Source organism: Nicotiana tabacum, chromosome 23, assembly GCF_000715075.1.
Source record: "Nicotiana tabacum cultivar K326 chromosome 23, ASM71507v2, whole genome shotgun sequence".
NCBI classification, from domain to species: Eukaryota; Viridiplantae; Streptophyta; class Magnoliopsida; order Solanales; family Solanaceae; genus Nicotiana; species Nicotiana tabacum.
This window is the reverse complement of record NC_134102.1, coordinates 71,409,234-71,481,322: the sequence shown is the minus strand read 5'-3', so window position 1 is coordinate 71,481,322 and position 72,089 is coordinate 71,409,234. Positions and strand designations below refer to the sequence as shown.

Here is a 72,089-nt window from a genome sequence, read left to right as displayed (position 1 = left end):
ATATTTGTGAGGTCGAGAGACTGGATAGATTGATAACTGAGTGAGGCCGAGGGACTGATTGTGAGGATGTTTATGGGATCAGGCTGCATGCCATAACAGGCTTTATTGATTCATGCCATGATTGGCTTATATTAGTGTGTGGGCAGGATCAGCCCCTCCGGAGTTTGACTTTCCAGCAGTGAGCGCAGGTACCTACTGAGTGAGAGTGCCGAGCGCGAGTGCCGAACGATTGTTAGGACTAAGTTATTGTGAGGACTGAGTGACTGTGAGGACTGAGTGACTGTGAGTACTGAGTGACAGTGTGGACTAAGTGATTGGGAGGACTGAGCGAATTGATACTTCGAGAGTATGCATATGGTTTTATCACTGCATTGCATTACAGTTGGAATGCATACTTGGCATGTAGGCATTGAGATGCATTTTCCTCATGTTGTACGGCATTATGGCATTCATGACTTCACATGCACATGGACATGTAGGCATAGAGATGTAATCACAGTTTTCAGATTTACCCATATTTTGGTAATTTCGATGAAAGATTTGGGATTTACTATTATACTTGAAAAGCATGCCTATTTTATGTAACTGTGAATGAGCTGAGCATCATATCTTTGAGTTATTACTTGTACTGCCTTATTTATATTGTTACGAGTTGTTCCTGGATGTTGGTGTTGGACTCTGACCGTTGTCCAAACTCGTCACTACTTTCAACTTAAGGTTAGGTTTGTTACTTATTTAATACATGGGGTCGGTTGTACTCATACTACACTTCTGCACCTTGCGTGCAGATTTTGGATATTGATGTTAATGTGTATGGCGGGAGTTGGCATTGAAGATGTACCTGTGTTCCGGTCATAGCTTCCTCTTGTTCTTGATAGCTTTAGAATTATTAATATGTTCATGAATATTTCAAACAGATGATGTATTTATTTCATACCAGCTTTGTAAACTCTAAATCTTAGTAGCTCATGATTTGTACTACCAGTCCTTGGGAAGTGTATAAAAGTTCAGTTATATTATCATCATTTCTCTCAGTAAATCTCATTTGAATTGGATTGTTGCTAATTGGCTTACCTAGAAGGTTGGGTTAGGTGTCATCATGACTAATTGGATTTTGGGTCGTGACAATATTTGATACATATGCATGGAGATGTATATTCCTCATGCTAGACGGTATTGATAACTTGACATGTATATTGACATGTAGGCATAGAGATGTACTTTCCTCATGCTAATTGGTAAATGGAAATTCTTATCTGATGTTGTGAGTTGGAAAATGCAGATTCTTTTGATAAATTCATGTTTAGTTTATTTCGATGGTAAGATTTGGACTTTGACTGTCTCGTAAATATGACTCAGCTGAGCATATGTTACAACCCAAATTCGCATATCATAGATCACGCCGTAAGTTAGTCGACGTAAATCCAAGAAGAGATTATCTTTGAGATGATAATAAGTTAATCATATTGGTCTTAAATGATACAAGGGTGTATAAGAGTGGTTAATAAGTATTAGAAGTTAAACGAATCAAGGATGTTATAACCTGTATTTTCGAGTAACACTAGAGGTGATTAACTATCCCAAGAGGTCTTGTTTTAATGTATTTGAATCATATAATATCCGTATCATAAGTCTTGAAGTCAAGCGAGTTATGGAACAAAAGTCGATAAAAGTTGTCGCAACTTAGGTTTATAATTTTACTTAAACATTAGGTCAAATGTTACTGCATTTTTCTCCCAATGTGCTTACAATTATGGGGTGATCTACCTATCGAATTGAATATCTATGAGTCTAGTTTCCAACGCATTAAACCGTTCGTCGATACGATCTCAGAATAGAGAGATATTCGCGTTTTCGCGAGAGTGCGCCAAGCTGCTCTCTATGGGGCCCACAAAGGCGGTTTAAGACATTTGGACATATATAAGATACCTCAACCCCGTTTTAAGTCATTATTTTTCAGTATATTCAGACCTTATAACCCTAAAAACATTCTCTCAAGGTTCTCTCATGATCCAAGACCCAAACAAAGGGCAAACAACACAAATAAAATGTCGGGAATCCCGTGGTGCTAGTAAGTTTCTTGTTCTTCTTGTTGTTGCTGATTTTTGTGTTGTTCCAGCTCGTGTGGGAGGTTGTTTTAAGTGCTTTATGTTCTGTAAATACACCTTCAAGTTTTTAATATCAACCCTAGGTGATTTCAAGTCTTCTAAAGTAATTCTAGTGCCGAAAAACCCGAATTAATTGCTAGTTTCGCTTCCTTGTTCTTGTGGCAGAATTGAAGGGATATTTCGTGGAATATTAAGGTCAAATTGGAGTTGTTATTTCTGTTTAAAGGTAAGGAACCTCTTACTCTATATATATTTAAGATTATCCAAGTTGTGGCTAAGTCGTTGATGCTAGAACTTGTGAAATATATATCGAAAGGCTTGGTAGTAATGTTGTTAGTTGGTGGACTGTTTTGGAGGCTCAATATGATTATTAATGATGTTGTTTGGGCTGTTTGGTGGTTGTATTGACTTGTGTGAAGTCATATAAATAGGGGAGGTGCTGTCCGTTTTATCGTAAAATAGGTTGCGGTCGATACATAATAGTTACGACGCTTAAACGATAATGATAGTGTCATTTCTTTTATTGTAGACTAAGGAGTCGTGACATTTGCATAGCTTGAGGTTGGGCAGTATATACAAGGTATGTGTGGCTACCCCCTTCATTCTTTTGCACGACTCCGATTGTACATAATGTAATGAACGAGCTCCCAAAGATACTCTACTCTTAGAAGCTAGCAGTACTTACATTGCTGCCCTTCTTATGAAACGATTGATATTGATGTTACTTCTCTTATTCTTATATTATCAATGTTGTTGGTAGTTCCTGATTCTTATAAGATTCTTGATGAAGAGTTAATCCTAATAACGTGTACGAAGGATACCGACCTTACGTCACTCCGAAAGGTTCAAAATGTGATTCCAATGAGTCCAGCATGCATCATATATATGTATCTATTTTACTCTACCGAGCCGCGCTATAGTTGGCCGGGTATGGCACCTATTGTGCAACCACTGATCAGTTGGGTTTTACCGAGCTCCACGTGGCCGGGTACGATTCTACCGAGCCCTATGATGGTCGGGTACGTTTTACCGAGCCTATTATGGCCGGGTATGATATGATGATGATGATGCCCACAAAGGCATATGTTTTAAAAGTTTATGTATATATATATGTATGTATCATGTATTTCATGTCAGTAGCCCTCAGAGGTACCCAGATGTCACAGGTTTTATATTCCCTATCACTGTTTACATTATTGTTCTTACTTATGCTATTCTGCCTTACATACTCAGTACTTTATTCGTACTGACGTCCTTTTTATTTGTGGACGCTGCATGTCGTGCTGCAGGTCCTGATAGACGGGTAGACGCAGCTCCCCCATCACAGTAGGCTATCCGGTTCAGCGTTATTGGCAAGATCCTTTCTCCGGACTTGCCGTGGTCTTGGTATGCATTTTTGTTATAGACATTATGGGTATGTCGGGGCCCTGTTCCGGCAATGTTGTAGCACTTATGTTCTTTTAGAGGCTCATAGACAGGTGTCAACTCATGTATGGTTTGGAATGCCTTGTCGGCTGATTTTTGTTATATAGTCTTTCATGGCACCATGGTAGCTCGTACCTTATATATAGTTTCTTGACAGTCTTGTCGTCCCATGTTACGTATGTTCATGACATTATCTTTCATTGTTGGATGTTCATGATCCATGTCTACCATTTATATTGGTCTTGTCGACCCTTAAAGACAATAATGAAGGTTAGATAAAATGTACGTTGGTGCTCGGCAAGTATGGCCGGGTGCTAGTCATGACCCTCCAGTTGGGTCGTGACAGCATAATATTGTTCTAAGCTATTTAATTTTTCCGACATTATCATATCTCATGTTATTATTGATGATTGATGTTGGACTCTGACTATCTTTCGAGTTTTCCACTGCTTTCAATCTAAGGTTAGGTTTGTTACTTATTGAGTACACGGGGTCGGTTGTACTCATACTACACTTTTGCACCTTGCGTGCAGATCTTGGAACTGATGTTGCTGTGTGTAGCGAGAGCTGGCATTGAAGATGTACCTGCTTTTCGGATATAGCTGCCACTTGTCCTTGGTAGCTCTTGATTTGCAAGTCTGTTTATGTATATTTCGAACAGATGATGTATTTATTTCGTACCAACTTGTAAATTCTAAGTCTTAGAAGTTCATGATTTGTACTACCAATATTTGGGTTAATGTGTAGAAGTTCAGTTATTTCATCTAATGAGTTCTTATTTATATTTATTGGAATTATAGAATTATTGTTTGGCTTACCTAGCGGGTTCGGTTAGGTGTCATTACAACTAGTGGGTTTAGGGTTGTGACAATAAGATTTCGTATCTGCGAGACCTGAAGCACCAGCTAAGAACCAGAAAAACTGAAACACCCTTAAACGCGTCTGAAACTCACCTGAGCCCACGGACTCCATACCAAATATCCACACAACTCGAAAAGCATCATACAAACATGCTCGCGTGATCAAAATAACAAAATAACATCTACAACCACGAATCGAACCCCAAAACACATAGGATTCACAATGAAATTCAATAATTGCTAAAATCACAACCTAGCGTCTGATTCCTACCAAACCAACTCTGAATGATACCAAATTTTGTACACAAGTCACAAATGATAAAATTGACCTACTCCAAGTCTCGAAATAAAATCCGAACCCGATAACCATAAAGTTAAACCATGGTCAAACTTAGAAAATTTCTAAACCTTCAAATTGTCAACTTTCGCCAATTATTGCCAAAATTCAAATGCAAATCTCATACGCCCAAGTTCAAAATTATCATCCAGACCTTACAAAACCATCAAACTCTGATCCGGGGTCAAATACATAAACGCCAAATTTGGTCAACCCTTTCAACTTAAAGCTTCTAAATAGTGAATTATTCTTCAAAATCAATACTGAACCACTCAAAAATTAAAACCGATCATACATGTTACACCCCATGTTTTCGTACGTGAAAGTACGCCTTAAATAAATTGATGGAAGCTCGGAAATGAGATGTTACATCCTGATTTTCGTACGTTAAAGTTTCGTCGTAAGTTAATCGACATAAGTTCGGGAATGAGATTATTTTGGAGTTATAAGTATTACGCAATTTCAAACAAGTGATGAATAAATTCGTGAAGGTGAGAGGGAAAGCAAATCAAAGAAAATGAATTTCGTCAAAATTTGACATTTTGGGACAAAATACGGTCTAAGCTATAATACCCGGTAATTATGGACTAGTGCCATACAAGGTACCGCATGACCATGATAGTGAGGTGTATAAGATGTGGTAAAAATGAGCAATATTTTAAATAATTTGAGATAATTCTTAATTATGTGGATAATTGGGTATTTAATAATTTTTGGTGGGAGATTAGCTAATTAATTATAATCTTTGGATAAAGTTAGTAAGCTTCCTAACGTGGCAGCAATTGAGGTCTTCATCCAAGCCAAAATCGTGACTCTTATTCCATGTAATTAGGTGGCATAACAAGGGATCTTTGGGCAAGACTAAGCCATCAAGTGGGGCCCACAAAAACCAACAAACTTAAGACTCCTTATCTCATTAAGGTGATACAAAAAGTTACGGATATTTGTTAATGATATTATCTACACTTTAACTCATTTTTGAGTTGAAAGATCAAATATTAAGATTATGATTCTTATCTCATAATCTTACGAATGCTTCTCTAAATTCAAAGTAAGAAGGCTTATGACTGTGAAAATTTCAAATACAAATATACGGATGAAGCTTGAAAGAAAGTCTTATAAGATTTTGATCAAATACACAAAGTAAGATAGATTGGCAACGTGATTTTGCTTCGACAAAAATTCATACGAGATTATATTACGTAATGTTATGGCAACGGGATTTTGCGATTCTAAGGGAGTACGGTGCAATCTTTCTCAAAAATATCATACGGATTTTCCCCTACTTCGATCCACTATTATGTGGTGTCGCAATTGACATATGTTAGAGGGATTGTCAAGAGAATAGACTCAGGTCCCGATAGACAGGTCGAGAGTCCTCCAAGTAGGTTATCAGCTCAGCGGAAGATATTAGTGCGCTCCATTCGCTCCGAAGTTACTTGTTTGGTTAGTATGATTTAGATGTATATTGTTTGGTATGGCGGGGCCCTGTCCCGACCTTTATGATAAGTACGTACTCTTAGAGGCTTGTAGACATATGTCATGTATACAGATACTTGTATGGCCTTGTCGGCCTATGTTTTAAGTTTACAAATGATCATGTTAGCCTTATAGGCCCGTATGTCTTATGTATAAGTTGGTATTTCATGTTGTATTCTACTTATCTCACAGCAGCCTCTCCGGCTCAGTTATCTATGATAGTATGATACAAAAAGATATGTTATATTGGTACTCAGTTGAGTAAGGTACCAGGTGCCAGTCGCGGCCCATGAGTTTGGGTCGTGACAATACACGCAAGTCATAATACATCATATGAAGCTACTCAAGACTTAAACCACCGAACAAAATGCAAATGCTCAAAATGACCGGTCGGGTCGTTACAAATTCTATAAGTCTTCTATGTATGTTTTATATATTTTGGTCTTTTGTGATAATTTGTTGTGGTGGACAACAAATAATTCAATTTAGAGGAAGTATTTATATAAGAATCCACCGGTATTCTTATTTGTGACAATTGTAAATACTTACCTGATTTAATTAATTTCTTTTTAGTGACTCTTTGCATATATTGCTCTTGCAAATGCTCTGCTGGCCCAAGTAAAGGATAATTTTGAAGATTGACAAAGGAACTCAGGGATGAAACATGTCCATCACTGGTAGGCATAGACACAGGTAGATTCAAAGCACGTGAAATGCACATGCAGGAGTTAAACTAAATCTGTCATAATAATAGATATCTCCTGTTCGAAAAGGGTTGCATAATTGATAAGGAGAAGGACTCCTTACTCAACGACAACATTATCCAAGATAAGGAAGGAGTTAGGAGTTGAGATTAACTATAACTCTTCCACCAAGGGAGAGTAGCATTAGAACTCTAGTTATTTTCTACTCTACTAACTCTATAAATAGCAGTATGTTCTCATTCTACAGGTGACGCACAAAAGCAGAAGTTAAACGTGAATTGAGAGCAAAATAGCAAGGCATTTTGCAAGCAGTTCGTGTGTGATTCAAGTGTGCGAACCTGAAGCTACATGAACCAGATATAAGAACAGCTCCAAGTGTCTGTCTTTTATTCTAGTTCAATTGTAGTAGGTGTTTTCATATTGTACCTTTCAGCTTTATCTAGAGGCAATTGTAATAGGCACTCAAAGTATTCAAGTTAGAGTTAACTTGAAGTTGTCGCAGCAGTTAGAGACTGGTTGCCACAACGGGATTAGAGTTAATCTTAGGTTTACAAAAGTGTTTTGTAAATGCAGTTTTGGCTCAATGATTTAGTGGAGAGTTTGGGAAAATCCTACTGGAAAGTAGGTCGTAGTTTTTTCGCCTTTTGAGCCAGGTGTTTTCCACGTAAATGCTTGTGTGTGGACTTGGTCTAGACGAGTACAGCAGAATTTAAAGTTATAATATGGCTAAGGAAATTTGGGACACCTTGCAAGTGGCTCATGAAGGAACTGCTCGGGTGAAGAGGTCCAGAGGTACTTTACTATATTCTCAATATGAGAATTTCTCTATAAAGGAAGGAGAGACTATCCAAGAGATGTATACAAGGTTCACCATACTGACTAATGAACTGAAGTCTCTTGGAAGGACTCTTCTTTAAGAAGACAAAGTTGAGAAGATTCTGACTAGGCTTCTACCAGTTTCTTGGGAAAGCAAAATCACTGCAATTCGGGAATCTAAGAACATTGCAACTCTTAAATTGGATGAGCTGATTGGAAATCTCACTGCGTATGAACTTAGAAGGAAGACCATGAAGATGGATGTGCCCAAGAAGGAAAGGAGTCTAGAACTCAGAATCACTAAAGGTGCTGATCTGGAGGAAGATGAAATGGCTATGATCACCAAGGACTTCAAGAAATACCTTATGAGAGGAAAAGGTTCTTCAAGAGGTGGAAATTACAACAAAGCAAGGGTTCCTGAAAAAACAACCAATGAGGGCTGCTACAAGTGTGGGAAGACTGATCATCACATCAAGAACTGCCCTCAATGGGAAATTGAATGGAAGAAGGAAAGATCTGAATGAAGGAACAGGAAGAAGGAACAGGTTCATCTCAATAAGAACAAAGGATCAACAAAGGCTATGGTTGCTGCTTGGGGAGAAAGGTCAGATGAGGAATCAGATGATAAAGATGGAGATGAACAAGCACTTATGGCAATTGGAGAATCAGATGGGGAATCTCATGAGGAATCTGAGGTAAGTATAATTCATCTCAAAGACAAGATTAAATTTTTGTTTAAAGAAAAATTCTCTGAATTATTGCTAGATTTCATTGATGAATGCTCTGGTAATAAATAAAGAAAAAGAACGGTTGTTTGAGGATTGTGTGATTTTAAAAGTAAAGTGTAAGAACTTAGAACTCAGAGTTAGTGAGGCTGTGAGTGAAAATACTGCTCTGAAGAACCAGGTTCATACATTTGAAGCAAATTTTCTTGAGTTAAAATCTGAAAAACTAAAACTGAAACTAGGAACCAGTAAGAAGACATTTGATTGCACACAACTCACTTTAGAAGAAAATGTAGGCAGACTGAAAGATGAGTTGTATAGGAAGGATGAGCAGGTAAGAGTGCTAAAGGAGGATCTAGGCAAGGTCAAGCATGAACTAGACAGAACTAGTAAATGGAACAGGTCCTCCGATGCTTTGTCATGGCTACAGGAACATCACAGTAGCAATAGAAGAGGACTTGGCTTTGAGAATCAGCTACCTAAGTGGGATCCTAAAAGCAAGTACCTCATTCTTCCTGAGAACAAGATTTGTACTCACTGTGGTAAGACTGGTCACTATAAAAGTGAATGTAACGCAAAAGAAAGGGCCAGTCAAAAGAATAAAAATTTTGTTTAAGGGAAGAATTGGTTACCAAGTTGGGCTAAAAAGAATTTAATTCATCCTTTTGCTTATAGAAAGGGACTCAAACTAGTTTGGGTTCCTAATACTAACCCCTGATTTCCTTTTGTAGGTTCAAGTGAAGGGGAGCAGCCAAATATGGTACATGGATAGTGGTTGCTCAAAGCATATGACAGGAAGCAAGGACCAGTTCCTTTTACTTGAGGACCTCAAAGGAGGAAATGTCTCCTTTGGAAATGGAAAGAAAGGTGAAATCATTGGGGTTGGTAAGGTAGGTAAGGATGACTCTCATTCCATTGAGAATGTCTACTTGATAGACAACTTGAAGTATAGCCTAATCAGTGTTTCACAATTGTGTGATAGAGGTAACTTGGTAGCATTCACCTCTACTAAATGTTTTGTGATAAATCTTATCACTAACAAGATTGTTTTGCAGGGTAAAAGAGTGAATAATATATATATATATATATTATAGATCTGTCCACACTCTTAGAGAATGAACTAACTTGCTTAAGTGTGCTGGATAGTGATCCCCTCCTTTGGCATAAGAGGCTTGGACATGTAAGTCTAAGTCAACTCAACAAATTAGTCTCCAAGGACTTGGTGATAGGGCTGCCTAACATTAAGTTCAAGGAAGACAAATTTTGTGAGGCTTGTGCAAGAGGGAAGCAGATAAGATCCTCTTTTAAATGCAAGAAAGTGGTAAGTACCACCAGAACGATGGAACTGGTTCATATGGATCTCTGTGGTCCAATGAGAACATTAAGTAGAGGTGGTAAGAGATATGTGATTGTGCTTGTTGATGATTATTCTAGGTTTACCTGGACATTATTTTTAACATCTAAAGATGAATCATTTGACATGTTCACTTCCTTTGTTAGAAAAACTCAGAAACAAATAAGAAATCAACTTGCATCAATTAGGTCTGATCATGGTACTGAATTTGAAAATGCTAAATTTGCTGAATTTTGTGATGTGCGTGGCATAGATCATAATTTTTCAACTCCACAACAAAATGGAGTAGTTTAAAGAAAGAATAGGACTCTTGAATATATGGCTAGGATTGTGCTTCTTTCTAGTAAGCTGCCTCATAGCTTCTGGGCAGAAGCTATAAATATTGCATGCTATATCATAAATAGGTGCATGACAAGACCTCTAGTAGAGAAGACTCTCTATGAGTTACTTAAAGGGAGAAAACCAAACATATCCCATCTTAGGGCATTTGGATGCAAGTGCTTTGTACACAACAATGGTAAGGACTCCCTAGGTAAGTTTGATCCCAGAAGTGATGAGGGAGTATTCTTAGGATATTCTTCACATAGAAAAGCCTATAAAGTCTATAACAAAATAACTATGTGTGTTGAAGAAAGTATTCATGTGGTTTTTGATGAAACTAACATTCTTTCTGAGAGACGGAAACATAATGATGAAGCAATTAGGCTGGTAAGAAACTTAAATGAAACCACAGCCCAGACTGAAGCTGCACTGGAAGAAGGAACAGGTGATGGAACAGGTTCTTCCACCCAGAGCAACATGACAGGGGGAACAGAACAAAGAGGAAATGATCCCCAAACCTCAATGGAACATGTCTATGAACTTGTTCCACATCAACAAAATACTGAAGGAACATCAAAGGGAAACCAGTTGGTTGTGAAACCTTACAAGTATCAAAGTTCTCATCCCATTGAGAACATAATTACTGATCCAACCTATGCAATCAAAACCAGATCTTCATTAAAGAATCTTTGTGCTTTTGATGCTTTTTTATCTCTTATTGAACCTAAAAATGTTGTTGAGGCTTTGCAGGATGCAGACTGGGTAAATTCAATACAAGATGAACTCAACCAATTTGAAAGGAGTCAAGTTTGGCATCTGGTACCAAGACCCTTGGACAGATCAGTAATTGGCACAAAATGGGTCTTCAGAAACAAACTTGATGAAGATGGAACTGTTACAAGGAACAAGGCAATATTGGTGGTTCAAGGATATAGCCAGGAGGAGGGCATAGACTATGATGAAACCTTTGCTTCAGTTGCAAGGTTGGAAGTAATAAGACTCCTTATAGCCTTTGATGCTTATATGGAATTCATCCTCCACCAGATGGATGTCAAGAGTGCCTTCCTCAATGTCTATCTAAAGGAAGAATTGTTTGTCAAGCAACCTCCGAGGTTTGAAAACAATGAGAGTCCTGATCATGTGTACAAACTTGACAAAGCACTTTATGGGCTCAAGCAGGCTCCAAGAGCATGGTATGAAAGATTATCAAAGTTTTTGCTTGACCATGACTACAAGAGAGGTAAAATTGACAATACTTTGTTCTTAAAAGAAAAAGGTAAAGATCTATTGGTAGTTCAGATATATGTTGATGATATAATCTTTGGAGCAACTACTGATAAGTTACGTAAAGAATTTTCTAAACTAATGGGGAGTGAATTTGAAATGAGCATGATGGGTGAGCTTAATTTCTTTTTAGGCTTACAAATTAAACAAATTCAAATGGAACTATGATCCATCAGCAGAAGTATATAAAAGAGTTGCTTAAAAGGTTTAAAATGGAAGACTCCAAATAAATTGACACTCTTATTGTAACAGCTACAAAGTTGGATATAGATGAACCTGGTTCATCTGTTGATCAGAAGTTGTATTGGGGAATGATTGGCTCATTGTTGTATCTCAGTGCTAGTAGACCTGACATTGTTTTTAGTGTAGGCCTTTGTGCAAGATTTCAGAAAAATCCGAAGGAGTCTCACTTGACGGCTGTCAAGAGAATTTTGAGGTATCTAAAAGGCACCACTGATCTTTGTCTTTGGTATCCAAAAGGTAGTAATTTCAATTTTGTGTAATATGCTGATGTTGATTATACAGGTTTTCTTGTGGATAGAAAGAGCATCTCAGGTATGGCACACTTTCTTGGCTCATGTCTTGTATCTTGGGCAACCAAAAAGCAAAATTCAGTGGCATTATCTACTGCTGAAGCTGAGTATGTTGTTGTTGCTTCATGTTGTGCTCAATTGTTGTGGATCAAATAGCAATTAATGGACTTTGGAATTGATGTTGGTTGTATCCCTATTTTTTGTGATAACATTAGTGCAATTAGTATGACCAAGAACCTGGTTCATCATAAGAGAACTAAGCACATAGATGTTAGGCATCACTCTTTGAGGGATAACTATGAAAAAGGGTTGATCTCTATGGAATTTTGTGCTACTGACAAGCAAATAGCTGACATCTTCACAAACGCCCTAACTAGAGATCACTCTGAAAGGAACAGGTAAGAATTAGGGATGATTAAGATCACCTAAAAGGATCAGTTCAGAATTCACAACGAAAAAAAAATTGAAAAAAAAATTGTTGGTTTTGGTTAGAAAATCTAAATATGTGTATATAATTAGATTAATTTTTGCTCAGACTCATACTTTCAATAGTATACTCTTATGCCATGTGTTAAAATGACTCATTAATCTCTAATGATATTTTCTCTATTTTGGCAAATTTAGACTTACACAAGAGAATTATCAGTGAAGAACCTGGTTCATCAAGATAACACGATATGTTTTCTACACTATGCATAATTTGAAATAATAATATTTGGATCATGAGCAGAGTCCTACTTAATTCCAAACTCCTTTTGGACTTATCCGTTACAAGTGAACCAATCTGTTCAAAAGAGTCCCAACCGAATTGAAGTACCTAGATTCTAGAGGTACACTCCAAAGTCTTTTCAAAACTGAAATTCAGTTTGATTAGACTTTCACACCCACTATCATCCCTTCCACCACCCCAACCTCTAAGAAAAGAGTAAAGATGCTTGCTCGCAAGGTTGTTGCGGGGAGAGAACAAATTTGGAGAATAGGTTTGTACTAGTAGAGTCTAAAGCAGGTGTTGAAACTACAGAGTCTGGAGGAATTGGTGTTAAAATGAAAAAGAAAAAGAAAAAGAGAGCAAGGGTGTTCGAAGTGTTTTGAGGGTAAAGGGTAAAAGAGTGGTTGATTCTTCACCCACTCCTGTGAGTTTAACCAAAGACACAGGTGCAATGGTTGTTTGGGAAAAACATCTGCTGGAGTAGAGGAGAGTGTAAAGAAAACAGGGGGAAGTGGGTCTGGCGAAGCCGCGTAAGAGTTGGTTCAACTCGGGAAAAATATAGATGAACTTATTTCATCTTAACAGAAAACCCTCGCAGACCTATTGAAGAGAGTGACTGAAAGTTATAATCCAAAGAAGAAAGGGAGGTTGGTACAAGCAAGGATCATTTTGGGGAAAATCCGCTGCCTGCTTGTGACTATGAAGTCCATGTCACTCCTAAAGAACTTGGTTCATCTAAAAAGGTACCAGTGAATAGCAAGGTGCGAGTCTTGGTGCAAGAAACTGGGTCTAAGGATGCTGAGATTGAGAGGCTGGAGAATAGGTTGGCTGAGGTGGATACTGAGAGAGATGCTCTCAGAACTGAGCTGGCAAGAGAAAAGGAGAAGAATGATGGCATTCTTTAGGATATGCTGAAACTCCTCCAAACCAAAAACCAAGTACCTAGTTCTTCCAAACCTTAAACTCCTAACCTAGTGTAGACCTTTCAGTGACCTAGTTTGGGATTTTTTTTTTTGTTTGCTCATGTTTTCAGTATTTTTATTTATTTTTATGCTTTGTGGAAGAATCGTATCAATCATCAATAAGATTCACTGTTTTTGCTCTAACTGTTTGTTTATATTTCTTTGATGGTTATAATTCTTAGCTTGATCTATGATGATTAATCCATGATTGCATTTGAAGTAGACCCAGCGGCCATGAGTAAGTTTTAAAATCTAGTTATCTCATATTTTTTATGCAACTTTTCGATGATGACAAAATGGGGGAAAAGGTTGTGCTTTACACTTTGAACAGTGATGTTTATAACCTAATGAACCTGGTCCTTCATGATAAGTGATAAAAAGAAAAACTATTTCTAACATTGTGTTGATATTGAGCTAAGTTGAAACAGGGCCTAAGCTTATGGAAGCATAGAATTTGTCATCATCAAAAAAGGGAAATTTGTTGGCCCAAGTAAAGGATAGTTTTGAAGATTGACAAAGGAACTCAGGAATGAACCAGGTCCATCACTGGTAGGCATAGACACGGGCAGATTCAAATCACGTGAGATGCACATGCAGGAGATAAACGAAATCTGGCATAATAATAGATATCTCATGATCGAAAAGGGTTGCATAATTGATAAGGAGAAGGACTCCTTACTCAACGAGAACATTATCCAAGATAAGGAAGGAGTTAGGAGTTGAGATTAACTAGAACTCTTCCACCAAGGAAGAGAACAGTTATTTTCTACTCTACTAACTCTATAAATCGCAGGATATTCTCATTTTACAGGTGACGCACAAAAGCAGAAGTTAAACGTGAATTGAGAGCAAAATAGCAAGGCATTTTGCAAGCAATTCGTGTGTGATTCAAGTGTCCGAACCTAAAGCTACATGAACCAGATAGAAAAACCAGCTCCAAGTGTCTGTCTTTTATTCTAGTTCAATTGTAGTAGGTGTTTTCATATTGTACTTTTCAGCTTTATCTAGAGGCAATTGTAATAGGTACTCAGAGTATTCAAGTTAGAGTTAACTTGAAGTTGTCGCAGCAGTTAGAGGCTGGTTGCTACAATGGGATTAAAGTTAATCCTAGGTTTACAAAAGTATTTTGTAAATGTTGTTTTTGGCTCAGTGATTTAGTGGAGAGTTTGGGAAAATCCTACTGGGAAGTAGATCGTGATTTTTTCATCTTTTGAGCCGGGTGTTTTCCACGTAAAATACTTGACCACACAAATCATCCCCTCATGTGTGGTATTGAAGTTAAAACATCATGGTTCATAAGACTATTGTTCTTCCTTTTTGGAACTAAATAAGTGAATGAAAAGAAAGTAATTTAACTGTTCTCGTACGAAAAGAAAGTAAAAAAAAAAAGGAGCCTCCTCTATTTAAAATCAGTTTTTCTCCTTCTCCTTCTCTGTTTATTTTATTTTTTGTTTTTTGGTTGGGTGGAGGGGGAGTTACTTTTCTCTATTCAGAAGAAGAGTAAAGGGAATAGAGATAAAACAATTCTTTTGAGAATTTTAAAGTGCAAATTTATAAGCATGAAGAAGGGAGCAAAGTTTTTCCATTTTTTGGAGAAACAAGAGAGGGGGAAAGGAAAGAATTGAAAAACAAAAACAAAAAAACAAAAAACAATAGAGGAAGTAAGTAAAAGAAAAGAAAAAATTATTTAATAATAGAGGCTAGCTGGGAGGTGAGTAATAGGATTTATTTAGAGGATGAATAATTTAGAGAGAGATTAGGAATAAAAGGAGAAAGGAAAATAAGAACAGTGAAGGGAAAAAAGTTGAAAACGATATAGAGAAAAAAATAAAATTTGATGGGCAGATACCCCAACTCTTGTTCCCACTTTGTTTTTTCTTCCTGTTTTGGTTTCATTACGTTTAGTTTTATGTCCTTATATTTGAATAGAAGAAAAATAAACGGAATTATTTTGTTTACTATCTAATGAAAGCACATGTTTACTCAATTAGGTAAAACTTAAATAAGCGTCTTTCATATATATGCTCTAAATACACTAAATTCATTAAAGGGAAAACGGAAAAATATTAATTCATAGAGGATAAAGGACATCTAATAGCTTTTCTAGAAGAATAAGAGAAATGATGGAGTTTAAAAAAGAACAAGTAAATAAAAGAAACATAACAAAAGCGCCAGAAGTAGTTGTTGAATTAAGTTTATGAGAATGATAATGAAAACAAATCAATGATAATACTAGCTCTACTGCAAGATGTATAAGTTGGATAAAATGATTTCAAATTAGAGTATTTGCTAAAGTTCATGCACCGATCTTTTCAAAAGCATTATAAAAATATTTTCTTAATTAAAATAAATTCTTATTACTTACATACAAATAATACCATTAGCGTAGAAAGTTTTGTGTTTGATATTACACATTAAAATGAAAAAAAGTTTAAATATTTGAAAAGGAACAATTAACCTTGAGAAAATAAGGTTTAGTAATAATGATCTAAGCAATAGACATGTAATAAGCATATTAGTTTGCTGATATTTTTAATCATTGTGTGAAGTGCGAAAAATTTCACTAGTTTTTTTATAATTGTGGTGTCCGGTAACTCGCGCAAACTTCACTTAATTCCACAGGATACTTGTCATCAGCAATAGGTACCAGGTAACTTTATCCACTGAAGCTTGGGCAGTTGGAAAAAAATCACCTAGTATTTTTTCTCCTCTGAGATCTAAACTTAAGAACCTCATGGTTCTCACCGACTTTATTGACCACTAGGTCACACCCTTGGGTACAAATATGCCTAATTTTCAATGACGGTGTTTTCAGTCGACGTATTTCGATACTTTTATCGGGTATCTTCTATTGTCACGATCTAATTTTCCCTCCGTTTGGTACCGTGATGGCACCTAGTCTTAGGGACTAGGTAAGCCTAACATTTACGGAAATAATAATTATATTAATTAACGTCTAACAAATACGAAGTAGAAATCTCTATACAATAATTACTATCCCAAAACCGGTAGAACAAGCCATAAGCTCTACTGAATTACTAGAAAGCCTATAAATACAACTGTTTTGAATTAGAGATAAAATAGTTCAAGTACAATTTCAGAAGGTGACTCCAAAGCCTGCGAACGCAGCAACAGGTTTACCTTGAGTCTCCATAGCCAGATACGTACCGTTAGCAAGCGGTCAACCGACTCCACATTACCTGACTCTGCACAAAAATATGCAGAAATATAGTATGAGTACACCACAGTCGGTAATCAGTAAGTATCAAGACTAACCTCAGTGGAGTAGTGACGAGGTACAGTCAAGACACTCATTAGTCAAATAACCTGCGTCATACTAAAAATAATCAAAAACAAATAGTAGTGATAGCAACAATAATCAACTAATGATATAAACATTAAGGCAGCAAGAACACCATAATTATTACTCAGACGAATAAGAAAAATACAAGTACAACCAATTAAATAAGTCTTTCACATATAATTTCTTCTAATAAATACCCTTCGAATATAAAATTCTTTCAAATAAATATCTTTGAAATATAATTCTTCAATTTAAAAGTCATCCTGTGACACCTCATTTCATAATCATCATTTCATAATCAAAAAGAATACGGGTCTCAACCCACCTTCATATTTTCACAGCACCTTGTGCCCATATTTCTATCATAACTGCACAGACTACTCACGTACCAATAATGTCAATGTATATAAGATCCACACGATCAATTTATTTCCAATAAGGTAAGTTTAAAAATTTTCAAATCAAGTAAAAAAATCAACAAAGAAATGAATTTATTTTAGAAATTATTTGGGTGAAGAAATTAACATTTCAATTAAAATGAAGCACCTGATAGTTGCTTATTTGGATGTAAAACTTATAAGAATTAAAGCATACAGCAATTTCTTTTATTCAAAATAACTTAACCTTGAAAACTAATAAAGACTAGAACTACAAATCTTCAGAGTCTCGTACAAGAGCCAAAGCCAATACATTACACCAAGGAATACAAACACATAATAAAATCAAATATTACATCACAGAAGAACACAATAATTTACCTATCACGAAAATACAAAATAACCGAAGACAAGTGCAACCATAGAGAATGTCAACAAAGACACTCCCGAGGTACCATCTCGTAGTCCCAAAAGTAAATATGCAACAACAACAATGCCCCCAGGCCATCACAAGTCATCACAATTCAATCCCCGACATAGCCCACCTTGTCTTGTCACGTGCGCAATAATAAAGTAAATTGCCTACCTTGTCTCGCCGCACGCGCATAATAATATTTTCACCTTGTCTCGCCACATGCGCAAACCCATATATATATATATATATATATATATATATATATATATATATATATATATATATATATATATATATATAGCCCGCCTTGTCACGCCGCATGTGCATAAATCAATAGTAATAATAGCACGGCAGAAACCTCGTGCAAACACCCGAACATAACTCCCACGATATAACGTGCCAATATCACATCTCATAAACTGCACCTCAATTGCTCAAATATTACAACATATCACAGATTGCACATCAAATGCTCAAATATTACAACTTATCACGGATTGCACATCAAGTGCTCAAATATTACAACTTATCACAGATTGCACATCAAGTGCTCAAATATCACAACTTATCACAAAAATCAACAATACCTTATTTTTCATAATAAGGAGCCCATGACTCGGCCATAATGTGCACAAAATCTTAACAAAATATCCGAAAGTGAACAACTCAACAAAATAATATTTCACATAAAAATCAAGGTGGCAATCACACCAAATCATCATGTAAAGATAATTTCAACAAAGAAGAATCTAGGCATAACAAATAGAGGATTTAATAAGTACCAATAATTTTTTAATTTAATACATAAGGGCGTCTAAGGATTTTTTAATCAATGAAATTTGTACATATAAACCAAGTACGTACTCGTCACCTCGCGTACATGATTTTCAATTACACTAATTGCACATAAGACTCAATGCCTAAGGGAAAATTCCTCCACTCGAGGTTAGGCAAGATACTTACCTCTAACCGTAAAATAATTTACTCTGTTGTGCCTTTGCAACGCGAATTGGCCTCCGAAATCCTTGTATCTAGTCACAATTAATTCGATACAGTCAGCAAAATTTATATAATCAACTCCGTAAGAAAATACTATAATTTTCAATAAAAAAATAAAATTAACCTAAAAGTCGACTGCAGGGCCCAAGTCTCGAAATCCGGTGAAAGTTACGAAATACGAACACTCATTCACTCACGAGTCTAACCATACTAAAATCATCAAATTCCGATACCATTTCATCCCTCAAATCGTGATTTTTCATTTTAAAAATTTTCTTCAAAAAATACCATTTTCCTCAAATCAAAACACAAATTAAATAATAAAAATAAAGATAGAATCATGGAAATAAATAAATTCTAGGTGAAAAACACTTACTCAATCGATTTACTTGAAAAACCCACAAAAAATCGTTCGAAACCGAGCTCTACAAGTCAAAATGTGATAAAAATGGTCTAACCCTCGATTTGGAAATCTTATATTCTGCCTAGGTGATTGTGCATCGCGAATGCGGAGAAAGGATCGCGTTCGCAGAGAAGAGAAATGAAAGCTTCCCAGTTGTGCTTCGCGAACGCGACAACACGTCCGTGAACGCGTAGAGGAAAGTCTGATGGCCCAACGACTGCTCTTCGCGAACGCGTGAAGCAGTATGCGAACGCGTGAAGCGGTATGTGAACGCGTGAAGCAGTATGCGAGCGCGAAAAGTGAAATAGTATAGCTACGCGAACGCAAAGATACTGGTGCGAACGCGAAGGAGGGAAAGGGAAAACCTTCACGAATGCGAGAGCTTGAACGCGAACGCGAATAAGGAATATTAGGCGGGTCAACAGAACACTACGCGAACGCGAAAGGCACTTCGCGATCACGAAAAAGAACATCGGATGACATAAAACAGTTGTTCAAAATAGGAGAAAATGACTCGTGGCCCATCCGAAACACACCCGAGACCCACGGGACCCCATCCAAACATACCAACAAGTTCCATAACCTAACACGGACTCGCTCGGAGTCTCAAATCACATCAAACAACGTCGAAACTACGAATCGCACCATGAATCAAACTTATAAACTTCCAACTTCGAAAACTCGTGCCAAAACCTATCAAACCAACCCGAAATGAAGTCAAATTTTGCATATAAGTCCCAAATAACATAACGGAGTTATTTCAATTCTCGGAATCGCATTCCGACCCCGATATCAAAAAGTCCACTTCTGATCCAAATCTCTAAAAATTCGACTTTCGCCATTTCAAGTCTAAATCAGCTACAGACTTCAAACTCATATTCCGGATACGCTCCCAAGTCCAAAATCACCCAACAGAGCTAACGGAACTGACAGAACTCCGTTCCGGAGTCGTCCTCACACAGTTCTGACTACGGTCAAAATCCTAAGACTTAGGCTTCGTTTTGAGGACCAAGTGTCCCAAATCACTGTAAATCATCCGGTAACTGAATTTAACCATGTACGCAAGTCAATACACATAATACGAAGCTGCTCAGGGCCTTATGCCGTCGAACGATACTTAAATTCTTAAAATGACAAGTCGGGTCGTTACATCTATCTTCCACTATGGGCGTAATTAGGTAGAGCGAAGGAGGATGAACCTCTTTAACTGAAAATTTACACAATGTAAATAGAGTAAATAATTTTTTATAAGTTATGTTTCAGCTATTAATCCCCTTGACATGAAGAACAAAAATCAAATATAATAGTAAAGGAGGTTCAAAAATGTGTTAGGTCATAGGTTCAAATTCCAACTCGACATCCTAATATTTTTTTGAATCCCTCTGTATAACTTTTTGGTTGCGCCACTGTCACCAACACAAATCTTGAATAGTTTTGCCAATTAAGGAATTTGAACTCGAGACTTCATAGTTATCCTCGTATTTCATCCACTCTTAGGTGCGTCATATGCCTAATCTCGTAGTACTTTTTTCTTTGAGCCCTTTCTCATATTCTTTCTTCTTTTTTCATAGGTTATGTGCCTAATTTTTTATTATTTCATCCATTTTGATTGATATGGCATAGTTTGACTTGAAATGAAGTTTAAAAAAAAAAATACTTTAAATTTGTAATCATAAAAGCTTAAAAGGTAACAGCATTTTAGAATCACATTTGTATAACTATAAAAGTTTTTCTTTGAGGATAAGATGGGTAAAATTAAAAGTTTTAAATTATTTTTAAATATAAAAATATATTAATTCTTTTTTTAATGGACTAATAAGGAAAGTGTTAGAGATTAATAAAAATATGCATTCATTATTCACATCAAGTAAATAGATATATACATGTGTTTGTATATAAATTTTATGATTTAATTGTAATTAATTAAGGTACAATCTCATATCATTAATTTAATTAATCATGACTAGTTAATAAAATTTGATGTAAACATTAGGTGAAGTGACTAATTATATCTTATATATTTTTCTTTCAGAATCCTCTCTTATTCTTTCTTTTTTTCTTCCATGTCATATCGTCACTTGAATTCTATTTTTCTTTTTCTTACAAACATCATATATATGTACATATTTTCCAGTGTACTCTTCCTTTTTTTCTTTTCTGGTTTTCCACTAGTACTCTAATCACTTCAAACTGATTATTTTTGAAGAAGATGGAATAGCTAATTCTCTGTGATTTTAGATATAAATTTATCCCATGTTTTCGACTTAATGAGATTAAATTTAGTTTTTTTAATTTTGGTAAACTGGAAAATTATATAAATATAAAAACATTCATAGTTACATACTAACATAAGAGTTGGTGCTCTCTTGTGCATAGTCATTATTCAAAAAAACTATTAATATTATAGGCTTTAACTTTTCTTAGGAACTGTTCCTAAAATGTCTGACCATATTGCATCATTTGCAAAGATAGTAGAAAATGCCAATTCTAAGCTTATCAAAAGACTGCATCTAGCTCCTTCCGTTGCGAGGAAATCCGCTACCTGATTTTGTTCCCTATAGCTATAGCCGACGGCTGGATTCACTGTGCCATCAATGACGTCAAATTTAGTTGCTATAACTTTCAGGTATCTGGTTTTTCTTTCCACTTCATCTAACAATGTGACTTCTACCACTAAATCAACCACTTATATAACACTGTTCATGATTGACAAAACTAAAACTGAGGCTTTAGGATAGAGTAAAATTTTAGCTTGTAGTATCTTAAAGATTTTTATATTTATAATGAGTTTCCGTCCGAGCAATTGTTGACTTATATATAGATTAATGCAAGTGCGAAAATATTTAATAAAGAATTACAACAATGTGCTACAATCGATTTCAAAACTAACGGAAAATTCATGAGTTAACTAAAAGAAAATTCATGTAAGAATATTAATCTACCAAATTAACATAATATCAGTTTACCAACCGATGATGATGGCCTGAAAGGACAGCGTATTGTAAAAATATGCAAATGTCAATTCATCAATTCTCTGTTAATGTTAGAAAGTTGATTTGTTAAACTGTGTTGTAGCTAGCTTCTTAAGTTGCATAAAACTATGTGCTATAAAAAATATGCATCAAGATTCTTTAGTTAGGCATTTTACATACAAAACATGATTGGAAACATTGCCGTGAGTCGTGAAAATCGCGTGCTTGTTCTAATAGAAACCTCAAGTATGTGCGCATTACACCATAAAGTACGCCCATTTAAGTACTCTTGCCCTTATCCTTCAGGTCAAACACAACCTCACAAACACGATAAAATTACTCCATACACACTTTCCCTTCTACATTATACCTCAAGAAAGCAAGGATCTCACCACAACCACACCCACATAGCACTACCCTAGCTTTCCCAGCTCTTTTATCCCGCCCAAGACTCCATGAGCTGTGAGCCTGTATTTCCATTGATTACTCAAAAATCCCTCAGACATTCGAAACAAATGAAACATAATTCTTAAAAAGGTTCGCCCGGTTGATAACTCCATTGGCTTACCAACAGATTGATTGAAACTGGTACAGTGCTACCTCATGCCATCGAAGTAGCCATCACAATTAGGAAAACTGACACTTCCACTAAGCTAGCGGCTATGAAATACACAGACCGCAAGAGAGAAATAGAACTTGCGCTATAACATAAACACCATCAAAAGATTTCCATGACCTCACAAGCAAAACAAAATTCTTGAATAAAAAGAAAAGCTCAAGATCCTGAAAATGATTGTATCATAAACTTAATCACTCAGTCCACCAGAAAACTGATAATGCTTAACAAGCTACGCGACAATTCTAATTGCTTATTTCTTTTCTTCCTTTTCTGCTTCAGCTGCCCTCTTCAACCTGGCTCCAATGTGTCGCGCATTTGTACGCTCAATACGCAGCTTGCCATAGGCATTGAATGATTTCATCTCATCTGTGACCTTGACAAGGTCAACAGCTGGCTGCTCCCTAGTAATAGGCATGTATGAACCCTGGACCTGGGTGGCAGTAGCAAGTTCCTCTGCACTAGAATCACCAGCCTGGAAAAGAGAGTTCAAGGAAAATTTTCGCATAAACTCTTCAGATACCAAAGCATGAATACTGCCCTAGCAGGGAAAAGAATAATTATTTTCAAATTTACCTTGACTTTCTTAGCACGCCTTGGGAAGATAACAAGCTTAGCTTTGTAAGTCTTGAGCCTCTGGACATTGGTTTGGAGACCTTCCAATGATCTGTTCCTGCGGCGATGATCAACAGCAATGCCAATGGTTGGTGCTAGTTTCTTGGGAATACCAGCTGCCTGAAAACCCAAAGCTACTTATTAATGGGGAAATCAAACGTACAAGTGCTTCAAGTAATAAACAGTAAAAAATAAAAGTATCCAAAGAGTCAAAAGCATGACTAAAAATAGAATTTAATTTTGTACTCAATGAGATGGCTTTTTGTTAATTGTTCTTCTCTATGGGGGGTACGGGGTGGTGAACATGAGCTGGCAAGTTATCTAGTAAACAACATTCAACAAGTAACTAGAACCTCACTTTCAGTTCTTCAAGAGAAAATCCCCTCCCAGCCCGGACTTTCATATTGTATTTTAGTGTTTGTCCATGAACAATAGGTCGAAGTGATCCCGCAGTTGGCCTAGGGAAGATCTTCACAGCCTTCTGCTGTCTAGCTGAAGATAACAGAGTAAAGACAGGTAGAAAATTGTTAATACTGTTCAACCAAAATTGAATTTCAAAAAAGAAAAGAATAGTGCCAATTAGTTCAACAAAATGGTAGTTTACCAGCACGTCTCCTTGTTTTCCTAGCTGGCTGGTTGAACCAAGTCCTTACATAGTTTTGCCAATGCTTCTTGAAGTGCCCATTAGGTATAACATTGTTGTGCTTCATCTCTTACCTAAAATTGCACAGTAATCAACTATATCAAGCAAACATCACAGGGCTAGCTGCTCTTGTTAACTAAAGCATAAAACTCTAAGTTATCTTTCCACTTTGTAGTCTTGTGTACTTTGACTTTGTGTTGTTCAAAGAAAATCCAACTTCAATCAAAATCTAATCAACCGATAAAATTATAAAAATAAATAGATGCAAATCTAAATATTCAAACATGTGCTCTTTGTCATCACTAAATACTATTCATCTGTCAAAAACACATCTAGCAGGATTAGGCATTCACACATAGTTGATATTAAAAAAATATCTATCCAGGTTTTCTGATACGATATAAAAAGGAAATCCAATCCAACTCACCTCCAATTTCCTCCTACAATTGAACAAACACCCTGATTTCTACATTACAAGCTTATAATGGCATACAATAAGCAAATCGTACTATATCGTAACTAACACAACCGAAGAACTATAAATAAAAGCAAATATATCCAAATTCTCAGTTAACATTTCTACTCTAAAAGGGTCTCAAAACCCGCAAAAGACATAGGTTTATTAACATTTTCATATCAAACTAATTTGCATATACAAATTCAGTAACACATAGCTTACAGATTCAGCTGAGGAAAATAACAAGCACAAACCAGATAGAAAATGACGAAAGAGTATTCATAAACCTTAAGATTTTCAAGGGAAATACTGAGACATACCTGGTTAGCTGCTACTTCTGGAGGCAATGGGAGTACAAAGGTGAAGTCAGTGCTTTGTTCTTTGCTTTTATAGGGCTGAATGAAAAACCCTAGGTTTTCAAGGCTTTAAATCATGGTTTTCCGAATGGGCTGTTAAATGGGCCAGCTCACTCTGTTCGACTTAAAGTTGTCTTACTGATGCTAAAAATTGAATTTGAATTCACATGAGGTAAGTAGGCCCGTAAGAGTAGAATTGGGTCGTGTCATTTGCACAAATGACCTTTTTTTATGTTACTATTTGAATTTTATCTCCATTAACCTAGCGAGCGAAAATTGTCTGTAAAAAGAAAAAAAAAAACCATCCAACTACTTTTAAAGGTAAAACTAGCCACTGGACAAGCCGAGAAAATTTAAAGAGTGACCTCAGAAATTGTCGATGTAAATAATCCCTTGGGTCCTATCCCCTTTGATGGACTAAAAACATAATTAGGCAATATTTAAGAAATTTTATAAATTCTCAGTAAGTAATTAACAGATATGGCAACTAATTAACTATATTCCTACCAAAAACCTATAATGCTGGACCAAAAAGGTATTTAATTAATATTTAATTATATAAAAGGTATAATAATGGATAATTTTATTAAATGTTTATGGGATAATTCTCGCATTTTAATTATACAAATAATAATTTTATAATATATATTGCATCCGTGTTTATGAATTTAGTTAGAAAAATTCTGGTATATTTACATATTAGCAATATTTAATTATATAAATGCCACAAGTATACTCATTTTTTTTCTTTTTTTGTTCAAGTACAAAGGGCAACAATTGAGGGAGCGGGAGAAATGTGAAACAAAGTAATAAGAGAAAGAAGTTGGATGCTTTCGCCACCAAAAAAAGGGAAAAGGAAGAACGGATGCGGGGTTGTCGGGGGGAGGGGATTGTTGAGGTTTTGTTTTTTAAAGATGAAATAGTCTTAAAATGAGGGTGAATGGGAAATGGAGAGAAAATGAAAGTTTGAGTAAAATTTTAAGTTTTTCCCTCTTGACAATGAGACATTGTCCCATATTGGAAGAGGAAGACATTTTTGGTGGGTATATATATATATAATTGCTCTTCTTGTAGCTCTTTAAGAGTTAAGAAGAAAGCAAGCTTCGCGCCGTCGTCATCATCGCTCGCTCGGCTCGGCTTCGGCTACGGCTTCGGCTTCGGCTTCGGCTTTGGATTTGGATTTGGATTTGGATTTGGATTTGGTCAAATGATCGATTGATTGATTAATTGATTAATTTTTTGGACCAAATTTATTTGTTAATAGTAAATATTAAAGTAAGATTATCCGCATTTATAACGAATATTTTCCAATCCGTGTATTGACCATTTGGCAGCCGCCTAATGCTCTTCCCACCATGAATGTGCTTGCTCCACAAACATGAATGTGCTTGCTCCACAAACATGAACGTGCTTGCTCCACAAACAAGCTAATGCTTGCTCCACCATGGAGGGTGGACGTTTGGTCTTCTTCAACACTGGCTGCTATATATATGTGCAGCAGATGTTGAAGAAAGACACTCAACTCTCAACACACAACACACAATTTGCTCAACAGATTTGGCTATACATTGCACTCCTTCCTTTCAGCATTTCCATACGATTTTCTGAGTATCTACTCCCTCGTTCTGCATTGTTTTTAACTTCAAACAAAGCAACTGTAAGTGTGATTTGCTAATGAACTTTGTGTTTGCTGAAACACTGGGGTTTGAAGTACCGCTACACCAGTGTGTTATTCGTTCTATCCTGGGAGGAAATAATCCATTACCTTGGGTACTAGGAGAGGATTAAATTCCTTAAGGAAACACTGTGAATTCAGTGGGTTCGAATTTATTATTTTTTTTCATTACGTTAACTTATATTTTGCAGAATTATTATTTACAAATATAGCAATATTGGCGGGACTAACAATTAACAATCTTAAGGAATTTAATATTCATTTCTGTATTTGTGTTATTCTTATTATTCTGCAAACTAAAACCTTTGTGGTTTGTGTACTCCCGTTTTGGAGAGTAAAGCCTTTGTGGCGTTTTGTTGGAGATTAAAATCTACGTGATTTTTACTCCAGTTTGAAAAACGTATATTAAACGTTTCTTTGTGTCATTCTTTTACAGAAAAAATGACGACTGAAAGCGAAAACCAAGTTGTTCCGATGGTGACTGCCAACGCATCGACAAGCCGAATACCGGCGTTGGCACCGGCAGAAAAACCCGGAAAATTTTTCGGGATTGATTTCAAGCGCTGGCAGCAGAAGATGTTCTTCTACTTAACTACGTTATGTCTACAGAAGTTCATCAAGGAAGATGTTCCTGATCTGCCAGATAAAACTCCAGAGAATAAACGCTTTCTCGTGATTGAAGCGTGGAAGCATTCTGATTTTTATGCAAGAATTATATTCTTAGCAGACTGGATGATAATCTGTATAATGTATACAGTAGCATGGAGACGTCAAAAGAATTGTGGAATGCGCTTGAAAAGAAATATAAAACTGAAGATGTCGGGATGAAGAAATTCGTTGCCGCAAAATTTTTGGACTACAAAATGGTAGATAGCAAGTCTGTTATTACCCAAGTCCAGAAATTGCAAGTGATTATTCATGATCTACTTGCTGAAGGTCTTGTCATCAACGAAGCATTCCAAGTAGCAGCAATGATTGAGAAGTTGCCTCCGTTGTGGAAGGACTTCAAAAATTATTTGAAACACAAATGAAAGAAAATGTCCCTTGAAGATCTCATTGTTCGGTTGAGAATCGAAGAGGACAATAAAGCTGCTGAAAGGAGAGGCCGTGGTAATTCAACAATAATGGGAGAAAATATTGTTGAAGATAACAAAAAGAGGAAGAAGGCTTCTGGTCCGAAATACAACCCAAGCAAGAAGCGGTTCAGTGGAAACTGCTACAACTGTGGGAAAACCGGACACAAATCTACGGAGTGTCGTGCTCCGAAGAAAGACAAGAAAAGGGGTCAAGCAAACATGGTAGTAAAGCATGATGATGTTGATAACTTGTGTGCCATACTTTCTGAATGTAACTTGGTGGAAAATCCTAAACTGTGGTGGTTTGATTCAGGAGCCACTCGCCATGTTTGTGCAGTTAGAGAAGCTTTTGCTACTTATGCTCCTGCTGGACCCGGAGAGACAGTTTATATGGGAAATGCTTCAACAGCAAAAGTTAAAGGATATGGGAAGATATTTCTGAAAATGACTTCTGGCAAGGTCATGACTTTGAACAATGTCCTTCATGTTCCCGAAATGAGAAAGAATTTAGTCTCTACTGGACTTCTTGTTAAGCACGGTTTTAAGTGCGTTTTTGTGTCCAACAAGGTTGTCATTAGTAAGAATGAAATATTTATAGGAAAAGGTTACCTCACCGAGGGCCTTTTCAATCTGAATGTAATGGTTATGGAAAACAATAATAATATTTCAGCTTCTTCTTACTTACTTGAGTCAAATGATTTATGGCATGTACGTTCATGTCAATTATAAAACCTTGCGGAAAATAATTAACTTGGAAGTACTACCTAAGTTTGAATGCGAAAAATCAAAATGTCAAACATGTGTGGAATCTAAGTATGTTAAACATCCTTATAAGTCAGTTGAAAGGAATTCAAATCCTTTAGACTTAATTCACACAGATATTTGTGACATGAAGTCAGTACCATCTTGCGGTGGAAAGAAGTATTTTATAACTTTTATTGACGATGGTACTCGATATTGCTATGTTTACTTACTGAATAGTAAAGATGAAGCAATAGACGCATTCAGGCAATACAAAAATGAAGTTGAAACGCAACTTAACAAGAAAGTTAAAATGATAAGAAGTGATAGGGGTGGTGAATATGAATCTCCGTTTGAAGAAATATGTTTAGAATATGGAATTATTCATCAAACAACAGCCCCTTACACTCCCCAATCTAATGGGATTGCGGAAAGAAAGAATCGCACATTAAAGGAGACGATAAATGCGTTGTTGATAAGTTCTGGATTGCCACAGAACTTGTGGGGGGAAGCCATTCTTACGGCTAATCGAATATTAAATCGAGTGCCCCATAGCAAAACACAATCCATTCCATATGAAAAATGGAAAGGAAGGAAGCCCAACTTGAATTATTTTAAAGTATGGGGGTGTTTGGCAAAAGTGCAAGTTTCTAAACCCAAAAGGGTAAAGATAGGACCGAAAACCATTGATTGTGTTTTCATAGGATATGCGACAAATAGTAAAGCATATCGATTTCTGGTTCATAAATCAGAAAATCCCGACATTCATAATAATACGGTTATAGAATCAGATAATGCTGAGTTTTTTGAAAATATATATCCGTATAAAAAGGAATATGAGTCGTTTGGTGAAGGATCTAAACGACCTCGGGAAGAAACAAAAGAAAGTACATGTAACCAGGAGGATCCAAGACGTAGTAAACGTCAAAGAACGTCTACTTCATTTGGACCGGATTTTGTGACTTTCTTATTGGAGAATGAGCCTCAAACATTTAAAGAAGCTATGACTTCTTCGGAATCATTATTTTGGAAAGAGGCAGTCAATAGTGAAATAGAATCCATATTGAATAACTATACATGGGAATTGGTTGATCTTCCTCCTGGAAATAAACCTTTGGGTTCTAAATGGATTTTTAAGAGAAAAATCAAAGATGATGGCACTATTGATAAATTCAAGGCAAGGCTCATAGTCAAAGGGTATAGACAATGAGAAGGTCTAGACTACTTTGATACATACTCTCCAGTTACAAGAATTACGTCTATACGGATGTTAGTAGCATTAGCTGCAGTGTATGGTCTTGAAATTCATCAAATGGATGTTAAGACGGCCTTCTTAAATGGAGAGTTGGAGGAAGAAATTTACATAGAACAACCTGAAGGGTTTGTGGTTCCAGGTAAAGAAAAGAAGGTATGTAGACTTGTTAAGTCGCTTTACAGACTAAAACAAGCACCCAAACAATGGCATGCGAAATTTGACCAAACAATGTTGTCAAATGGTTTTAAGATAAATGAATGTGATAAATGTGTGTACATTAAAAATGTTCCAAATCACATAGTCATTGTTTGCCTATATGTGGATGATATGCTGATAATGAGTAATGATATTGCCAACATAAATGCTACTAAGCGTATGCTCAATAGCAAGTTTGATATGAAAGACTTGGGAGTTGCTGATTTAATTCTGGGAATTAAGATCCATAAGACTCCTCAAGGTCTGGCATTGTCACAATCTCATTATATTAAGACAGTACTTGAAAAATTCAAGCACTTGGGCTTTAAAGTTGCAAAGACTCCAATTGACGTAAATCTTGCATTAGCAAAGAACAAAGGCCAAAGCATATCACAATTGGATTATGCTCGTGTGTTGGGATGCTTAATGTATATCATGAATTGTACACGACCAAATATAGCTTGTGCTATAATTAAACTGAGTCGATATACGAGCAATCCAGGCCAATCTCATTGGATGGCAATGAAACGAGTTTTGGGATATTTAGAACATACCCAGAACTTTGAATTGCACTATAGTAATTTTTCTGCGGTGATTGAGGGATACTGTGATGCAAATTAGATCACCGGTTCAACTGATTCTAAGTCCACGAGTGGATATGTATTCACTATTGGTGGAGGAGCGGCATCTTGGAAGTCGTCCAAACAAACATGTATTGCCCGCTCTACAATGGAGGCTGAATTCATAGCCTTAGATAAAGCCGGTGAAGAAGCTGAATGGCTCCGGAATTTCTTGGAAGACATTCCATTTTGGCCCAAACTGTTGGCACCAATAGGCATACATTGTGATAGTTAAGCGGCAATTGGAAGGGCTGGGAGCGTTATGTGTAACGGTAAATCTCGTCATATACGACGAAGACATAAAACCGTTAGGCAATTACTCTCTAGAGGAATTATCACGATTGACTATGTAAAGTCAAGTGATAATGTGTCGGATCCACTTATAAAAGGCCCAACTAGAGAGGTAGTTGAGAAATCATCAAGGGGAATGGGGCTATGGCCGAGAACAAGTCATTGTGGTGGTAACTCTACCTAGAAGACTGGAGATCCCAAGATCTAGGTTCAAGGAGATCAAACAAAGTCATTAATGACTGTTCAACATTGTCAAATAAAATTTTAGTCTGTTCTCATGATGAGACAATGTTCAGTACCAAGGATAAAGCATTAAGGATTTTTAATGATTTCTAAATTTGATACGGGTTATATCAAATAGTGTATCTACAGGATGACACGTTTAGGAATCACCTATGTAAGTGTGAAGTGTTAGCCGCTTCAAGGAGAACTTTGTAAGGCCAGTTCTCTACGCACTTATGAAACCAGGCGGTGCTCATGGCTGAAACGAACACAACAATGAGAACCAAAGACGGTTAAGGGTTGATTGTGTGACTTATGGTTGTCTAGGTATACACCAAAGATCGACAGTTCAAAGATATCAAATCTACCGATTGACCGAGTATATCCGACATAAGTTTACTACGGAAAGTTCAAAGGGAAACCTACTTATCCAGATGCGATTAATCCTTGCTTGTAAATCACACAGTTTTTCCATGCATACTTCCGTGATATAGCCATTCCCCATTCATGTGGGGGATTGTTGAGGTTTTGTTTTTTTAAGATGAAATAGTCTTAAAATGAGGGTGAATGGGAAATGGAGGGAAAATGAAAGTTTGAGTAAAATTTTAAGTTTCCCCCTCTTGACAATGAGACATTGTTCCATATTGGAAGAGGAAGACATTTTTGGTGGGTATATATATAATTGCTCTTCTTGTAGCTCTTAAAGAGTTAAGAAGAAAGCAAGCCTCGCGCCGTCGTCGTCGTCGCTCGCTCGGCTCGGCTTCAGCTACGGCTTCGGCTTCGGATTTGGATTTGGATTTGGATTTGGTCAAATGATCGATTGATTGATTAATTTTTTGGACCAAATTTATTTGTTAATAGTAAATATTAAAGTAAGATTATCCGCATTTATAACGGATATTTTCCAATCCGTGTATTGACCATTTGGCAGCCGCCTAATGCTCTTCCCACCATGAATGTGCTTGCTCCACAAACATGAATGTGCTTGCTCCACAAACATGAATGTGCTTGCTCCACAAACAAGCTAATATTTGCTCCACCATGGAGGGTGGACGTTTGGTCTTCTTCAACACTGGCTGCTATATATATGTGCAGCAGATGTTGAAGAAAGACACTCAACTCTCAACACACAATTCGCTCAACAGATTTGGCTATACATTGCACTCCTTTCTCTTAGCATTTCCATATGATTTTCTGAGTATCTACTCCTTCGTTCTGCATTGTTTTTAACTTCAAACAAAGCAACTGTAAGTGTGATTTGCTACCGAACTTTGTGTTCGCTGAAACACTGGGGTTTGAAGTACCGCTACACCAGTGTGTTATTCGTTCTATCCTGGGAGGAAATAATCCATTACCTTGGGTACTAGGAGGGGATTAAATTCCTTAAGGAAACACTGTAAATTCAGTGGGCTCGAATTTTTTTTTTTTCATTACGTTAACTTATATTTTGCAGAATTATTATTTACAAATACAGCAATATTGGCGGGACTAACAATTAACAGTTGTAACAAAGTAGTACATTAATAAGGATCAAAATAGATCCCTCAACTAGTGGGTCTCTATTTATTTATAAAACCTGCAGTTAAATGCTATTAATGTAAAAGAAATCTTTCATATAATATATAATAAAGAGTACTAATATTTTCTTAAATATTTTTAAAAAGTGTCCAGACATATATATTTTTCAAAATTGAAACTAGAGAGATTGGGATGTTTGTGCCCATATGAGTTGATGAAGTACAAAGCTACCCAAATCCAGCAGAATTGTTTAATTTTTCACTAGAACTTTTGACAAAAATTTACGATAGCACATTTGCCAACGGAAAATGAAATGTGAAATCAATAAAGAAAATTTGGCACTGAGTGGCAACGCATCCAAACAATTGGCAGAAAAAAAACATACTTATAGATATTGGCACCCTTTAGTTTAACTCTAAATTTTTAATATAGTTATTTGATATTTTGTAGCCTAAGTTATTTTGTCCGAAAATAGAACTTATCAACGCACACATCTCTCTCTATATATACTGTTTTATTCTCTTTACCCCTAAATCTTTTCCCGATTCTTTCAATCTCTTCCCAAATCTCTATTTTATTTCACTTCTCTGCTAATCACACCGTTAGATTTCATCTTCATTGTTCTTTTTGGGTAGTAATCTGCATTGGATCTTTTACTTTATGGACGACTTCTCTCTTGATGAAACTTGGCAGAAGATGGGAAGAAATCTTCATCAAAGATGGATTTATCCGCATGTATATAACAGTGTATATTTTATTGTATATTCGTTTACCTCTTGTATATCCAAGCATACAACATATAAATACTTGTATTGTCAATTTATCAGTGTATAATACAATAAAAAAGTGTATATCAAAATGTATATTATAACTTTATTTTTCTTTTTTGTGTATAGCAAAATGGCCCATAATCTAACAAATTTCTAATAATGTATATCATATTGTATATCATGTCTGTCACACATCTAATAATGTATAGGACGATATACAACATAATATACATACAGGTAATACATGGTGATATACGCAGATGTACACCACCTCAAACACCCATATTTTCTATTTTCACACATCATCTGCCGCATCATCACCACAAAAATACCATAGCCACCAATGATTCCATCGTTAGTAGAAAATATATTATAATAAATAAAAAAGAGAAGAAGAGGGAGAAAAAAACTAAAATTCTATATAAAAGAAGAGAAGAAGAGGAAATGTCTAGAAACATAGTCGCGGCAGTGGCTCGTGGCCAATGGTAGAGAAGCAAGTGGAGGTTGCTTTACTGGTTAAAGATAGAAAAGGTAGCCACATAAAATTGGTGGAGATTTTTCATGTCTAAATTTAAAAAAATCGTTTGGGGAGGAGAAGTGAGTATGGTGATGGTTCTTGGAATATTGTTCCTTGTCCGTGTTGAAATCAGATGAGAGATCAAAGAGGAGGTGTCAGATAGAAATGGCAACAAGAGGTGAAAAGGGAGTACGGAAAGAGAGAATAAATAGGGAATTAAGTTTTATTTGGGATTTGAATATACAATATCAATCTTTTTTGCCTGCTTTTACCAAAGGTAATCTAAGACAAAATTTATCAATTCCTATAATATATTGTCACCCGGTATCAATTTCGTATCAATAAAAAGGTGATAAAACATAAAAAGGAGGGAGTAGCTCTGTATGGGGTAAGATTTATTAGCGACAGTTGGACAAATGACGAGATGACATGTGGAATTAAAGACGGGTAAGATGTGAGTCAGCAAATAGCTAGCACCGGATGCAACACATGTGACCAGTGCCGAGCAAGTCCCGAAGGCATTAAATCTGAGAACAAATATTTGAAAGTAAAACATCGGTTGGAAAAGACCGCATTCAATGAGCAGCTGTTATAAAGAACATCTGTATTTTTAGTCAATCGTTTTGTAGTCATCAATGGCAGTTTTATTCTCATTCAAAAGGACCTTAATTTGGGGATCTTGTCACCCTAAATAAAGCTATAAATAGAAGGATTAATATCCATTATAAACATGAAATACTCTGGACAAAAAACTATAATCTGCTCCCATTCTATAAATTTGCTCTCTTTATTTTTATTCTTAACATTGCTCTTGATATTGCTATCGGAGAAGCTAAACACTTAGCCATGCTCGTGCTTCTTTTAAAGTTATTTCATAATCTCATTTTTGTTCTTATTTATTTTATATTTTGGATCAAACTAATTTACATGTCTATAAACTATATTACAAATTCAAATGTACCATTTTACGGGTAAACTGTTTGGCGCCCACCGTGGGGCATAGACAATTGTGTAATTACTTTGATCCATTTATATTTTACTAACATATTTTGATTCCTTTCTTAGCAAAAGAAAAATCAGATATGGCAGCTAACAATGTCAATAATTCTTATAATGTTGGAGCATAGAACAAAAGTGAGGATGTGTTCCAACGTGATGATTCAACTAGCAAAACCCGCAATGAAGGAGATGAAACAACTTCAGTTCGCGAAGGTTAAAATCCTCGTCATGTGAGGAGTCCAACTCCTAATGATGCGGATGATGAACACGTTGTCCAACAAAACCAGGTTATGATAGAATTAAAACATGCACTATCGGGTGCTTTCAATAATTCTAGTGGTGGAGCTCGGATTCTTCCCAGCATCCCTACAAATGAAATAGTTCAAAGAACATGTAACGACGCTCCAAGTGGAGTTCGGTTTTAACTAGGCAGGAGGTACCGGTAATGGATTTGGAAATGACAACAACGTAAATGGCCCTTTCAAAACTGAGCTCATCAGATTCATGAGAGAAATAAATGAACGAATGGAACAAAACACTAAAGAATTCCATGCTCGGATGGATCAAATCCCGGGAGCACCGCCGATGCTAAAGGGATCGGATTCCAAGAAGTATACTCAGTTGCCATTCAAACCTAGTGTGACCCTAGAGTAGATTCCGAAAAGATTCGAGATGCCGAATATTCCGAAGTATGATGGGACTTCGATTTGGATCCACAGGAACATATCACGACATACACTACGGTTGTAAAAGGAAATTACCTGGCCCAGCACGAGATCAAATTTGTCTTGCTGAAGAAATTCGACGAAACCCTTACGAATGGTGCCTTAACTTAGTATTCTTTTTTACCTGAGCATTCCATTGAGTCTTTTGAAATGCTTGCAGATTATTTTATTAAATCTGATGCTAGAGCAAGAAAGGTCCAAGCAAGGAAGGAATATTTATTCAAAATATTTCAAGGAGAATCTGAACTATTGCGAGAGTTCGTGATCTGATTTTAGAAGGAAAGGATGTTATTACCACCAGTACCTGATGAGTGGACAGCGGAGGCATTTACAAAAGGTCTCAACCCATTGAGTTCTTATGCCTCTAGGAAACTGAAGGAAAGCTTGCTAGAATTTCAGGCTACCACATGGGCAGATGTTCACAATCGCTACGAGTCAAAGATTAGAATAGAAGATGATCAACTGGGTTCTTCCGTGTCTTCCAAATGATAGAATCGTGATCGGAATCAAGATAAATTCAAAAGTGATTTGATGCAGATCATAGGTCCTCTAGGAGTCATTTTTAATCTTACGAAAGGGCCGATGAGCGAGGAAATAAAAGTTTTCAGTCATCAGATAGGTACACTTCCAATAGAAGAACGGATCGTGGTCGAAGTAGCAAGCTTTGTAGGAGAATGAAGCATTAGGGTCCCAAGATTCAATATATCTCAGGTTATGTGACTACAACTTTAACATCAGCTCGGTAGAACTGGTGTTGGTTATGAGGAATATTAAAGAAGTTAGGTTCTTAAAACCAATCCGATCGGATCCTAGCCAAAGAGATCCTAATATATGGTGTGAGTTCCATGGAACTCACGGCCACATGACTGGGGATTGTCGGCACCTTCGAGAAGAGGTAGCAACATTGTTGAAGAATGGTTACCTCAGAGAGTTTTTAAGTGACCGGGCCAAGAACAACTATGGAAAATTTTGGGATGTTGCAGGACCATCAAAAATGGCTACAGGGTCACCTCGTATGATGATAAGCATAATCTTCGGTGGAGACAAAGTAAATGGGGTGATATTATTTGCAACAAAGAAGATGAAGATATCGCTAACTCATGGCAAGAGGATCCGAGAAGTTTCAAAATATGACACCACCTTTACAGAAGAGGATGTTGATACACTTCTTCTACCGCACAACGATGCTCTGGTAATTTCTCTTAATGTTTTAGATTTCAAAATTAAACGTGTGTTGGTTGATCCAGGAAGCTTAGCCAACATCGCACAATGGAGAGTTTTGGAGCAAGCAAAGTTAACCGAAAACATAGATCTGGTAACAAAGCTTTTGGACAAGTTCAACTTAACGAGTGTAATGACTCGGGGAGAAATCTTACTGCCAATACATACCGAAGGCGTAACAAAGACCACCCTATTCGAAGTGGTAGATAGTGACATGGGATATAAATAATGTGATCCTTGGAAGGCCATGGATACATGAAATGAAGGTTGTACCCCTCAACATATCATCAACTGTTGAAATTTCCCACACCAGAAGGGATCAAGAAAATCATAGGAGATCAACTAGCTGCAAGGGAGATGAACACAGTAATCATGTTCGTTGCAAGGGCAAAGAAACGAGCAAATAACAATTACAGGAACCAATTCCTTCTTCCACCTCGATTGAAGATAATAAAGAAGAAGAGTCATCAGAATTATATCACGTACCGAGGTCTTTTTAGGTACCAGAGGAAACAGATGCGACCAAATCAACCACAGAAGAGCTCGAACAAGTGTCCTTGTTTGAGGAGTTCTTAGAAAGAAAATCTCACTTAGGAATAGGGTTGAGCCCCGAACTCAAGTTAAAAATTATTGATTTTCAAAAATCTAACGTCGATTTTTTCACATGATCGCATTTAGATATGACATGTATTCCATTGGAAGTGGTTATCCATATTTTGAGTTTGGATCCTAACTTCCCTCCAGTAAGGCAAAAGAAACGACCAATAGCAAATATCAGAAACATGTTTGTCAAGGAAGAGGTAACCCGATTACTAAATATAGGTTCAATTCGAGAGATAAATTACCTCGATTGGCTAGCTAACGTAGTGGTAGTTCCTAAAAAGAATAATAAATTTAGAATGTGTATTGATTATAAAGATTTAAATAAGGTATGACCTAAAGACTTTTTCTCGTTGCCAAACATTGATCAAATGATTGATGCTACGGCCGAGCATAAATTAATGAGTTTTATTGATACTTATTCCAGGTATAATCAAATTAAGATGCACTCGGAAGATCAGGAAAATACCCCATTTATCACATATTTTGGCACATACTGCTATAATATGATGCCTTAAGGAAAAGAGGAATCGAAGTAAACCCCGATAAGATAAAAGTTATTGAGGATATCTCATACCACTTGACGAGTGTGAAGGAGGTACAGAGGTTGACCACAGGTTGGTGGCTCTAAGCAGGTTTATCTCGAGGTCTTCGGAGAGATGACTTCATTTCTTTTCGCTTTTGAAAAAGAAGAATGATTTAGTGTGGACTCCGGAATGTTATCAAGCATTGAAAGACCTAAAAAGGTACATGTCTACTCCTCCTTTATTGTCAAAACTCAATGAATGTAAGCAATTATTAATCTATCTGGAGGTTTTAGAAGTAGCGGTAAGTGTTGTTTTGGTCCGAGAAAAAGAAGGTACCCAATTTCATGTGTATTATGTTATTAAAGTTCGATCAGGAGCAGAGACATGTTATCCGCACCTTAAAAAATTAACCCTAGCTCTCGTAGTCGCCTCTCGAAAGCTTAGGCCTTATTTTCAATGTCATCCCATAGCCGTTGTGACTACCTTTCCCTTGAGGAATGTCCTTCATAAGCCTGAATTATCGGGTCGTTTGGCTAAATGGGCAGTCGAAGTTAGTGAATTCGACATTGAGTACAAGTCCAGGACTCCAATCAAGTCACAAGTTTTGGCCGACTTCGTGGATGACTTTAGTCCAAGATTAATGCCTTTAGCTGCTAAAGAAGCAATGTTGGTATCGGGGACGGTATCGAGTATTTGGATCTTATTTACGAATGGAGCTTCCAATATAAAAGGGTCCAGTCTCGGGATAGTTTTAATAACTCCTTCGGGAGAAACCCTGAGACAGGCCATTAGAACTATGCCATTAACTAACAATGAAGCCGAGTACGAGACTTTGGTTACAGGACTCGAACAAGCTCGGGGAATAGGTTCTGAGGTTATCAAAATAAAGTGCGACTCTCAGTTGGTGCTGCACCAAGTATATGGAATTTTCGATACCAAGGAGGAGCGCATGCAACAATACTTTAATAAGGTTTAAGTATTGCTTTTTCGATTCAAGGAATGGTCAATTATTCAGATTCTACGGGAAGAAAACATGGAGGCAAACGCATTGGCCAATTTGGGGTCATCCACGAAAATGAAAGGAGTTGATTTCGGTGTGGTCGTTCAATTGATGCGTTTGATTTTGGATTTGGACGAATATTGTGAAGTTAACTCAACCAACCTAATTTAGCATTGTAGAAATGAGTTTATAGATTATTTGAGGCATGTAAAATTCCATGTCCAAAAGCATCACTGGCACTACGAACTAAAGCAGCTCGTTATTATCTTGTTGACGGTCAACTATACAGAAGGTCTTTTCAAGGACCATTGGCTCGTTGTTTAGGGACATCGGAGAGTGATTACGTAATGAAGGAAGTTCACGAGGGAGTATGAGGAAATCACTCTGGTGCAGACTCGTTGCTTCTCAAACTTATAAGAGCTGGCGACTATTGGCCCCGGATAGAGTAAGACGCAAAGATATTTATACAAAAATATGATAAATGCCAGCGTCATGCACAATTAGTGCATCAACCGACGGAACGTTTGCATTCGGTGGTGTCACCATGGCCATTCATGAAATAGGGGATGGACATAGTCGGTCCCTTACCACAAGGACTCGGTAAAGTAAAATTTCTTTTAGTTTTAACTGACCTATTTTACTAAAGAGGTTAAAGCATGTGCCTACCAAAATATCGGAGAACGTGAAGTGATTGATTTTGTATGGGATCTCATCGTCTATTGATTCCACTTGTATTCAGTTCAGAAGCTCTGATTACGGTGGAGGTTGAGAAACCAACCCTAAGGTATTCTCAAACAAATAAGGAGGCAAATAATAAAGCGTTACTGGTTAAATTGGACCTGCTTGAAGAGCATCGGAATGTGGCATATGTGAAGATGATGGCACAAAAGCAAAGAATGAAAATGTATTACAATCGTATAGCAAATCTTCGATATTTTAAATTCAGGGATTTGGTTTTGAGGAAGGTAACTCAAAGTACTCGGGAAGTTAACGCCGGGAAGTTGGGGCCAACGTGGGAAAGACCTTACTGGATTTTAGCTATAGCCGGTAAATATTTATATTAGTTGAAAAATCAAGATGGAATTAAATTGCCAAGCAATTGGAATGTGACTCAGCTCAAAAGGTATTATTGCTAAAGATCCTTGCTAATACTGAAAGTATGTGCTGCAGTCTTTTTCCCTTCATCCAGTTTTTGTCCCAATTGGGTTTTTCTGGCAAGGTTTTTCATGGGGCAGCAATGTAAAGCATACTACGAAGAAAGGGTCATTGTATAAAACAAGACGTCCAATGTTCGAATTCTCATACTTAGTATCCGAACACTGGGGGAACTATTACATATTAAGGCACTAAAAGTGTCACGAAGACCGGGGACTGTTAGAACCGGATCTATGTCTTATCAGGACTGGAGACTACATGATCATCTCCATAGAAATAAGTTGTTTATTTACTTAAGAAAATGAAATTTATGTAAATGTACTTTTAAAGATAGAGGGAATAAATCAAAGTCCTTTTATTTTTATCTTATTTCTTGTCCGAATGAATATGAGATGTCTTCTTCAAGAGCATTGTAAACATAAAGGCCCTCTCTTATGAAACCCTCATAGTCAAAAGGTATATTCCGGAAGTGTGAATACCCGGGATCAAAAGCTATCGGATGTGAAAACAATTCCCGAAGCTTCGCTAGTTAAATAAAAAATAGTTTTTTTTGCACAACACTTAAGAAAAAACTTTCTTTCATCAATTAAAATGCCAAACTCAATAAAAACGTTTGGCATAGTTACAAAAGAAAAGAAAAATATATACATCAGTTGTTTTTGCTGCCAGAGCTCGAAGGGAGAGGCGAGTCATCGTTTTCCTTTTCAGGAAAAGGTCGTTTTATTTCCGGTTCGAGGCTTTCACCCTTGTCTTATTCTTCTTCAGCTTCCTCTTCGATTCCCGAATACTCGGAGCTAGTTTTTGAAGAGTCAGAGGTAGCGGGCCGAGAAGGGAGGTTCTCGAGAGCAGTTATCTCCATCACGAGCTTTGGAAATGCAATCATTGATGTTTGCAACGCCTTCTTTGGCCTCCTCCAAGGTTTTCCTCTTCATGTGATAAATGGTGTAGGTTTTCTCGAAGAGGATAAAATATTCCTGGTCTTGGAGTTTAGCTCAGATTTTCTCAATCTTTGATTGGAGTTTATCATTTTTGGCTCTCACAATGTCAATTTTGGAATCAATCTCGATGTGTTGGTGTTCCATGAAGCTGGTTCTTCTCCATAACCTTTTTGAGCCTTTCTTCCATTCTGGCTCTCCTTTCCTAGGTAGTGGTAGCCTCTTCGATTTTGGAGCGTAAGCTAGCCTCCAAATTGTTTATTTGCTCCATAAAGAGAGACTCGCGCTCGGTCGCAGCAGTCACGGTATAGAGAGTCCATTTTTCTCCAATCTTTTCTCATGGCCAGCGGCTTTAAATAGCTGGCAAGCTCCACTGGCCTGGAAAGTATGTGGCACTCATTCGAAACTGTGAGTATGGCACTCCGTTTTCCATTAGGGTTTTGAGTAGGTGTCGGGTAAGTGATCGCGTCCAAATGCACACCTCAAAAGAGGTATGAAACGGTCGTTTGCAATTATAGAAATTCAACTAAAAGTTGGGGTCGAATCTACAAGGAGCTAAGATGGGTGTTAGGGGTATATATTTCAATGCACGTGATTGAACTATCTAGATTGCACTTCCACCAAAAGATTGGGTTTCTATTTCTAATTTTACTCTATTGATTGCAAAATAAAGAAAGAAGACTAGAGATAATTGTTTTGGGGGGTTTTCCAAATTGATGAAAAGCCTAGGGCTGTGACCATTGGCTATGTGTTTGCCTAATGTGATAAGGACTTTAATGCTTGTTCTGTTGACTGTGGTGTATTATAGCTATCAACTCTAAATTACCCACTCAATACCGCTCGGTCAGAGAGTGGTTTTGCCCAATTTGACTTTCTCAAGACCAAATGGGTATCACACAAAACAGTTGATAAAAGCTCAAGTCGGGTTATTACTATCTCTAGGTTGAACCCTTTAATTGGGTTAATCAATCTCTTAATTGACCCAATTCCTTGTTAGCTAAGTTATCCTAGACTATGTCTTTCTTTCTCAAAAAAAGACTAAGTCAAATAGGCATGAACTAATATTTGCAACTATTAATTCAACAATTAAAGCATGAACTAAGCTAAATAATAAACATCCAATCATAAACAAGCACTAAATTAGATACTCATGAGGTTTACACACTAGGGTTAGGTTACAACCCTAGTAAAAATCTAGCTACTCATACTTGGGTTTGAAGAAAATAGAGAAGAAAGACTAATTATACTCATAATGAAAGCTTAAAATGATTAAATCTATTGTAAAATACACCAAAGCAAAGTGAACTTCCAAAAATGGCAAAGAAAAATGGCTACAGTAATTGCTGATGTTCAAACTTAATCTAATTTTGTGAAACTCACCTATTTAAACAAGGCTAAAAATCTCTGACAAAAATACCCCTCGAGAGGTTCTGCGGCCGCACAATTCCTGATTTCTTCATCTGGCAGGAGCAGGAGTTATATGGCCGCAAAATTCTGGATTGCGGTCGCAAAGTAGCTTTTCTGCGGTCCGCAGATTTAGAATTGTGGCCGCAAGACAATATTTGCGGTCCGCAATGTTAGGGTTGTGACCGCACAAATATTGTGCGGTCCGTAATTCACTGAGGTCCCGGACTTGAAAATTTGCATACTCTATGATCTTGAATCCTAGCCTAGCTTTTGCGGCTGCACAATTCATGTGCAGTCCGTAATTTGCACAATTGTCTGTAGATTTTTTCCTCTTTGGTTGCGACCGCAGATGGAATTCTGCGGTCCGCAATTTCTTTCGCGGCCGCAGAATTCTTTCTGCAGACCGCACATTTTATGTTTTTGTGCCCCTTTATTACCTTGTGCTTAGACTGCTACTTTTTTAGTCGGATTTCATCTCGGGAGCCCAACTTCCAACATTCCTGTAATTTTGTACAATTTCATTAGTTCTGGGAGCACAATTCAATGCTTTTAGAGTAAAACAAAAGTTAAAAGGTGCTAATAAGTAGTCAAAATACCCACTTATCAACTCCCCCAAACTTAAGTCGTTGCTTGTCCTCAAGCAAACAATGTAGTTCCCACCTCTAAAAGTTAATCATTTCAGCGAGTCGAAGGTGATCCATCCAGACATCAATTGGGACCAACAATTACCCACACTACTTATGTATTATCAACAAGGCGACAAGTTAAACATTTGTGCACATATAGTTCTAGAGTGACATTCGAGCATCAAAAGTTCACTTTACTCATTAAAGACTCTTTCTCTATCATGTTGGTCATAGTGGATTCCAAACTCTTCCTCCTCTACTTTTCGGTTGCCTGGCTCACTTAAGAATTTTAGCACTTAATCCAAAGATTTATGAAAGGTTCACTTATCTCTCTCAAGAGAATGTCGCAAGTACGGCTTCAAGTACCATAGGCTTGCTCCTCATGTAGATCGCTACTAATGTAAGCTCACTCGGCTCGAGATCAAATAAGACTTCTTTCGGGATGTAATGAAGGCTTTTGGATTAGGGTTAGATACAATATGGTTGAGTGGTTACACATTTCCTTAAACACTCCATTTTTTTCATTCTCGGCTCATACCTTGCCAATTCTTTTAGGCACTTTCTTTTCCTTGGGGAACTAGAGAGACTTAACATCACTCTTTTCTTTTAGGCACTTTCATTAAAATCTTTGTTCCGAATGTATTTGTCATGAATATATTTCATCTTTTCTTTGTACAAGGACGAACTTTCATAAGCATGATACCAGAACTCATCCAATTCATTCAAGTGTGCAACCCTCAAGTTAGCGGCTACATCCCAATCTAGATTCAACTTCTTTAGAGCCCACATGGCTTTGTGCTCAAGTTCCACCGGAAGGTGACAAGCTTTGCCGAACACCAACTGGTATGGCGACATTCCGATAGGTATTTTATAAGCCATCCGATAAGCCCATAATGCATCATCAAGCTTCTTGGACCAATCCATCCGGTTAGCATTGACTGTTTTGGAAAAAATACTCTTTATCTCTAGGTTAGAGACTTCCACTTGACCGCTAGCTTGTGGATGATAGGGAGTCGTGACATTATGATTAACACCATACTTTCTAAGTAAAGTGTCGAAAGCCTTGTTACAAAAATACGACCCCTCATCGCTTATGATAGCCCGCAGAGTACCAAACCTTGTGAAAATATTCTTTTTCAAGAACGCCACCACACTTCTCGCCTTATTGTTGGGTAGAGCAACGACCTCAACCCATTTAGACACATAATCAACCACGACCAAGATGTAGGCATTTCCATAAGAACTCACAAAAGGATCCATGAAGTCAAAACCCCACACATCAAAGATATCAATCTCCAAAATGGTAGTGAGAGGTATTTTATTTTTCTTCGAGATTCCACCGTCCCGTTGGCATTCATCACATCTTTTCACTACATCATTTGCATCCTTGTAAAGAGTGGGCCAATAAAAACCGCAACTTAGCATTTTAGCCGTCGTTCTTGCTCCACCATGGTGACCACTATATGGCGAAGAATGACAAGCCCCAAGAATTTCACCTTGTTCTTCTTCCGGTACACATCTTCTAATCACCCCATGTGTGCAAATTCGAAAAGGGTATGGTTCATCCCAATAATAATCTTGACAATCCCGTTTGAGCTTCTTCCATTGGTTTGAAGAGAACTCATCCGGGATGATTCCACACACAAGGAAATTTGCTAGATCCGCGAACTGTGGCACCTCCTTCATTTAAATAGCCAATAGTTGCTCATCGGGGAAGGAGTCATTAATTTCAAGTCCATCATGCATCCTTCCCTCCTCCTCCAAAAGAGACAAGTGGTCCGCCACTTGATTTTCACTCTCTTTTCTATCTTGGATATCAATATCAAACTCTTATAACAAAAGCACCCATCTCATCAACCGAGCTTTGGAATATTTCTTGCTCATAAGATAATGAAGTGCCGCATGATCCGTGTGGATAATGACTTTAGCACCCATCAAGTATGGGCGGAACTTCTCAATTGCAAACACAATGGAAAGGAGCTCCTTTTCAGTAACAGTGTAATTGACTTGGGCATCGTTCATGGTCTTACTAGCATAGTATACCGGATGAAAAATCTTGTTGATGCGTTGTACCAAAATAGCCCCAATCGCTACGTCACTAGCATCACACATGAGTTCAAAGGGAGCACTCCAATTTGGAGCGTTGATGATGGGAGTGGTTGTCAACTTGAACTTTAACAATTCAAAGGCTCTCATACAATCATCATTGAAGTTAAACTTAGCATCTTTCTCAAGAAGATTGCACAACGGGTTCACCACCTTAGAGAAATCCTTGATGAAACGTTGGTAAAACCCCACATGGCCTAAGAAACTCTGCACGCCTTTCACCGAAGTAAGAGGTGGAAGTTTAGAAATCACCTCAATCTTTGCCTTGTCAACTTCTATTACATTCTTTGAGATCTTGTGGTCAAGGACAATGCCTTCCTCGACCATAAAATGACACTTCTCCCAATTGAGCACCAAATTCGTTTCTTCACATCTTGCCAGCTCTTTATCTAGATTTGCAAGATAATCATCAAATGAATCCCCAACTACCGAGAAGTCATCCATGAAAACTTCAAGGTAGTCATCCACCATGTCCGTGAAGATAGCCATCATACACCTTTGAAAAGTCGTTGGTGCATTATACAAACCAAATGGCATCCGCTTGAAGGCGAAAGTACCATAGGGACATGTAAAGGTTGTTTTCTATTGATCCTCTCGAGCAATAAGGATTTGGTTGTAGCCCTAATACCAATCAAGAAAGCAATAGAAAGCACGGCCGGCCAACCTATCAAGCATTTGGTCTAGGAAGGGAAGTGGAAAATGGTCCTTCCTAGTAACTTTATTGAGCTTGCGATAGTCCATACACACTCTCCAACTGGTCACCGTTCTTGTAGGAATCAACTAATTCTTGTCATTGGCGACCACTGTCATGCCCCCCCTTCTTTGGGACACATTGAACCGGAGAAGTCCATGAACTATCATAAATTGGGTAGACAACTCCGACATCTTACCACTTGATAATCTCCTTTTTGACAACTTCTTGCATAGTCTAATTGAGTCTCCTTTGATGTTCAATAGATGGTTTGGAGCCTTCCTCCAAGTTGATATTATGCATGCAAAATGTAGGGCTTATACCTTAAATATCCGCCAATGTCCACCCAATAGCCTTCTTCCTCTTTTGTAGCACCGCCAATGTAGAATCCACATGCACGTTAGTCAAACAAGAGGAAAGAATAACAAGTAAAGTAGAACAAGGGCCAAGAAATTCATATCGAAGATGTGGAGGCAATGACTTCAACTCCAAGGTATGAGGTTCTTTAATAGAAGGCTTTGTAGGAGGAGTTTTCCTATTTTCGAGATCCAAAGATAGTTTCCGGGGTGCATAATTGTACGACCCCATTCCTTGCAAAGAATTCACACATTCCATGAAGACATCCATATCGTCATCATCAAATTTGGGCAAGACGACCTCCAACATATCACCAACATTGATTGCGCCACTTGTATCATCAACAATAACATCGATCACCAAGTCCACAAAAGAGCACACCTCATTACTATTTTGTTGCCGCATGGACTTGCACACATGGAATACCACTTTTTCATTACCCACTCGGAAGATGAGTTCTCCAGCTTCCACATCACAAAGAGCCTTCCTCATAGCAAGGAAAGGTCTTCCAAGAATAATCTACACCTCATAATCAACTTCACAGTCAAGAATTACAATATCCGCCGGAAAAATAAATTTATCAACACAAACCAAGACATCTTCAATAACTCCCAAAGGTCTCTTCATGGTACGATTGGCCATTTGCAATCTCATAGAGGTGGGTCTTGGTTGCCCAATTCCCAAGGTCTTGAAAACCGAATAGGGAATTAAATTGATACTTGTCCCAAGATCACAAAGAGCTTTAGCAAACTCGGCACTTCCAATTGAACAAGGAATTGTGAAAGCACCGGAATCTTCCAATTTAGGAGCCATTGAATGCAAAATTGCACTAACTTGATGAGTGACTTTGATAGTTTCAAATTTCATTGGCCGCTTCTTTGTCACAAGATCCTTCATAAACTTTGCATAACCGGGCATTTGTTCCAAAGCTTCAACTAGTGGCACATTGATTGAGAGACTCTTCATCATTTGAATAAACTTTTTGAATTGATTCTCGCCATTTTGTTTGGCAAGTTTGAGGTTATGGAGGTGGAGGCTTAGGCAATGGTGCCTTAGCCGTTTGCACTACCGGTTTCGGTATGTCAATAATGTGATCCCTAGGCGGGTTCACATCTTCTTGAGTCTATTCTACCTTATCATCAATATCAATCCGAACTTATTTTGGACCTCTTCTTCTTGTACCACTTACTCATCATCCACAAGTTTTCTTTGACTTGAGGTGGGTGCATTCCCACCACTTTCACTTCTTATAGTAACAACCATGGCATGCCCCGTATTGTTCCCACCCTTTGGGTTCACCACCATGTCACTTGGTAGTGCCCCTTAGGACGAGAATTTAGAGATTGAGAGATTTGCCCATTTGAACTTCTAAGTTGCGGATCGATGTGTTGTGTGAGGCAAGTTGGGCATCCGAATCGACATTCTTTTCCATCATTTGCTTGAACATGTTCTCAATACACCCCATCTCATTGGTTGAAGAACTAGGACCATGGGAAGGATAAGGAGGCAGGTTGTTTGGTTGTTGATACATCGGGGGCCTTTGAAAACCTGACCCCCAATTGCCTTGATTATTGTTCCATCCGCCTTGATTGTTACCCCCCCCCCCAATTTCCTTGGTTGTTAGAATTTTAATTGCCTTGATTGTTTTGAGGTCGCCATTGTTGTTAGTTTGGGCCTTGGAAATTGTTTCCTTGCCCTTGAAAGTTGTTCACATATTGCACCTCCTCTTCTTGGTCATTATAAGAATCATCTTGATCAAAACCACTATCATCTTACACAAAATTCTCCACTCGATGTTGCACTTGTGGACCCTTTGTTCTTCTTTTATTCATCATCAATTTAACTCCCTCCATGGAATTAACTTGCTTAGGATTTTTCACTTGTTGAAGTTGAGCCTTTAATAGTTGATTCATGGTGGTAGTCAATTCAGCTATGGCTTGCCCATGGTCATGCAACTCTTTATGAAGGTGGATCACGTTGGGATCACCTTGTGGAACATTAGACCGGGATTGCCACGCCGATGATATTTCCGTCATTTCATCTAAAATAACACACGCCTCCGCATAAGGCATAGTCATGAAATTCCCACCAGCAAGTTGCTTCACTACACATTGGTTGGTTGTGTTGATCCCACGATAAAGTGTTTGTTGAATCATGTTCTCCGTCATATCGTTGTTGGGACATTCCTTAATAGTTGTTCGATAGCGTTCCCATATCTCGTGTAGTGGTTTATTTGGCTCTTACTTGATAGCCAAAATCTCATCCCAAAGTGTAGCCATGTGCCCCGGAGATAAAACTTAGAAATAAACTTTTCTGCCAACCCATCCCAAGTGTGAATGGAATGGTTCGGCAAACGTTCCAACCAATCTAAAGATTTCCCCTGTAGAGAGAAGGGAAAAATCCTTAGCCTCAATGCATCCTCGGAGACATTTGTTTGTTTGCTCCCCCAACAAGTGTCCACAAACCCCTTCAAATGTTTGTATGCATTTTGACTTGGAGCACCGGTGAAGAAACCTCGTTGCTCTAGCAAAGTGAGCATCACGTTGGTGATTTGAAAGTTGCTCGTCCTAATACGAGGAGGGAACATTGCACTTGCATATCCATCACTGGGTAACACCCGATTTGGAACCACTCGTGGTGAATGTGGGTGTGGAACGGTCACATTGTCATGAGGCACTCGGCATCTTCTATTGCCTTGAGGTTCAAGAAGAACCTCATCCACTTGGTCATCCTCAACGTCCACATCCCCAAAAGCAATATTTTCGGGCTCATTGTTCGGCACGGTTGTACCTACAATTTCTCAATCACGTTAGTAACACGGAAAGAAAAGAATATACTCCAAAAACACACCCAAATATATAGCTAATGCCATTTTTTAACTCCCCAGCAATGGCGTCAAAAATTGATCGCGTCCAAATGCACACCTCAAAAGAGGTATGAAACGGTCGTTTGCAATTATAAAAACCCAACTAAGAGTCGGGGTCGAATCCACAGGGAGCTAAGATGGGTGTTAGGGGTATATATTTCAATGCATGTGATTGAACTATCTAGATTGCACTTTCACCAAAAGATTGAGTTTCTATTTCTAATTTTACTCTATTGATTGCAAAATAATAAAAGAAGACTAGAGATACTTGTTTTTGGGGCTTTTCCAAATTGATAAAAAGTCTGGGGTTGTGACTATTGCTTAGGTGTTTGCCTAAGGGGATAAAAACTTTAATGCTTGTTTTGTTGATTGAGATGTATTATAGCTATCAAATCTAAATTACCCACTCAATACCTCTCGGTCAGAGAGTGGTTTGCCCAATTTGGCTTTCTCAAGACCAAATGGGTATCACACAAAACAGTTGATAAAAGCTCAAGTCAGGTTATTAATATCTCTAGGTTGAACCCTTTAATTGGATTAATCAATCTCTTAATTGACCCAATTCCTTGTTAGCTAAGTTATCCTAGACTAGGTCTCTCTTTCTCAAGAAGAGACTAAGTCAAATAGGCATGAACTAATGTTTGCAACCACTAATTCAACAATTAAGGCATGAACTAAGCTAAATAATAAACATCCAATCATAAACAAGCACTAAATTAGATACACATGAGGTTTACACACTAGGGTTGGGTCACAACCCTAGTAAAAATCTAGGTACTCATACTTAGGTTTGAAGAAAATAGAGAAGAAAGACTAATTAAACTCATAATGAAAGTTTAAAATAATTAAATTTATTGTAAAATACACCAAAGCAAAGTAAACTTCCAAAAATGGCAAAGAAAAATGGCTACAGTAATTGTTGATGTTTAAACTTAACCTAATTTTGTGAAACTCGTCTATTTATACAAGGCTGAAAATCTCGGACAAAAATACCTCTCGGGAGGTTCTGCAGCCGCACAATTCCATGTGCGGTCCGCTGATTTCTTCATCTGACAGGAGCAGGAGTTCTGCGATTGCACAATTCTGGATTGCGGCCGCGAAGCAGCATTTCTGCGGTACGCAGAATTAGAACTTGCACCGCAAGAAAATCTTCTGCGGTCCGCAATGTTAGGGTTGCGGCCGCAAAGGCTATCTTCTGCAGCCACAAAACAATTGTGCGGTCCGTAATTCACTGAGGTCCTGGACTTGGAAATTTGCATACTTTCTGATCTTGAATTCTAGCCGAGCTTTTACGGCCGCACAATTCATGTGCGGTCCGCAATTTGCACAATTGTCTGCAAATTTTTCCCTCTTTGGTTGCGGCCGCAGATGGAATTCTGCGGCCCGCATATTTTATGCTTATGTGCCCCTTTATTGTCTTGTGCTTAGCCTGCTCCTTTTTTAGTCGGATTTTATCTCGAGAGCCCAACTTCCAGTATTCCTGTAATTTATTACAATTTCATTATTTCAGGGAGCACAATTCAATGCTTTTAGACTAAAACAAAAGTTAAATAGCGCTAATAAGTAGTCAAAATCCCCACTTATCAGTAATTGTTCCCCAAATTTCCATGGCCGGGTGACCGTGGAGAAAGAACATCTTCTATCTATTTAGATGGGGCATGTGGAGAGGTAGCAGCTGGTTTATAAGGAGATGCAGCTGCAACAGGCGCAGAATCTGATGGCGGGGAAGGTCAGGGGTTGAACTCTATTTACTGGAAGTAACAATGGGGATTCAAAACGAAATGAAGCATTTCTATCCAATCCCATTTATATGGAGAGTCCTAGAACTTCTCCAGTTGTGGAGTTTGAAGCCAACCCGGTTGAGCTGATGAAGATCTTTTTCTTCTCTGAAGGGGAGTCGTTTCATCATCGGTTCCTTCATCACCAAGGACCACTGTGGCCAGTCCGCTTGGTATTTCTTTCAATTTCTTCTCCTGAGTCCCAGTCGAGAAGGTATATTTTCTCTTTGGTTTCTTATCTTTGGACTAGGGACTCCGGGAGGAGGCGCCTTCATCGGAAGCAAGAGTAGATTCACGAGCTCTCCTCTGGTTAATGATATTTTATTATACCCATCGGGCATTCTCCGGATCATCAAGAACCTCGACGACATGGTAGACAACGAATCCCTTTGGAAGTCCAGTGTGATGCAAAAAGTGAGCTAACAAGTTGATTCTGAGTCATGATAAAAAATGAAAGAAGAAAGAAAGAACCTTTACTTACCATGACTTTTGGCTTTCCAATTAAATCGGGGATCCATTCCCTTCCACCTTCGAGTTTTCGGTGTAGAAATATCTAAAATTTTCAGTACCCATTGGGCCAGGTTCTGAACTCGTGGTGGTTCCCAATGAGTAGCTGGAATAAGGAAAATGCAAAGTTAACAAATGAGGAAGTCTTTTTAAACGTAAAGAGGAAAAAATATCTGAAGACTTACGAAGAAGATTCCATGATTCAGGAATAGCAGGTGTTGTTGTCGGGAGGATGTCCATGATAACAATGACAACGAACTATTCCATCCATCCACGGTCGTTATTGTCATCAACGCAAGTAAGGAGGGGATGGTGACCATGTTTGCTGAGCTTCAGCACTCCCCTACGAAAGATCTTTGGGGAGTAGAGGTTGATCATGTGTGTGGGGGTTAGGATTTCCCCTGGTCTCGAAGCATAATTTTTGGAGGCAAGCAATCGTACGCCATATTGATAGACCTACTTGAGCCAAGCAGGTTTGGTACCGATGAAAGAATTATAAAATTATAGGGTCAATTCCTTTACCCACTCCCAAAGTGAAGGGGTATGTATAAACTTACATGAACCACGGTTTGGAGATGGTGACCCTTTTAACTTTATTAGGGGAAATGATGTCGATGTCATTCTAATCGCAATCCCTCTTCATCACAGGAATGATAACAAGGCGTATGGAAGAATGATATATGTGAACATGCCAGAATCTGTCGTTTTTAGGGTTAGTGGGTTCTTTTTGGACTTAAAGATCTAACTGGGAGTCAAGTTGGAGAGGAATAATGATAGTAATGGTAGGAGGTTCGGATTCAACATCGACCTCCTTCGCTTTGTTCTTTTTAGGGCCTTCACCGAAGTGAAGATCAGAGTTTTCGATGACAACGGTGTTAGAATACATGATGATGGAAAGAAATTTGAGTAGTGAAATTGTACTGAGAAAGAGGAATTTTGCAGTAGGGTTCTAAAGAGATTCAAAGAAGAAGAAGGATTTGTAAAAGCGAAGGGTAAAAGTGATGAGTAGTGAGCAATTTTATAGACGGCAAAAATCGTGGTCATGATTACCTCAAAAATTGGAGGAAATATTTGCCGATTGGAGTAACACATGTTCGGGTCATTAAATACAAAAAGATGAGCGTCCTTTCAAGTGTCAGAAATCGTTCAGAAACTTTTCCGCCACGAAAAGAGATCTTATGTACTTTCCGGTAACACGAATTTAAGTTACTGGAAAGTAGGAGGACTATCTGTATGGGGTAAAATTGGTTAGTGACAGTTGGACAAATAATGAGATGACACGTGAAATTAAAGACAGGTAAAATGTGAGTCAACAAATAGCTGGCACCGGATGCAAGCATGTGACCGGTGCTGAGCAAGTCCCGAAGGCATTGAATCTGAGAACAAATATTTGAAAGTAAAACATCAGTTGGAAAAGACTGCATTCAATGAGCAGTCGTTACAAAAAATCTATGTATTTATAGTCAATCGTTATGTAGTCATCAATGACGATTTTATTCTCATTCAAAATGAGCTTGATTTGGGAATCTTGTCTCCCTAGAACTATAAATAAAAGGATTAGTATCCATTGTAAACATGAAATACTCTGTACAAAAAAACTATAATTTTCTCTCATTCTATAAAATTGCTCGCTTTATTTTTATTCTTAACATTGCTCTTGTTATTGCTATCGGAGAAGCTAAACACTTAGCCAGGCTCGTGTTTCTTTTAAAGTTATTTCAAAATCTCATTTCAGTTCTTATTTATTTTATATTTTGGATCAAACTAATTCACGTGTCTATAAATCACATTATAAATTTAACTGTACCATTTTACGGATAAACACTACAACATTTTAGGACTTTAGCCACTCCTGAGAAGTGTGGCCTAAACTATCATAAAATGTGACATTTGATTAGAGGCTACACTTTTCGACTTTAGACAACGCTTTTAGGGGGTGACCTAAAGTAGCGTAACATTTTTCTCTAAGGCCACGCGTTACAACTGTTGCTTTAGAAGTCACGCTTCAAAAGTGTAGCCTATAAGGTACAACAAACACGCTTCTAGCACCTCATATGGCAACAGTTTTCATTTCCTAAAACTACATTTTTGAAGCATGGTCAAAAGTGTGACAATTGTTTTATGATATTTATTAGCTACAATTTTATGGTTGAAAATTATACTTTTTAAATGTACTCACATTTATTTCAAGCAATTATATTTTAATGATCTCAAGCACTAAATTAGATAATGAATAACAAAAAATTATAATTTAAATGCATGTACTTGCAATAAACTTAAAAAAAGAAACTGTTATAAGAAAAATCAAATTATGGTGGATGTCTACTGTTCCAACATGATCTTCTCAAATGCTTAATGACATATTTCTATACTTAATGACATATTTTTCTTCACTTTTCATGCCTATATAAAGGCCTTGTCATAGATAAGAAAATACACACAATTGAAGAAGAAAATCTCTTCCTTCTCTCTATCTCCATTTCTTGTTCATGTTTTACTAAAATACTTTTATTTCATAACAACATGTCTTGTTCATATTTTACTAAATTGCTTTTATTTTATAACACGTTATCAGCACGAATTGCTCATTTCATGATCTTCTACGTCAAGACTATATAAATTATAAGCAGACAATGAGATCAAGTATAATAAAAAATGTCTTGGATGATAATATAAAGATAAGTTTTACATCCATCTGAACCCATTCATACTTTCATATCTTTACATTAACTTTATGTGTAGTATTTAGTTAAAATATTTTTTTTCAATTGTATCCACTGAAATAAAGAACTGGAAAGGTATGTCTTTATTTGCTACATCTCTTATTGGGCAAAGATAATATTCCAACGTATATATATGTTCTGACCTTTTACATACTATGATAGATAATTATTAAGGTAATTTAGTAATAATATTTTTACCATCACATGATGTATTTCATTGAAAGCAAAATTATCAAATATGTAGGCGATTTTACAGTACCTTGCAAATTTGGCATTCGAATATATAATCAATATAAACTCATTATAGTTATAATTTATAATAATCACAGTTATGCATTAAGCCTTAAATATTTTTGCTGGAAACATAAGGCTCATTCCTCCGTATTGGATTTTTTTGGTGAATTCTTATAGTCTTTAAAATATAAGTGGTTATAGGTTATTTTCACCTTTCCCCTAATTAATTTATTAAAATATAAAAGTGATTGTATCATTTAAATAAAAAAAAAGTTGGCATATATCCCAACTAGCATTTTTGTTGCAGAGGAACTGTTTCAAGATTGAAATAGTTATATATGTCTTCTTAAAAGTTAATTTACTTATACCTATAATTATGAAGTAATAATATTTTAAAGGTTCAAGTGCGAGTCCTAGTGAATTTTGGCCTATTATGCCAAAGATTGAGGGTAAGACGACGGGTTCAAGTCCCAACGTACTATGTTGATGGCCTAGCATATCTTTATATGGGTAAGGCATTGGGTTTGAGTCCTAATGCACCATATTGATAATAATAATAACTAAATAAAAAATAATATATTTTTCATGAAAAAGCATGAAACTTGTCCCACTTGATTTGCTCCATTCTTGAAGTGAATGTGATAGCAATGCATGATAAGTCTAAATAAAGATAAGTGGTTGACCAATGAATGTGGGCATGTGAAAGGCCAAAATAATAATAGTTATCACTATGGTAATTATAAAAAGGGAGAACAAGACAATGTTTACCATCAAATTGGTATGAAAAATAAATAAATAAATAAATAAATAAATAAATAAAGCACATTATATGATTATACTCCATTCTTTGAAGAGAATGTGACTTGTGATAAACATTGAGAATGCATACTCATTCCTCAAAGTGAATGTGAAAATATATATGTGATAAAGATTATGCATAATAATGTACTTGTGCATGGTTGGATAAATACTACAACTCACCTCTAAGAGAGGTTTGAGACAAAGAAAGATAATGAATATTATTGTGTAGTTACATGAATATATCATTGGTCGCATACATATGATAAGCCAAAAATATTTTGTCAAGCCTTATGAAAGTTATTAAAAGCAAAATTAAAGCAAGAAATTATTTTGCTTATGATGATTTTGAATATGACAATTATTATGATCTGATTCTCTTTGTGAAGGAGACATTCATTATATGGATGGTGTGACAAAAGATCTTGTAGTACAAAAGCAGTTAAGAGCTCTGAAAGAACTAATTTGTTACTACCCGGATGAATACAATTATTCATGACATTAATATTGCAGTAAGTCTCAAAATAAATATTTTGATTTACAAATATATTAGCCAAAGTGGTTGGCATATTGAGATTATAAATGAAAAGAAGATTGAATATCTTTATATTACTATAATCATACCGGGTAAATATGAAAGGTTACCAGACTTTTCTTCTATTTGTACTGCACAAGTATAAGCATGATGATGCAATCACAAGTCACAAGTAAACTAGAGGTTTACTGAAATAAATATTAGTTGGCATGGCCAGTTGACCATCTCGGTTCAATTATGATGCGAAAAATTAATTGAGAATTGCATTGGCATATATTGAAGAAATATAAGATTCTTCAAGAATTCTCTTCTGCTGCTTATTCTCATGATATACCAGTTAAGGTTGGGATTGAATCCCTTGATTTATGGAACGAATAAAAGGTGATAAATATATGGGCGCAGTCACCTTCCATGTGGACCGTTTACTATTATATGATTTTAAAAGATAAATCTATTCTATGGTCACATGTGCATTTGTTATCAACTTGCAGTTTGGCTTTTTCAAGATTGATTGCTCATATTATTAAAGCACAGTTTCAGAATATAAATTATGATGATTTATCTTGATAATACTGATTTAAATCCAAGTTGGTTTAGTAGAAATTGTATACCTCTAATTATATCTAAATCATTGTTTATGAGAACAAAATTGCCAAAATAAAATTTGGTATGTGATGTATTATTTAATATACAACAACACTTGTACGCATCTAGCCAAGTTATGATAAGTTCTCCCTATCACAATCGGTTCAGGGTCATGAACCAAATAATTTCCATCTAAAAATATGAATGTGCTATATAATTTAATTATTCCACCACAATGCACAAAGATGGATCCCCAAATAAGGCTAGGGATATGTGTTGGTAATCCCAACAATAGGGGGAGAAAATGGGCAGCTGAAAAAGTAATGCATGCAATGAATTATTATGAGTACATCTAGATCTTCGTACTAAAAAATATGAACTTGAAGTTCAAGTGATAATTCATTTACAAAATATTGCCAGGCGTATTTGCTGACCCAAAGCTAAATGTCATATTCAGCTGCTAATGCTCCAAATAAAATAAAGTTCATAATGAATCTATGGCATGCATGAAGCATAATAGACTAATCGGTTCCAAAGATAAAACTCCTTGAAGAAGGAGAGGAGCAAATATTCAAGATGGTCATAATACGGAGGCAAGTTCTCTAGAAGAGCACCACGACATAACACTTCATAAGACCTCATGGTAGAGGCTCGGGTACCTGAAAATAATAAGATAAAGAGATCTCAATAAGTTATATCTTTATTGGATGATAGTAGAACTGATATAAAATGATCGTCGACGATATTGTTAATATAATGTAGCGCTCAATATTATTAATATTGACGAGGATCTTGAGCTCAAATCTATCATGAAATTTGAACAGATAAATGATTGGCCAAATGAAAATAACGCAATGAAAATTGATTTCGCCTGAAAAATATGAAGTTGGACAAATAGTCCCAAAACCTAAAAGTATAAAGCCAGTGGAGGTATAAATGTGTTCTAAAAGGGACTACCGATATGAGATTATTTTATGGCAATGATTGCAGTCCCGATCTTGTTGGTTATGCCGATACTGGGTATTTATATGACCCACACAAGACTCGATCTCAAATAAGCTATGTGTTTACATATGGAGGCACTGCCATATCTTGGCGATCGACTAAGCAATCAATCGTGGCTACTTTATCTAATCATGCTGAGATAATTGCTATTCATAAAGCAAGTCGAGAATGTGTATGGTTGAGGTCTATAATACACCTTATTCGAGACAAATGTAGTTTGAAGTGTGACAAACTACCCACAATTTTGTATGAAGACAATGCAGCATGCATAGCCCAATTGAAGAGAGGATTCATAAAGGGGATAGTACTTGCAAATTTCACCAAAGTTATTTTTCACACATGATCTTCAAAAGAATGGTGATACCAATGTGCAACCGATCCGTTCAAGTGATAATATGGCTGATCTGTTCACCAGATCTCTACCGACGGCAACCTTCAAGAAATTAGTGTACAAGATTGGGATGCGAAGACTAAGGATGTGAATTGATACTCTCATCAGGGGGAGTTAATACGTGTTGTACTCTTTTTTCTTACAAGGTTTTGTCCCACTGTGTTTTTCTTGCAAGGTTTTTTACGAGACAACCAAAAGGTATATTTCTAAACATGTGTACTCTTTTTCCTTCACTAAAATTTTTTTTCCCATAGGATGTTTTTCCTAATAAGGTTTTAACGAGGCACATTATCTATGACCATCCAAGGAGGAGTGTTATAAGAAAAATTAAATTATGGTGGATGTCTACTCTTCCTCCATGATCTTCTCAAATGCTTAATGACATATTCAATGACATATTTCTATGCTTAATGACATATTCAATGACATATTTTTCTTCACTTTTCATACCTATATAAAGGCTTTGAAATAAATAAGAAAATACACACAATTGAAGAAGAAAATCTCTTCATTCTCTCTATCTCCATTTCTTGTTCATGTTTTACTAAAATACTTTTATTTCATAACAACATGTCTTGTTCATGTTTCACTAAATTGCTTTTATTTTATAACAGAAACATATTTCGTATTCTATACATACTAATAAACAATATTTCAACATGTGCACTAACAACGAACTCTATAAACTGAATGTTTTCCTATAGTATCATAATAATAAACATCACAATTACTCAAAAAGTCTTTATCATGTACTCCAATAGATCAATTAACTTTTGTCCGCCATATCCAATTGCTATCACCAGCATTTTCCTACACATTAAAAATGAAATTAAAAATTAGAAAGAAACCAATCGATAGTTATGCAATATCATACTGGATTAGGTGTTTGAAGTGGAAGTTGAAATTTAGACCAATTGATTGCACAGAACAAACGAATTTTAACATTAAAACTTCAAAAGATTTCTATCAAACTTGGAACTTTATTGAAAAGGTACATGAAAAATCAAGTTCACATGGCATATAAATGTTGTTCTTTCTTGTCGTTCTTCTTCTTACTATCAGAGCATTATAAAAATGGGTAAGTAACTAAACATAATTTCTGAAATACATATAAACAGATTGAAATGATGAAAACTTCACTGGAATGCTAGCACTTAATATCAAAATGGATGGTGGTGCAACTTCAATGATAACATTTTGAGGCTATCATTTTGACAGTATTCTTAGAGCTCCACCTGCACAACTAGACTTCGCTAGTAGGCCTATCCCCCCAATAGCACAAATGCAAGCAAATATACCTATTTTAGTTCTCTAATTTGATATAACTAGTGAAATGAAACTAACCTGAATCTCACATGTTTGAGTTCTCTTTCGCCATCTGGGAGTACTCTTATAGTGATAAAAACTCTAGGCTGAAAGTTCATCTGCAATTGAAAGCTCACTATCTATCATGTGGAAAATACAATGAAGCTTCTTCACATTAAATATTTAGTGCAACATCTTAAATAACAAAAATATTGAGAGAAAACAAATGGCTACAAATTCTTAATCTGCTCTCTACCAGTTACAAGTAGGATTTATATATTTCAATTAGTTTTTTTCAAGCCAAGCTACTAATAGAGCTCTAATAATATCAAATCTGTAAAGGAAAAATAAAACAGCTCCATAAAACTCCAACCTCTAAGAAGTCAAGATTATCAGAACGCTTCGGATATAAGTTAAGATCTTTGCACACTCTTAAATATTTGCAGAACATGTAAGTTCAGCATCAAATTCAAATAACGTTGTCTATGTCGTGTTTCCTAAACTCACAGAAAAAATGAACCACACGAACACATCGGATGGATAAATTTTTTAAAAAGAAATAGAAGAAATAGAACGAAAGCAAAACAATTGAAAAAAAAAAACTGAAAAAATAAAAGAAAGAAGAGGTATAAAGTACATGTGCTTTTAACACATGTATCTGGATTCTGGTCACTTCCTGGACCCATGCTTCATTTTTCTGAGCACAATTAGATAAAGTTCAATAACTGGTCTTAGACACAATGCAAAACAAAATTCGCTAGCCTTAGTCGTATCCGTCCGGTAACCTTTCTGCCTTGGCTTCATATGAAGTCAATGAGATAACATTGCAAATACTCAAATCTCCCTTTTTACTCTTTTCTAGTGAATGAGTTGGAAAGATTATGAGAATATGTTATTACCAAACTGAAACATCAGTAATGTCATCTTCAGTAGCCTGAGATCTTAGCATAAACAACATAATGTGAAGATAGATGTACCTTACAATTGCAATGCAGACAATAATATTCAAAGTGAGAAACTATGGCAGAACACAAAGTGCATAAACACAAGAAAATATTTTATATTTAGCATGAATACCTATACGCTATGCATTTATATTTCTTTAACAGTCCTTTGAGTTCTTTAAAGAAAGAATTGTCTACAACTAAGTTATTGTAAGTATTTTTTGGCCTATGTCAGAAGTAAAGAGAGGCGTGAGAGTAGAACAATTCAGGACGCAACCACAATTGCTATGTTTTCCATGTTTCAGGGGTTGCAAGATAAGTTGAGAGGTTTATGCAAGAAAGAAACAAATCTCACCTTGCCCTATCCTCCTCCCCATATAACCCACAAAACTCAAGCCTACCACCAAGTCCACGCACACAACAACAATCCTATCAAATTGCTACAAAACATTGTCTAAACTCCAAGGAATAGCTATGATATGGAGTTACATGTACCTAACAGTTGGGAACAAATTTTAAAAAGTCCTAATTTGCAAAACCTTCAAATTTCAAACCAATTCCAGAAAACCTCCTTCAAATTGAATTAAGCAATGATTTTAAGCTACCTCCACAACTCAAAACTCCAAAATTCTACATCTAAAAATTGAAATATATAGAAACTACTTCGAAACTCGAGAGATCTATGAATGAACACGAATGAATACATAAAACAGTTATTGAAATACAGATCTGAGAACAGAATGAAGATTGAAAAAAAAAACAAGCAAAGATTTAGGGATAAGATTTTTGAGAGATTAAGGATCCAAAGCAGGAAAGGAGTACGGAGATACAAAGTATCATAATCAAAATCGAAGACGGTAATGTTTCTTACGGTGAAAGAGGTCCAGTTATTCAAGGCAAAGCCTCTGCAAATCTGACACGAACTCCACCGAATACGTTGAAGTATAGCTGTCTCGACCCAATTCTCCCTCTCCGTAAGACTCGTGACGGCACCTACTCTCTACAACTAGGTAAGTCTAATAAAATGCAAAAATAATAAAAATAGAAGTAAAACTTAATAAATATCTACAACATATAACTAAATAACTGGTAACAATACCGCTCGGCGTCTACAATAACCAACACTCTAGTAATATACAGTATTCTCAAAACCTGGAATATCGTAAGTCACAAACAACATAAGAAAACTAGTATCTCTATACACCAAAGTCTAATAAAAGAAGTACAAAAGGTAACTGACATAGGGGAGAATAGAAGGGGACTCCGAAGTCTGCGGACGCGATAAATGTACCTTGAAGTCTCCGTACAGCAGTAAACAGTCTCAGCTAATAGCGGAACTAATAAGAAATACTTGAATCTGTACACAAAAATATATGCAGAAGAGTAGCATGAGTACATCTTAAACGGTACCCAGTAAGTGCCAAGTCTAACCTCGGTCGAGTAGTGACGAGGTCAGGTCAGGTCAGGCCCACTGGTAAATTACAAATAAGGCAGGAGAATATACAGTATAATAAGAGACTAGAATTTAACAAAAGGAAACACATCAAGGCAACAGTACAACACACAGGGGTAAACAGCAGGGGATCTCCCGAGATACCGTCTCGTAGTCCCAAAATAAACATAGAAGGAGAACTCCTAAGGTACCGCCTCATAGTCTCAAAAGTAAATATACATGGAGAACTCCCGAGGTACCGCCTCGTAGTCTCAAAAGTAAATATACAGAGAGAACTCCCGAGAAACCGCCTCGTAGTCTCAAAAGTAAATGTGCAGGGAGAACTCCCGAGGAACTGCCTCGTAGTCTCAAAAGTAAATGTGCAGGGAGAACTCCCGAGGAACCGCCTCGTAGTCTGAAAAGTAAACACACAGCTCAAACCGATAAATACAACAGTTAACAGCAAGATTTCTACAGTTATAGTGATAAAGAACAAGGAAAAGCAGGAAATCAACTAGGCATACTTCACAGAGTTCAAATAAGCAGTTAAAGCACATAGGCATACGATATTAAACTAAACAGGATAACTACACATATTAGAATAGCTCAATTAAGAATGAAAATAAACTAATACTCATTTAAACGGTATAACTCAAATTAAAGGAAAAACAGGTTGTTACTCAGTGAAATAAATCGAGTTTTTACAACAATAGCTCGTGTACGTACTCGTTACCTCACGTACACGGCGCTCACATACCACATCAGTACCAAATCCTAAGGGAATTTCCCCCACACAAGGTTAGGCAAGCCAATTACCTCGAACCAAACTCAATTAATCAGTAAGACTGTCCTTTCCTCGATTATCCGACTCCGAATGGCCCAAATCTAGCCAAAAATAATTACATATCATAAATACAACTATAATAGACTAATCTAATTAATGAAATCAAGACTTTAACAAGAAATTTGAAAATCGTTCTAAAAGGTCGACCCGGGCCCACGTCTCGAAATCGGGTAAATGTCACAAAATATGAACACCCATTCACTCATGAGTTCACTCGTACCAAAATTATCCAAATTCGTTATCAAAATCCGAACCAAAACTCAAAAACTTAGTTGAAGAACTTCCAACCTTTTCCCCCAAATTCCTTAATTTAATGATGTAATCAACTATAGATTAGTCGAATATAACCATAAATGAGTTATGAATCATTACCCCCAAAGTTCTCTCTGAAAAACCCTTGAATTATCGCCTCAATCCGAGCTCTCAAAGACCCAAAATGAAAATGAGATCAAACCCTCGAAATTTTCCCTTTTCTACCCAGCGATCTCGCACCTGCGGACCACCAGTCGCACCTGCGACGCCACACCTACGGAATTTCCATCGCATCAACGGAGATGGCTTAAGGTCCAAAGATCCGCTTTTGCGGACTACAACACGCATTTGCGGGCCCGCTTCTGCGGATGACCTTCCGCATCTGCGACTCTGCCCAGGCCGCCCCTTTTCGCTCATGCAGTCAATCCTCCGCATTTGCGGATGCGCAGATACGACTCCCATTTTGTACTTGTGCTCACAGACCAAGCTTGACCAAACCGCATCTGCGCTCCTCCTTCCGCACGTGCGATCCCGCACATGCGGTCTCCCCTCCGCAGGTGCGAAAACACTAGAAACCAGAAAATCTTTAGCAACTAGCCTAAGTCCAAATTCAACCCGTTAAGCATCTGAAACACACCCGAGGACCCCGGGATCTCAACCAAACATACCAACAAGTCCTAAAACACCATACGAACTTAGTCGAGCCCTCAAATCACATCAAACAATGATAAAAATACGAATCACCCTCCAATTCAAACTTAATGAACTTGAAACTTTAAATTTCTACAACCGATGCCGAAACCTATCAAATCACGTTCGATTGACCTCAAATTTTGCACACAGGTCATAATTGACATTACAGACCTACTCCAAGTTCTAGAATCGGAATCCGACCCCGATATTAAAAAGTTCACTACCAGTCAAAATCTCTAAAAATTCTACATTCGCCAAATCAAGCCTAAATCGGCTACAGACTTCCAATACACATTTTGGACATGCTCCTAAGTCTAAAATCACCCAACAGAGCTAACGGAACCGACTAAACTCCATTCCGGAGTCGTCTTCACACAGTTTCAACTATGGTCAAAATCCTAAGACTTAAGCTTCTGTTTTTATGGACTAAGTGTCCCTAATCATTCCAAAACCACAAACATAACCTACCAGCAAGTCACATAAGGAGAAAAAGATACGGAAAAAACAGTAAATAAGGGATCAGGGCTATTACTCTCAAAACGACCGTTCGAATCGTTACAATAGCATAACCGCAACAATAGCCAACGCCGACGACAACATATCATCGTGGTAGTCTACATCGGAGTCATCATCGGAATACATGCCACTCTCGTGTCTGAGAGAAAATGGGGCAGTGGCATTGGTGAGAGCGAGTGGCGAGTCTTTTCTAAAGGTTTAATTTTTAGTTGGGAAGTTGTGGAAATTTAGGGGAGGGAAAATTGTGAATATTTTAGTGGAAAATTTTGGTGTAAATTTTTTGAGTACCCTTGTAACGTGTTGCTTTAGAGTTAAAAAAAGAGCACCATTCAAAAGCGTTCCATTATATGAGTGTTAGTGTTGCCAAATATTTTATAATATGGCAAAAGTTAAAAGGCGTAGTATTTATATCTAAAAAGAACGCCGTTGCCTAAATTTCGTGTTGTCTAAAATTAACGTGGCGTTAATCCAAATTTATTGTAGTGAAATAAGCTCGTACTTTTTGAAGTTAATAAGAGGGCTGATTTCAAGATTCGAATTTGGATGATATACTTGGTCGTTATTTGAACTTCGTGAAAAAGTTTGAAAAATATGGTAAGTGGAAGTTGTCCATTATAAAAGTCAGAAAATATTCAGAAAAATAAATGACATCAATAAAACTTGATTGTTAGCACATAAAAAAAAAGATTTATGATAAGACAATATCATTCAGAGAATAAATATTTTTGACCAAGCGACAAAATGTGTTAAAAGACTAATATAATTCTCTAGTTGCAGTTGGATTACGCAACGATTTATTTGTTTTGTTTTTCTTTTATCTTTAATTAACTTCTGTCCTTTTGTGAATGTTTGAATTCGATATTGGAAAAATATGTTTGATTTTACTTCCTTAAAAAGAGCAATTCTAGTGGCACTCGAATTTTAGTTATTTGTAATTAGTTTTTCTGGCAAAACATTTTCGTTCCGACAGTATGTTTACAATTTATTGAGAATAAATGTCAGCTGAGATTATATTAGGTGTTTCTACCTTTCTGGTATTCAATATAATATCACCAGATAAGTAGAGGAACCATAATAGAAAATAAACAATGCATTAGCACATTATATTTGTAAGATTAGGATAATATCACAGTATAAAGTCGGACACATAATGTTACTTGACGGCAGAGGTTAAATTTGTGATGTGACTAGATACAGTGACTAAAATAATGTTTTGTGTAGCCTAATAATTTTCTATGCGAACAGAATCAACGGAGTTTCTAGCAAGTCCCATTCTTTTTTTTTGAGAAACTAGCGTCCCATTCAAACATGCATTATTGCAATCCATAACTAGGAAAAGTACAAATAATTAATAAACTAGATAGAGATCCCAGCCATTTGAAAGATTAAAATTAAAGGTTATTAGGAGTTGGGTTAAACGTGAGAATTTAGTCAAAATATCAATGAAGCAAAGGATCAAGCCTAGTTATTCAACTTATAAGCTAATTATCTTGTCATCGTGATATTTCTGGCCTATTTTTGTTGTTGTTACTCAGGTATAACTCAAGGTAACTTGTAAGCGGCCAATATCAACGGTCTCAAGGTCCAATATTATAAAAATAGAGGCAGTCGATCAGTAGTTTATATTTAAAGTATATGTTACAAATAATGGAAAAAACAAAAGTAAAAGTATTCTTTGTTTATATTAAATCGTATTAATTTATCATATTTTAGTGATTTAATATGGTAAAAGTATAAATAAATGAACCATAATTAAGTAAGAGAAGTATATGAGCTAATATATATTATGCATCTACTGATTTGATTTAATTAGCCATTGTGATAAAAAATAATTATTTCAAGATACTGAGACATGTTTAACCAATTAAAAGTAAAAAAAGAAAGAAAGGAAAATACAAATGTCGAAAGGCAGGATAATGTATAGTTCAAACAAAGGGGACTCTAAACACTCATTACTTTGAATTGCTTTAGATCTCCAAATCTCCGTGCTTCTTCTTCTTATGTTGTCGTCGAACGTTTGGACAAAATTATTATATCTTTTTTCTAAAGGCTTTTGGCTTTATAGAGTAAGGAGTGCGTGGTATCTTAAATTAGCAATAAAATAAGGTCAAGCGTGCAGTGCATCAATTAACTCTAAAATGGAAGTCTTTGTCCTACCAACCTCCAAACCGTCCTATCCTCCTCATTTCAATATATATATGGGGAAGGGAAAACAGGGAAGAGAACTATAAGGTGAGGAATCGGACAAAGACCCTTCTAACAAGGTGAAAGTTCATGTAATTAACCACGTGACCTATTAAGATTCCCTTAATACTTATAATAATATATAATAAAAAAAACAATAACTCTTTTTGTTTAACAAAAATGAAAGGAAAATAGAAGAAGTCCAACTAGTTTAGAACGATCAAGAGGGTTACTAGGATTTGAAGTTGTAAAACTATTGTTTGAATCGTGACATATTAACCAAAATGGACACTCTCTTTGGGAAATAAAATACAAATAATAGTTAAAGATATATTTAATAGTATAATTTCCTCTAGAGTTATAAAGTATTGCTGTTATTTAAGTTGTCATAATATTCTTCTAATTTATAGATTTAAGTTGTCATAGATTTTAATCGTTACGCTACTTCTTATTGCCACAAATAGCGTTAAAAATGGTGTTGTCATCATTTGTTGATAATAATAACATTTATCATAAAAGGTTTTATTGAAACACTTGACAGAAGGAACCAAATAAATATACCAACACACACAAGGAAAACGGTTGTATTTTCCATGTTTGGTACTACTTTTTTTTCGTTTTTCTTCTTCTTTTTTCTTATTTCACATTTAGTTTTGTATACGGTTGAAATAGATTTCGACCTTCCTACGTTCGATTGAGTTCGAATGATAATCAACCTGATTGGGATTTTGGGATGAGTTCCGAAGGCGGTACAATCGAGCCTCGAGTCCGAAGGCTGATCGAGGACTCGTCTCGATACCTTTCTCGAGCCCGTGACCAAATCGATCCGCAAGGCACTTCTTCGAGGTCAGAAATGAGTTGCGCCCATCCCGGAGGTCGAACTCGGCCCAAAATCGAGAGCTCGACTCAATAACGAGTCTGAGTCGGTGTCGAGCTCACAGACAAGAGCTGTTATAATAATCGCACTAAGAAAGGGAATCTTGGCGGGAATCAAGGAAGAGACAATTTATCATGGGTTCTCCACTGTATGCTTTATTTTATTATAAATGAAGTAGGATCCCTCTATTATAAAAGGAGACGGAAATCCTTGTAAGAGCAGGGGCATAATACACTGTAACAAAAGATCACTTCATATATTCATTCTTTGGTTCGCTATTTCCGTTCTCATAGCCAAGAACATTCGTATCTCTATTTCTCTATACGATTTGTGTCGAATTATATCGCATATCCTTAGAACCATACACAAATTTAACGTTATCTGATTTTTCGGGTAAACAGTTTGGCGCCCACCGTGGGGCTAAGGATAACAGTGGTTGTTTGATATAAATCTGCAATACACGCCAGTTTGCAACTTCGAATCAGCAATGGCTTTACCTATCGACCACGAAGCCGGCCTTCAAGATGATACCAACAACTTGGTACCCAGGGCGGGAATGCCACTTGACGATGGGACTGAGGCTCGAATCGAAGTACCAGAAATTCGAGCCGAAGTATCGTTAGATGTCAATTTGCTAGTGGCTCTTGAGGCGAACCAACGTTCCGAACCGAAAAAAGTATTCAAGGTGGCACCCGATCCGTAGCTCGGGACACCCATAACGTGGGAGAAATCGGAGTCAGCTTGCGCATGATCTTCGAGATGTTACAAGCCCAACAAGTAGCGATAGCTCAGTTGCAGAGCCAAACTCATATACAAAGCAGGCCGGATCCCAATCCACTTCGAGAAATCACCCCTAGAACGGAGCCCGCCATAGTGAAATCCAACGGGCAAGAATCGGGGACCACTCCCGAGATTACTAAATTGCTCGAGGAACTCACAAAACGAGTCGAAACTAACAACAAAAAAGTGGAAAAATACAATGCCAGGGTCGATCAGATCCCGGGAGCTCTGCCAATGATAAAAGGGCTGGATTCGAAAAAATTCATACAAAAGCCTTTTCCCTCGAGCGCGGTCCCAAAACCAATCCCCAAAAAATTCCGTATGCCCAAAATTCCCAAATATAACGGTACGACCGATCCTAACGAACACGTCACCTCTTACACATATGCCATCAAGGGTAACGATCTGGAGGACGATGAGATCGAATCTGTGTTGTTGAAAAAGTTCGGGGAGACCCTCTAGAAGGGAGCAATGATCTGGTATCACAATCTACCGCCAAATTCCATCGATATTTTTGCCATGTTAGCAGATTCGTTCGTAATGTCACATTCTAGCGCCATAAAGGTTGCAACAAGGAAACCAGACCTCTTCAAAGTAAAGCAAAGGGGTAATGAAATGCTGAGGGAATTCGTATCCTGATTTCAAATGGAACGCATGGAATTGCCACCGGTCACAGACGATTGGGCCGTATAAGCCTTCACCCAAGGGTTAAACGAGCAAAGTTCGACAGCATCACGTCGACTGAAGCAAAATTTGATCGAATATCAAGCAATAACTTGGGCAGATATACACAACCGATATCAATCGAAAATTAGGGGCGAAGATGACCAGTTGGGAGCTCCGTATGGACCTGTGCATCAGAACAGTACAACTACTAAAACCCAAAGGGAGATCGACATAGAACAAAGGTCAAACAGAGACCGATATCAACCGTACGTCACAGATCGTATGAACAACGGTTCAACACGCAATACAGTTCGAAACAATCGAAGGATTGATTGAGGGCAAAATTATCGGGGACTTATGAGCAAGAACGACTTTGATAAATAAGCTGATCCTATAGAAGCACCTCGGTTATCAGAGTATATCTTCAGCGTTGATGCATTCGCCATCGTGTCGACTATCAGACGCATCAAAGACACTAAATGGCCTCGACCCATACAGACCGATCCTGCCCAAAGGAATCCAAATCAAATGTGCGAATATCATGGCACCCATGGCCACAGAACGGAAGATTGCAGGCAACTAAGAGAGGAAGTAGCTCGCTTATTTAACAAAGGGCACGATCGGGAATGCTTGAGTGATAGGGCGAAGAACCATTTTAAAAATAGGGATTTCGGCAAGCACAACGAGCAAGAGGAACCGCAGCACGTCATTCACATGATCATCGGCGGCGCCGATACCCCTCAGGGACTAGTGCTTAAACGCACTAAAATATCGATTGTGAGGGAAAAACGATTTTGAACTCAAGATTACGCACCCATAGGGACTTTGTCCTTCGACGATGAAGATGCATAATGAGTCATTCAACCTTATAACGATGCACTGGTAATATATGTACTCATGAATAAAACTAAAGTTAAGCGTGTGTTGATCGATCTAGGTAGCTCGGCCAACATCATCAGATTGAAGGTCGTATAACAGCTCAGCCTGCAGGACCAGATCGTACCCGCAACTCTGGTTCTAAACGGATTCAATATGGCATGTGAAACCACCAAAGGCGAGATAATCCTACCAATAAATGTGGCTGGAACCATCCAGGAAAAGAAGTTTCACGTGATCGAAGGCGATATGAGATACAACGCCCTTTTCGGAAGGCCATGGATCCACAACATGAGAGTTGTACCTTCAACCCTACACCAAGTCCTCAAATTCCCAACAACGAGAGGCGTAAAAATAGTGCGCGGAGAACAACTAGCTGCAAAAGAAATGTTCTCCGTCGAAGAAGCAAAATCAATATCCTCACCTTCGCCGATAAAAAGGATCGGGCTCAGAAGGAGAACGGGACACCAAATAACAATCACAGATGTCGGCTTCGACCCAGCCAGATAACTAGAAGATCGAAGAAGATGATGATTAAAGGGTACCTCGATATTTCATGATTCTTGATGAATCCGACGCCACAAAATCATTGATCGAGGAACTAGAGCAAGTCATACTAATTGAGCACTGGACCGAGCGAAAGGTATACTTGGGAACGGGGTTGAGCTTCGAACTCAAGAAGAAACTTATTTAATTTATTATCGATAACATTGATTGTTTTGCCTGGTCCCATTTAGATATAACAGGGTTCTCACCGGACATAACGACGTATCGACTAAGCTTGGACCCTAGGTTCAGACCGGTGAAGCAAAAGAGAAGACCCCAGTCCGAGGAAAAGTACGCATTCATAAAGGACGAGGTAACCAAACTTCTCAAGATAGGGTCCATTCGGGAGGTGAAATATCCGAATGGTTAGCCAATGTAGTTGTAGTGCCTAAAAAAGGAAACAAACTTAGAATGTGTGTGGACTATAAGGATTTGAACAAAGCATGCCCTGAAGATTCCTTTCCGCTGCCCAACATCGATCGCATGATCGATGCCACGGCCGGCCATGAGATCCTCACTTTTCTCGATGCCTATTCCGGGTATAACTAAATCCAAATAAACCCGGAGGACCAGGAAAAGACTTCATTTGTTGCCAAATATGGAATATATTGTTATAATATGATGCCCTTCGGGCTAAAAAATGCAGGGGTTACCTACCAATGCCTAGTAAATAAAATGTTCGAAGAACAAATAGGTAAATAAATGGAAGTTTATATTGATGACATATTAGTTAAGTCCCTGCGCGCAGAGGACCATTTGACCCATTTGCAGGAAACGTTCGAAATTTTGAGGAAATACAACATGAAGCTCAACCCCGAAAAATATGCTTTCGGGGTCGGTTCGGGCAAGTTCCTCGGCTTCATGGTGTCAAATCGGGGAATTGAGATTAACCCTGATGAAAGCAAGGCCATCGAAGACATCACCATCGTGGACAACGTGAAAGCTGTACAAAGGCTAACATGGTGGATTGCAGCCTTAGGTCGATTCATTTCGAGATCATCAGATCGAAGTCACAAAGTTTTCTCTCTACTCAAAAAGAAGAACGATTTCACTTGGACACAGAAATGCCAACAAGCATTAGAGGAACTAAAACGATATATATCGATCCCACCACTACTTCACACTCCAAAAACAGACGAAAAACTTTGCTTGTACTTGGCAGTATCATAAATCGCCGTAAGCGGTGTCCTAGTTCGTGAAGAGCAAGGTACGTAATTTCCCGTTTATTATATAAGTCGGACCTTAGGATAAGTAGAAACTAGATATCCGCACCTATAAAAATTGGCACTTGCACTGATAAACGCCTCTAGAAAGTTAAGACCATACTTTCAATGTCACCCCATATGCGTATTAACCACTTACCCGCTTCGTAATATTTTGCACAAGCCCGAACTATCAGGCCGATTGGCCAAATGGGCCGTTGAACTCAGTGGGTACGATATCGAATATCAACCCCGTACGACCATCAAGTCTCAAATTTTAGCAGACTTCAAGCCGATTTCACGCCAGCCCACGTACCCTAAGTCGAAAAAGAACTCCTGTAGAAATCGGGTACATCATCGGGGGTATGGATCCTTTTTACGGACGGGGCTTCGAACGTGAAGGGATTCGGGCTAGGCATAGTTTTGAAACCACCCACGGGTAACACTATTAGGCAAACTATTAAAACTACTAGGTTGACCAACAACGAGGCCGAGTATGAGGCCATGATTACAGGGCTCGAGTTAGCTAAAAACTTGGGAGCAGAAGTCATTGAAGCCAAAAGTGACTCCTTGCTGGTGGTAAGTCAAGTAAACAAAACCTTAGAAGTTCGAGAGGATAGAATGCAACGGTATTTGGATAAATTACATGTCGCTCTACACCACTTCAAACAATGGACTTTACAGCATATTCCACGAGAACAAAATAGTGAGGCTGATGTACTTGCAAATTTGGGATTGTCGGTCGAGGAAGGTGACTTGATCTCGGGGACTGTCGTTCAACTTTCAAGATTAGTAATCAAAGAACATCACGCCGAGATAAATTCTACAGGCTTAACTTGGGATTGGAGAAATAAGTATATTGAATACTTAAAGAGCGGAAATCTCCTATCGGACCCTAAAGATTCTAGGGCCCTATGGGCTAAAGCTGCTCGATTCACGTTGGCTTCAGATGGAATGCTATATTAAAGGACATTTGCCGGACTGTTGTGAGTATGCTTGGAGATACCGATTACATCCTACGGGAAGTGCACGAGGGCACTTATGGGAATCACTCTGGTACCGATATATTAGTTCAAAAAATAATCAGAGCAGGGTATTATTGGATCGATATGGGCAAAGATGCGAAGGAATTTGTTCGAAAATGTGACAAATTTCAAAGGTTTGCGCCAATGATCCATCAACCCGGAGAGCAACTTCACTCAGTCCTATCCCTATAGCCGTTCATGAAATGGGGAATGGATATCGTCGGCCCTCTGCCATCGACCCCAGGTAAAGCCAAATTCATTTTATTTATGACTGACTATTTTTCTAAATGGGTTGAAGTGCAGGCGATGAGAAAATAAGAGATAAAGAAGTTATAGACTTTATCTGGGATCATATCGTATGCCGATTTGGTATACCCGCCGAAATAGTATGTGACAATGGGAAATAATTCATTGGTAGCAAAGTAAGAAAATTCTTCAAAGATCACAAAATAAGAAGGATATTATCAACACCATACTACCCAGTAGGAACGAAGAGGCCGAATCAATGAACAGAGCTATCAT

At 37.3% G+C, this 72,089-nt stretch overlaps 2 protein-coding genes and 1 long non-coding RNA gene across 3 annotated transcripts; 1 reads left to right on the top strand and 2 right to left on the bottom strand.

Annotated features, from left to right (window-relative positions):
• Positions 1-22,773: 22,773 nt before the first annotated feature.
• Positions 22,774-24,874, bottom strand: LOC107822051 (large ribosomal subunit protein eL13y). Its single transcript, XM_016648543.2, has 5 exons — positions 24,739-24,874; positions 23,923-24,035; positions 23,677-23,810; positions 23,280-23,438; positions 22,774-23,178 (listed from the first exon to the last, which is right to left on the bottom strand). The coding sequence occupies exons 2-5, from the start codon at positions 24,026-24,028 to the stop codon at positions 22,957-22,959; spliced, it is 621 nt and encodes a 206-aa protein (XP_016504029.1). The 5' UTR covers positions 24,029-24,035; positions 24,739-24,874; the 3' UTR covers positions 22,774-22,956.
• An 11,366-nt stretch (positions 24,875-36,240) lies between these two features.
• On the top strand, positions 36,241-36,828 carry LOC142177213 (uncharacterized). The gene has a single exon (XM_075245681.1). The coding sequence runs from the start codon at positions 36,241-36,243 to the stop codon at positions 36,826-36,828; it is 588 nt and encodes a 195-aa protein (XP_075101782.1).
• A 21,181-nt stretch (positions 36,829-58,009) lies between these two features.
• On the bottom strand, positions 58,010-61,515 carry LOC107822053 (uncharacterized). The gene is made up of 2 exons (XR_012706150.1): positions 60,546-61,515; positions 58,010-58,849 (listed from the first exon to the last, which is right to left on the bottom strand). It is a non-coding gene; the product is annotated as an uncharacterized LOC107822053 (long non-coding RNA).
• Between the last annotated feature and the right edge of the window lie 10,574 nt (positions 61,516-72,089).

Excerpts from the sequence above, each read along its gene's own strand:
- LOC107822051 (XM_016648543.2), bottom strand. The coding sequence starts at position 24,028 with ATGAAGCACAACAATGTTATACCTAATGGGCACTTCAAGAAGCATTGG. Across the intron at positions 23,811-23,922 it reads GAAAACAAGGAGACGTGCTG|CTAGACAGCAGAAGGCTGTG; the intron begins GTAAACTACCAT and ends TGTTATCTTCAG. Across the intron at positions 23,179-23,279 it reads GGCGTGCTAAGAAAGTCAAG|GCTGGTGATTCTAGTGCAGA; the intron begins GTAAATTTGAAA and ends TCTCTTTTCCAG.
- LOC142177213 (XM_075245681.1), top strand. The coding sequence starts at position 36,241 with ATGACTGGGGATTGTCGGCACCTTCGAGAAGAGGTAGCAACATTGTTG.